Here is a 69,117-nt window from a genome sequence, read left to right as displayed (position 1 = left end):
GGTGGTATGAAAAAAAATTAATAATCCATAGATGTGTGTTACGCTGTGAAGCAATCCTTTCCGCACAGGCCAGTGTCGCACTGATAAATGGTGTAATTTCTTATCCCCCTTTTGGTCCACACTCTGCACCTTTGTAGTTTGAGGAATTTTGCTGGGAAGTGTTGTCCTGGTATAATACGGGCACCGTCGCTTCCAGCGGATATGTTTTGGGCCCTCCCTTTCCTGGTTCCCTAATTTTAGGTCCTTGATAAATCGCCTCTTCAAACAGAAGAAATGTTCCCCTCGGGCACAACTGCATATTTTTTTATTTCCTGAATTATTGGAGCCATAACTAATTTTATTTTTCATAGACGTAGCGGTATGAGGGCTGGTTTGTTGCGGGATGAGCTGTAGTTATTATTGGTACCATTTTGGGGTACATGTGACTTTTTGATCACCTTTTATCCTATTTTTTGGGATGCCAGGTAAACAAAAAAATGCAATTCTGGCACAGCTTTTTTCGTTTTTTTTATTCAACGTTCACCATGCGTTATAAACTACATGTTAACTTTATTCTGTGGGTCAGTACGATTCTGGCGATACCTAATTTATAGCATTTTTTTATGTTTTACAACTTTTTTCACAATAAAATTACTTTTGTAAAAAGAATGTATTTTTTTTCTGTCGCAAAGTTGTGAGAACCATAACGTTTTAATTTTTTTGTCGACGGAGGTGTATGAGGGCTTGTTTTTTGCGGGACGAGCTATAGTTTTTATAGGTACCATTTTTGGATACGTGCGACTTTTTGATCACTTTTTATTCTAATATTTGTAGGGCAAAGTGACTAAAAAGCAAACTCTGGTAACGTTTTTTACGTTTTTTTTTACGCTGTTCACCGCGTGCAATAGATAATACAATATTTTGATACCTCAGGTCGTTACGGTCGTGGCGATACCAAATACATATGGTTTATTATTATTTTTCAATAATAAAGGACTTGATAAGAGTAAAAGGGGGATTGTGTTTTATTTGATTACTTGAAACTTTTATTGTTTTCAAACTTTTATTTTTTGCACTTTTTTTTACACTTTTTTACACTTTTTTATACTTTTTTTACACTTTTCTTCAAGTCCCACTAGGGGACTTGAAGGTCCAACGGTCAGATTTTTTTTTTTCTAATACATTGCACTACCTATGTAGTGCAATGTATTAGATCTGTCAGTCATTCACTGACAGCAAGCCGATTAGGCTTCGCCTCCCGGCGGGGCCTAATAGGCTTCCGTAATGGCAGAGCAGGAGACCATTGTGTCTCCTGTTGCCATAACAGCAGTCGCCAGTCCCGATTGCCGGTCAGGGCTGGCGATCTGCTAGTAACCGCTACGATGCAGCAATCGCTTTCGATTGCTGCATCGAAGGGGTTAATGGCAGGGATCGGAGCTAGCTCCGGTTCCTGCCGTTACAGGTGGATGTCAGCTGTACAGTACAGCTGACATCCACCGCTGATGACGCCGGATCAGCTCCTGACCCGGCGCCATCTTGCCGGCAGCTACGGAAGCCGATCAGGCTCCGCCGCCGGGTGGATCTTGACCGGCTTCGGTGCTAGGCAGACCGGGAGGCCAGTATTAGGCCTCCGGTTGCCATTGCAGCCACCGGAACCCCGGCAATTTCATTGCTGGGGCTCCGATGAGCTGCAAACACCTTAAGTGCAGCGATCGCGTTTGAGCGCTGCACTTAAGGGGTTAATGGCGGGGATCGAAGCTAATTTCGGTCCCCGCCGTTAGTCGGATGTCAGCTGTAAGATACAGCTGAGATCCAGTGATGATGGCACCGACTCAGTTTCTGAGCCGGTGCCAAACATTTGACGTACATGTACGGCATTTTGCGGGAAGTCAATGCTTTCCATGACGTACATGTACGTCAAATGTCGGGAAGGGGTTAAAGGGTCATTCCCCTCACAGAAAGTGATGGCATATCACTAGGATATGCCATCACATTCTGATCAGTGGGGTTTCAACTGCTGGGATCCCCACAATCCACAGACTGAAGGGGATGCAGTGCTGGTTTGGCGGGGAGCGCTGCTGTGCAGGAAAAATCTGTAAATGGGCCACAGTACTGAACCAGCGCTGTCTCCCCTTCATTCTCGGAATTGGTGGGCGGTTGTGTCAGGGTTACTTCCTTTTCCCTGTTATTTCACACCGAATAGCCACCTCTGTATATTGGAAACTGAGGGCATGCGTAAAGAGATATACCAGACAACTGTTGGTAGACATCCTCCCTCAGTGAAATAGGAAGTACAACTAAACTTTATTGAACAAAGATTTTACAAAACATCTTCTCTATAGGAAGGTGGGACGTGCTTAAGCCCCATTGGCTCTATTCAGCTGTAAGTTCATCTGTACACTCCTCTTGCATTTCAGGGACGGTGTCTTCCATAGGCGTGTTCCTCATGCAGACTCCATCTTGTTACATACATTCAAGTTCTTTGTGTAATATACTGATATATATAAATATGTATGTAAGGATAATATTTTTTCAAACAATATACATGCTAATGATCCTTGACAGTTGGAGTTCCACCGATTAGAAAGTGATGGCATATCCTAGCTTTAAAATATTGAAACCATTGATTGCAAACAACTTATTTTGCCAATTTTTTTGCCAAATCAACCAAAAAGATGAAGATTGCAGATCTACATTATTGTTTAGTCCTTTATATAAAAGAAAGTTCTACCTCTAGGATAGAGCAATATCAAAACAATTTTTTAAGTAAAAGATTAAATTAGGTGTGTCCCTTCATGCTATAACACTGTCCAATCAATGCTGACAGTTATAGTGACACACCCTATTGGCAAAGTAGTGGTAACACCCAGTTGTTAATATATTCATATATTGCAAGGAGGAATAACAGAAGAATGGCATAATGCAGATCTAAAAAAAGATGCTCCAGAATTGTTATTTTAGAGGCAATGCAAGTATTTACTAAAACGGTAATGTCGGGGTAGGGAGACAGACAGGTGAGCCCTAATCTACCCGCCACTCAGTCCCTGCCTACTTGCACGGCCTGTCCTAGGCGACGGCGTACAACTTGACGACGGTCCCTACGCTCAATAAGTGCACGACAGACAAACAGACAAGGGTACACAGAAGCTAAGGGAAATGGGGCAGTTGCCCACAGCACAACGTGAGCAACAAGAGTAGTGAACGAGCCGAGTCAAACCAGGAGTGTACGAGGTACCAAATGCAGAGCAGGAGAGTAGTCCGTAAAGCCAGGGTCAATTTGAAGCAGAGGTCAATAGTACTAGCAGGAACAGCAGAGCCAGGAAACCAGACAGAATCACAAGCAAAGGAAGAGCAGGAAATGAAGGAATCAATAGACCGAGGGCGGGAGCTAGCTCCGTCTGGCCAGGCTGTGATAGGTTCTCCCACTCCTCAGCCTACCAGCCTGAGTGGTAGCAGATCGAGTCACTCTATCAGACCTAGGAGCAGATGCAGACTGATTAACCACGAGCGTCGACACAGAAGCTGTGTCTGGCAGATCCTTTGCAAAAACAGACATGTCAGGAGAGGCAACAGGTCCTCTCCAAAGATCACAACATGCTCCCTGGGGAGTTACTAGCCTGGTCTTTTCTGATTAACAACTCTGCTGACTTTCACCCCAAACACAAAGCCCACATTTCTTGTTTTCCCTCTATGTTGACTTTCTCAAGACATAGAACAACACTTGATCAGCCCTTGATCTTTTGGACATTCTTGAAATGTACCTGGTTGATGGGTATGGGTTATGATCAGAAGAATTTGCTTGCTTTTTCTTATTTCTAATTGCATGTCTGAAGATTTACTTGCTTTTTTAAAATTCCTACGTGTTTTACTTAAAGTGTAGCTAAATGTTTAACAAGCTTCTGACATGTCATAGTGACATGTACGGAGTTTTCATTGGTGGGGGTCCGAGCACCTAGACCCCCACCAATTGTTAAAACGAAGCAGCTGAAGCACTCGTGTGAGCGCTCAGCCACTTAATTTCTGTTAGGCTTTTTCCGGAAAGCCGATGTATCGGAGTATGGGCTCATAGCGTTTCTATTGAGTCCGTCCTCCGATAGATTGATTTCCAGAAAAAGCTGAACAGACACGAAGCGGCTCAGCGCTCACACGAACTCTTCAGCTGCTTCATTCTAGCGAGTGGTTGGGGTCTCCGTGCTCGGACCCCCACCAATCAAAACTTCTGACATGTCAGTATGACATGTCAGAAGTTTATTTAACGTTTAGCTACACTTTAATGCCTAATCTAGATTATATATGAACTGCAAAAAGATAAACTGCTTTAATGTACAGGGTGGGCCATTTATATGGATACACCTAAATAAAATGGGAATGGTTGGTGATATTATCATATACATATCATACACTTCCTAGACTGAAACAGTGGTAGTTACTTCATACACCAGGGAATTTAATATGTTTTACGGTTTATAAATCACAGAAGAGAATTGAGTTGTCTGTTATATTCTTAAATTCACCAAAAGCAAGTCCCAACCTTGCAAACAAATTCATCAATGCATCCTAATAATAGCAAATCGCAAAGAAATTTGCGAATCGGCATTAAAAAAAAGTGTAAACTAGTGCAGCATGTGTCAGATTCATGTTGTTGAAACTGCCTTAGACCATTTCCACACAACAGTATTTTGGTCAGGATTTTGCTTCAGTATTTGTAATCTAAAAACAATAGTGGGTCCAAAACACGGAAGAGGTGCAAATCTTTTCCTTTTTCTGTGTAGGTTCTACTCCTGGTTTTGGCTTACAAATACTGATGCAAAATACTGACCAAAATATTGCTGTGTGAAAAGGGGCCTAGGGGTCCTCTTACATGGCCCGTTGTGGGCCGTGTAAACGAGCACCGATCACAGAGACAGCTTGTTGATCGGCGCTCATTTGCTTCTTTCACAAGGCGCTAGTATGGGGAAAAGCAGACGTTACTACAATCCACTGGCGTAGCTATAGGGGTCGCAGCGGTCGCCATTGTGACCGGGCCCCGAAGCCAGGGGGGCCCACGGCCCCCCGCACCACATCAATAAAAAGTTACTATAGTAACTCGGGCCGCGGGCCCCTGTTACTATAGTAACATACTTTACTTACCTTCCTGGTTCCGGATCGCGGCGGAGGTCCTGACGTCAAGCGCTGTGCGCAGCGCATGACGTCACAGCGCTATGCGCCGCGCACAGCATAGAGAAGACAGAACTCCCGCCGCGGCCGAAGAGGAAGGTAAGGTTAGCCCTGACTGGCGGGGTCCGACTCCCGGGACCCACCAATCAGCTGTTTTGAAGGGGCCGCAGCACTCGTACGAGAGCTGCTCCCCTTCATTCCGGTCACACTGTGAATCCGTGTCGGCGATTAGTGAAACGACTGATTTGCGGGTCCCGGGCGACACATCAGCTATTGATGGCCTATCCTGTGGATAGGCCATCAATGTTTAGGGACTGCACAACCCCTAAGCCTACGATGTTGCAGGCTTAGGGGGCCCATGAGACAGGATCACAGATTGTGTGATCCTGTCTGCTGGGCCCTGTATCTAAGCCTACCACACTGTAGGTTTAGATACAGGGCCCCAGCAGACAGTAATCTTATACTGTATAAGATTACTGTCTGCTGGACCCTGTATCTAAGGGTATGTGCACACACACTAATTACGTCCGTAATTGATGGACGTATTTCGGCCGCAAGTACCGGACCGAACACAGTGCAGGGAGCCGGGCTCCTAGCATCATAGCTATGTACGATGCTAGGAGTCCCTGCCTCGCTGCGGGACAACTGTCCCGTACTGTAATCATGTTTTCAGTACGGGACAGTTGTCCGGCAGCGAGGCAGGGACTCCTAGCGTCGTACATAAGTATGATGCTAGGAGCCCGGCTCCCTTCACTGTGTTCGGTCCGGTACTTGCGGCCAAAATACGTCCGTCAATTACGGACGTAATTAGTGTGTGTACACATACCCTAAGCCTACGTTGTGGTAGGCTTAGATACAGGGTCCCAAAGACAGTATCACACATGGGCCCTGTATCTAAGCCTAACACATGTGTTACTAATCATTTTTTGTGTGTTTTCTTACAGGTTCGGTCGTTGGACTACGGCGGATTCCAGGACTACTTCGATGACAGCTTTTTTTTTTATTATCAATAAAATGGTTAATGAGGGCTGTGTGGGGTTTATTTTTTATTTCAATAAAATATTTTTTCTCTGTCTTTGTGTTTTTTTTTTAAACTATATTACTACCGCCTTAGTAATGGCCGCCGGCTGATTGACGACGTCCATTGCTAAGGCGGGGCTTAGTGTTAGCCGGTGCAGAGGCGAACACTAACCCCCTTTATTACCCCGGTACCCACCGCCACCAGGGGTGCTGGGAAGAGCCGGGTACGATCCAGTACCTGACCATCTGTAGTGATGGTCGGCCACTGGGGTGGCCGCAGGCTGGTATTATCAGGAGGGGAAAGGCCAAAAACAGTGGCCCTTCCCACCCTGGTGATGCTAGGCTGCTGCTGCTTTATTGTATCTGGCTGGTTATGAAAAATGGGGGGACCCCACGTCATTTAAAAAAAAAATAAAAAAAAAATAATTGGAAAGAACGATGTGGGGTCCGCCCCAATTTTCATAACCAGCCAGATACAACACAGCAGCAGCAGGCAGCATTACCAGGGTGGGAAGGGCCACTGTTTTTGGCCTTTCCCAGCCTAATACTACCAGCCTGCGGCCACCCCGGTGCCTGCCCGTCACTACAGATGGTCGGGTACTGGTTCGTACCCGGCTCTTCCCAGTACTCCTGGTGGCGGTGGGTACCGGGGTAATAATGGGGGTTAGTGTAGCCTCTGCACCGGCTAACATTAAGCCCCGCCTTAGTAATGGAGGTTGTCAATCAGCCAGCGGCCATTACTAAGGCGGTGATAATAAAGTTTAAAAAGATACAAGCACATAGAAAAAATATTTTATTGAAATAAAAGAACACAACCCTCATTAACCATTTTATTGAGAATAAAAAAAACACCGCTATTGAAGTCCTCGAATCCGAAGTCCAACAACCGAACCTGTAAAAAAAACATAAACACAAAAATAATCAGTAACACATAAAGAAGCAAAATTATTATTCTTACCTACCCTGGGTCCAGCGCTGGAGCCGCAATGTCATCGAGCTGGGCCCTGTATCTAATCCAATCATGTGTGATACTGTCTGCTGAGCTTTGTATCTAATCCTATCATTTGTGATACTGTCTGCTGAGCTGTGTATCTAATCCAATCATGTGTGATACTGTCTGCTGGGCCCTGTATCTAATCGTATCTTGTGTGATACGGTCTGCTGGGCCCTATATCTAATCCGATCATGTGTGATACTGCCTTCTGAGCCACTGTATCTAATCCGATCATGTGTGATACTGTCTGCTGAGCCACTGTATCTAATCCTATCATGTGTGATACTGCCTTCTGAGCCACTGTATCTAATCCTATCATGTGTGATACTGTCTGCTGAGCCACTGTATCTATTCCTATCCATAGTTTATAGGGTCGTAGTGCTATAGATATGCTATGCTGTCTACTATACACACATTTTTTTTTGGGGCGGACACATATGTATTGGGGCTATTTCCCCTGACATTTTAAGCCCCGAGGGTATGTTCACACGGCAGCGTCTGTTATGGCTGAAATTACGGTGCTGTTTTCAGGAGAAAACAGCACCGTAATTTCAGCTGTAAAGGCATGTGCAGGCGTCTTTCGCTGCGTCCATTACGGACGTTAAATGGAGCTGGTTTTCCATGGAGTCCATGGAAAACGGCTCCATTTACGTCTGAAGAAGTGACAGGCACTTCTTTGACGCGGGCGTGTTTTTTACGCGCCGCCTTTTGACAGCGGCGCGTAAAAAAAAATGACCGTCGGCACAGAACATCGTAAGACCCATTCAAATGAATGGGCAGATGTTTACCAACGCTTTTGAGCCACATTTTCGGACGTAATTCAATACTAAAACGCCCGAATTACGTCCGTAAATAGGGTGTCTGAACCCAGCCTTAGTGACGCCCCCGGCTGCTAGTGCTGCATTGTTGGGTCACTTAGGAGACCCAGCGATGCAGCTGAAAGCTGCGGACCGTCGGCCATGAGAAGTTTGTGGGGGGGGCCCATGAGCCTTTAGCTACGCCCCTGCTACAATCGCTCGTCCCCATACATTTCTAACATGTCAGCAGCACATCTACCAGGGAGATGAGCTGCCTACAGCGATAATATTTTTGGCTGCGTAAAAAATACATTCAGCCATTGAACGAGCTTTTGCTCATTCTTCGGCTGATCGTTGCCCGGTTTAGACAGGGCGATGATCGGGAACTGGCCTGTGTAAAAGGACCTTTAGTCTTAAAAAAGGTTGGACTTAGTAAAGTCTCAGAACATATTGATAAAGGAGTCACACTCAGCATGAATCTAAAGCCCTATGTATTTTTCCAACACTTTTATATGTATTGGAAATAGTGTCACAAACGCCACATTTTTAATGTATAATTTGCACAAAAACATCTAGTGTAAACATTATGATTAATCTGCTTCATTGAAACAACTCATGTCAGTTCCACATTTACACTTAGGCAAGTTTTTTTTAGAAAGCCAATTAATTTTCAATACTAGTATGTTTTTAGAATGTGGGAAAAGACTGAATTCTTGGAGGAAACTCACACAAACATGCAAAGAATATACAAAACCCAAGCAGATGTTGCCTATTTATATACATATTATAATATTTATTATTCAAATATGCTAATCTTTAAAAACTTTCATTTACTAACAACTCCCCCTCCCCCTCCAAAACATGTCCCTGCTGATTTATCCTCTTTTCATTGGTTCTGTCTTCTGTTTCTTGCAACAACAGCTATGGTGGCCAGTGCAGCAGCAAAGATTCCTACTCCAACACTTGTATATGTGACAGCATTAACAACCTGAAACATAGAACAATTGATTGGTAGATTACATTGTATTATATAAAGAATTAGGCTGGGTTCACACGACCACATTAACGTCCGTAATGGACGGACGTATTTCGGGCGGAAGTCCGGGCCCGAACTCAGTGCAGGGAGCCGGGCTCCAAGCATCATAGTTATGTACGACGCTAGGAGTCCCTGCCTCTCCATGGAACTACTGTCCCATACTGAAAACATGATTTCAGTACGGGACAGTTGTCCTGCAGAGAGGCAGGGACTCCTAGCATCGTACATAAGTATGATGCTAGGAGCCCGGCTCCCTGCACGGAGTTCGGTCCTGGACTTCCGGCCGAAATACGTCCGTCCATTACGGACGTTAATGTGGTCGTGTGAACCCAGCCTTATATTCACCCCATACAATACTTTTATGACCACTTGGTATGGCCAGCAAATAAAGCCACAGATGTAAGGAGAATGTATCAGCTTGCACTAAGCATGCCCGTGCCCGTTCCATAGTCTTTCTACCTATAGGATGGGGAAATCTTTCAAGGTTCACTCTTATGGGATTTGTTTCTACAAATCTAGGGGTGTAGTTATAGACGGTGTGGACAAAGCAGTCACTCCTGGTTACTGAGGGTGCCCAGAATCTCCTCTGCCACATAAGACAACAGTATTATAGATGGCACCAAAGTAAAGTTAGATTATTAGAATTGTACTGTATTTTCTATCCTTTTTTTTTCATTCCTCTTCCCTATCCGTGTCCCTTTCAGATAAAATTGGAAATAGTTTTTTAACGTCACTTTGGAAAACGTTCTAACATAATATATTAGGTAATATAAGGCATCAACCCAACAAAACATAGTGATAAATTCATGGCTAAGTTTATGGTCACAGATTCTTTTTGATATGCTTTGTGATGGATCCTAATGAAACTTTTGTTCTCAAAATTATAGTGGTACTACTATAGGGTCTAATCACATAAAGTGCCTAGGAGGGACAGATGTGGCTTCCCTTGGTAATAATACTGTAGCTGATTGACGGGTGATAGAGTAGCTAGACCCACAGTGACAAGCTGATCGCTAGGGCAGCTTCTATTTATCAGGGAAGTAAAATATTTTTCTCAGGGGCTGCAAATGAAATAAATAAAACCCAAAAATAAATAGTTACCTATCCTTGCCCCCGGCGATCAAGCACTGAGCCTCTGGCGGCACTCCCGGTGGTTGTTTACATGCACATAGCATGTAATCGCTGCAGCCAATCAGAGGGCTGAGCAGGGCTCTCTGGGCACGAATCCTATTTCTGGCATGAAGCCAGAAATACAACATATGGCCGCTGAGCCCTCTGATTGGCTGCAGCGGTCACATGATACGCTAGATCTCCGGGGGCAAGGATAGGTAAGTATTGCTTTTTGTTTTATTTATTTCATTTACTGCCCCTAACAAAAAATTGTCACTTCCCGGATGACCCCTTTAAAGAGGCTGTCTCACAGTTTCTTTTGTGTGTCTCAATGTTTTTTATAAGTCTGCATTGTTATTCTATACACCGTACAGCCATAACGTTAAAACCATCTGCATAATATTTTTTAGGTCCCCCTAGTGTTGCCAAAACAGCCCTGACGTGTTGGGGCCTGGACTCCACAAAACCTCTGAAGATGTCCTGTGGTATCTGGCAGCAAGATTTCAGCAGCAGATCCTTTAACCCTTTCAGGACCAGACTAATTTTCGTTTTTATGCTTTCGTTTTTTAAAAGGTCAAGTTTTTTATTTTTCGGTTGACACAGCCATATGAGGGCTTAATTTTTATGGGAGAAGTTGTTCTTTCTAATTGTACTATTTAATATTATGTGCAATGCACTGGGAAGCCGGAAAAAAATTCAGAATGGGGTGGAATTGGAAAAAAACAGCAGTTCCTCCATTTTCTTATGGCTTTTCGTTTTTACAACTTTCACTGTACGGTGAAAATGACACATTATCTTTATTCTGCAGGTCAGTACGATCACAGTGGTACCAAATTTATATAGTTTTAGTTATGTTTTAGTACCTTTAAAAAAATGTAAGTGTTTGAAGGAAACAAAAAATGTTTTGCATCACCGTATTGTGACCCCCCCCCATAACTTTTTTATATTTTTGTGTACAGAGCGCTGTAAGGCGTATTTTTGTACGTGCAAAGATGTAGTTTTTATTAATACCATTTGTGGAAATCTCTGGCATTTCAATCACTTTTTATTAAACTTTTTGTGGGAGTTGAAGTGGCAAAAAAACTGGGATTCGGACATTTTTACATTTTTCCCCACTACGGCGTTCATTGGTATTGGATAAAAATTTTCATAGTTCGGGCATTTCCGGAGGCAGGGATACCTAATGTGTTTATATTTATTTTTGTTTATTTATTTTTATATGTGATCTAGGGAAAGTGGGTGATTTGAATTTTATATTTTTTTTATATTTTTTTATTTAGCCCACCTAGGGGGCTTGAACCTGCGATTGTGATATTGCAGTCTATGGCAGGATTAGTGCATTGTGACTGAGACCTGCCACAGGCAGGTTACAATAGCATGGCAGGGAGCGTTCACAAGGCTCCAAGCTGCTAGAGGAGTACACCGGCTCCCACGATCTCGCCGTGCGGGAGCCGGTGACCGGCTCTGAAGTCAAAGGGACCATAAAAACCCTTCAGATGCCGGTGGTCACATCTCACACCAGCATCTGAGGGGTTAAATGCTTGCGATCAGAAAGTGCTAACGAGCTTCGTTTTGGTCTGTGTGGGAGACCACTGTGTCTCATCCCGTTTCCATTCTCTATGGGGATGTATGTGCCGCATTCCATCTCTGTATGTGTCGTTAATAGACACATACAGAGATGAAAAAAAAAATGGCAGTCCCCATAGAGAAGTAAAAATTTAAAAAAGTAAAAAGTAGAACACACGTACACAAATAATTTTTTTTTTAATCATACTAAAAGCAATATGATAAAAAAAAAAATTCATGACACCTTCCCTTTAAACTTATGCGTTATGTGTTGTAATAACTTTTTTCTTTTTTTATCATAGCGAGCATTCATTTAATTTTTTTTTTTTAGCAATTTTTAGCTCTCCTGTGAGATCGGACCACACAGTTAGCCTTTGTTCACCACACGCATCAATGAAAATAGGGTGCCCTTGACCCTGTCGCCAATCGTCCCTCCCTGGACCACTTTTGTTAAGTACCAAACCCTGCATACAGTAAGTACCCTACAAGACCTGCCATTTTGGAGATGGTCTGACCTAGTCGTATAGTCATCACAATTTGGCCCTTGTCAAAGTTGCTGAAAACCTTATGCTGAGGCCAGACTTAGACTTTTGTTTTGTAGTGAATGCATTAGGCTAGGGTTAACTATCTCTCTACAAAAAAAATCGCTTTGATGTTGCGGTGATAATTCACAGTCCATAGAAATACATTTAGTAGCTTGAAAAACTCTTTAAAAATCGCTCCCAATAAGTGTGTAGCACTGAAATCCCAGCATGTAGCAATTTAAAAAGATAAAAATCGATTCAAAATTTAAAGTGATTCGCTAACTATTTTTTTTTTTAATCTCTACATGCTGGGATTTCCAAACTACACATTTAACTGGAGCGATTTGTGAACAGCGATTTTTTTTTTGTACTGAGCAGTAAAAAGTACAGGTCTAGTCCCAGCCTTATACCAATGGAAATTTTTCTTGTCAAGTGGTTTTAGCTGTGACTACGAAAATTGTGGCAAAATTTTTTACAAAAACGGCTCATTTAAATACAAACTAAAATTCATTAGACAACATATTTCCTCATGCTCAGTTTTGGAAATAACCTTGACAAGTTTTAGGTCACAAGCTGCTTTCTCTATTTTTGACATCTCCGTCACACTGTGTCTCATCACCATTCAGTTTGGTACTGTATCCAGATAATAGACCATACCTGATCAGAGAAGCCTTTTCCGTATCGCAGTTCTGTCGCAAAGTGTTCACAGTTGGCACTGGTAACACTATATGACATTGTTTGATCCACCAGCTGCAGGGCTGCTCGCACCACCTTTCCTGGGGAGTATGGCGTTAGTTTCTCATCAAACTTGTTGTTAATCTTGTAATTGCATCCATTTGCAACATTCTCCAGATGTTCTTTTCTGACTACTGCAAAGCCCCCAAAAGCAGATGAGAGGCTAGTCTGACCTTCTTGATCTGAAAAGTGTAAGGACAGAGTTAATGCCATGATTCTCACTGACAATGTGATATTGTTATATAGAACTGCCGGGCCCATGCCACATGCATAGGGGGGGGGGGGGGCGCATTACCGGGGAAATAGAAATGGGAGGTGCCGAGGTCAGATGGCGCTCTGGTTGAGAGCCAGTCTGACTGGAAGGAGCGCACTGAGCAGTTATGCAGCTGCTCGCTCCTGCACCCGGCGTCTCACTGTCCCCTGGCATGGCGGAGATTAAACAGCTGCTGGAGCAGTTTCGTTCAATAGCAGGGTTCAGATTGGCTTAGGGCCCAGCTTGTCGGACTTGTAGGCGGCCCGACTGGGCCTAGTTTACCTGCGTCCCCAGCTGAGATCAGGCCCGGGGAAGAGGCAATGGAGGGGGAGACAGCTGGGGGACTGCAGGACCGCGATCCCCAGACAGTGTGTCCGCGGCAGTCCAGGAGGACGCAAGCGCCGTCTAGGTTGAGCCCTGACGTCACTCCCAGGGTCCGGCGCAGGGTGGGGAGCCCATCTAGGGCCCCTGTAGGCCGGGGTTCTGGACCCTCTCCTTCAGGCCACAGGCCCCCTGGTCTAGTAGAAATCCCACCTCCCCGCCCGCCTGTTTTCGCGATGGTGGTTCCAGGATCTCCCGCCAGCCACAGTCGGTGGTCGTGCCGGGCAACGGCAATGGGCAGCACCCCACTGGCTCGGTGGTGGAAGGATAATGGCCGTTTCGGGCTCTAGCATCGGCTGTGGTTCCAGTTCGGGCAGAGGGTGGCTGGAGCTGCCCTTCGGGTTCGACTTCTGGATTTGTGACGCAAGGTCTGTTCAAATTGGAGGAGAGCGATGGAATCTGTGATAGTCAACTGGATGATCCTGCTCAGCCTGGTGAGTGTTTTTCCTTTCCTTACTCTATTCACGCTATAGTTAGGACCCCCGGGCTTCGGAGGGGTCCCTGGGTGGGGCAGTTAGGGGGTCTGGAAAAGATCTGTAAGGACAAATAAATTGAGATATTTTCTCTTCTTTGATAAGCCAAGATAGGTGGAGAGTAAAAAGGAAGAGGAGGTGAAGAGGCAGTACAGATTGATACCTCAAATTTTCCCTAACTGGTTGCAAGAGTTTGCAATATTGGCGAGTATTATAGGGGAAAAAGCACCATATAATTGTTCTGGCCTTTTTTGCTATATGGACGCCATAGAGGGGTCTTACAGGGTATATGGGGTTATGGCTTGGCTCAGGTACGATTAGCAATTTAGACAGCGTAAGACGATTCGCCTGAGTATCTAGTGGGACCTATGGCTGTGGGTAATGGCCCCGATGTGTTTTTGCCGGGAGTCCTTTCCAGGGGGGGGACGGGGTACTGGCCAGTATGGACAGCATGGGGCGGGAGTACAGCAAGGTGGAAATGCGGGCGGGAAGTCAGGCCTGTGTTGGCAGTTCAATTAAGGACAGTGTAAGTTTGGGTCAGGGTGTAAATTCCACACTCCCATTCCATCTGTGGAGGTGCATCAAACAGCTCGTCCCCATATTTTAAAAAGGGTAAGGGAAAAGGGGGCAGCTTAGGTGGCCAAGGGGTTGACTCCGGTGAGGCTGGAAGAGATGCTCCCCTATCTAAATAGGTTTCCTGATAAGGCTAAGGCATTATTATTGGAGTCAGGTTTTCATGATGGTTTTTGTATTTCGGCTCCTCCACATGCTGTTCCTTTTTCAATGCGTAACTTAAAGTCCACCCGTGATTTCCCGTCGGTGGTGACTGACAAGCTGGGGAAGCATGTGGGTCTTGGTAGGATGGCGGGCCCGTGTGTTTCCGCCCCATCTTCCGATTTGGTAGTTTTTCGCCTTGGCGTAGTTCCCAAAAACTAGCCGATTAAATTTCGCCTCATCCATCACCTGTTGCATCCGAGGGGGGCGTCGGTGAATGATGGGATTTATCCAACACTTTTTTCTATGGTGTATACTTCTTTTGATGTGGCGGTGGATTGGGTGTGATGTTATGGGAAGGGTGGGCTTATGGCAAAATCTGATGTGGAATCAGCTTTTCGTTTACTTCCAGTAAACCCCGAGAGTATTCGGGTGTTGGGTTGTTGTTGGAATGGGGCATATTTTGTGGATAGATGCCTTCTGATGGGCTGCTCAATTCATGCGCCTACTTTGAAGCCTTCAGTTCGTTCCTGGAATAGATGATATGTGAGGTGGCTGGTGTTGCCTGCCTCATTCATTACTTGGATAACTTCCTTTGCTGTGGTCCGACGGCGTCCCCTGTTTGCGCTAACCTTTTATCAATGGTAGAATGGGTGGCTGGGCGATTTGGTGTTTCACTAGCCACTGAAAAAACTGAGGGTCCCTCGTCGGTTTTGGTATTCCTCGGTATCACGATTGATTCTGAGCAAATGGAATGTTGGCTTCCCCAGGAGAAGTTGGAAGATTTGAAGGCGTTGGTGGGCAAGATGTGCCATTTGCGGCAGGTTACATTAAATATGCAACCTATCCTTGGGAAACAAAACTTTGCTACATGGGAAGGGTTTTTTGAAGGCGCTTAGTGAGGTCAATGGCACAAGTCAACAGATGTCCTTGTGTTGCAGGTTGGGGGAAATGATCTAGGGGTCAGGCCTTTCCGCGAGCTGATCAGGGACATCTGTTATGATTTGCTTCGGCTGTGGTCACTTTTTCCTTGTGTGGTTGTGGTGTGGGTAGAGATTGTGCCCCGTAGGTCGTGGAGGACCGTCAGGTCTGTTGTGGGGATTAATAGGGCTCGTGTGAACGGTCTGGCATGTTGAATTTCAACATGCTTGCTGCTTTTGTTCATTAGTAGATAAGAGTTGAACAGCAGCTTTCTCCCTTTAACCCATTGAAAACACATGCACGCTCGGATGAGTTGAGCATGCATGTGTTTGACGAAGTCGAGAGGAATAGCATTCGGCCTACAGCTATATTAAGTGTATGGCCAGTTTTAGATTAGATGAGCCCAATTTATCACAGTGGCTCATGCATTTGGCGCATCTTAAGACACTTCTGTCTAACTTTATGTTAATTTTTGATTGGCTTTATTTTAGACCAACTTTTTGGCTCAAAAATGGTACAGTGTGGCACATTTTTAGCCATTCCCTTTTTGTGAGGACACACCCCTTTTCATTTAAGCCGCACCACCTTGTCAAACGAGGCAAGCAAACAGTTAAAAAATGTAGCGCACGGCATGTGCATCAGAATTCTAGCTCAATTCAATTCAGAATTGTGACGCATTTTAAATAGTAAAGCTGCCCCATTATTTTTCACATACAGTAACGCTATTTTGCAGTTAATATATAGATGTAATCTAAATGAAAGTATAAAAACTTGGCTGATACTTTGCATCACTTATCTCATTGTTGTCCTGCATTATATCACATGCTATAGAGGAGAACTGCATGAATAATTCTGCTGGTTGCTATTAGAAACGGTCAACAATACAATATTAGCACAGTCCGCTGGATATTATATGAGAATATAAAAGTGAATTGTTACACTATCATAAAAAATACTCAACTGAAATAGGTTGAAAGAAGCCTCTACAGCTCTACAAATTAATCTGTTCTGTGCCCAAACTCATGATATGTTCACCTATAAAGGCAGGTGCACCAAGACATCACAATATTGCAGTTGTAGTCTACGGTTATGTTTACATGCGGCACATCTGTTGCAAAAATTTCTGTGACTGGACGATCCATTCCATACATCTGAATTGGGGTTATTTTTTCAGCATGTGCATAGATTTCTACAAGCCCAATTCAGATTAATGGGATAGTCGCAAAAATTTCTGCAAAACTACTGCTGTGTGTGAGCTTAGCTTAATTTTTCACATTGGTATTTTTTTAATTAACCTTAGGCTTCATGCGCACACAGAGACATGTGCGCATATTCTGTATGGCAGTGCATGAAGACCGTACAGCCTCTGTGTGCTGCCATATGTACAGTGCTTTTCACTGCTAGAAGCAATTTTTGGAGCATGATGAAGCATGCCATGTTTTTTTCTGTTGGATTTGTGCAGAATCTGACAAAAGAGTCTCTGTATGCCTCCTTATGAACAGTACATAATGGCCCCATGCACTAGAATGAGGAACCCAGTTACGGCTCTGTACAAAACAGAACCGTAGTATGACTGTGCGCATGAAGCGCATGCGCAACAATGTAGCTAAGTTGGTTTTTATTGCCACCGTTCTGGGGTACATATAATTAATTCATTTTCGGGGGGGAAAGCAATTTTGCCATAGTTTTTGTGCTTTTTTTTTTTATTTTACCAAAATATATACTTAGTATTCCAAAGCGTTATTGCATCTCAGTATATGGCCCTATTCATCTCACATCGTATTGTGCGAAGCATACGGCCGGGTTCCCAAGGGACAGATACGCTGCACAGCATATCCGACCTGGAACCCGCAGCACCTTCCGTCCAAAAAACCACACTATTGGGGTGAACGAAGTTTCCACTGCGGAATGCAGCGCTGCAAATAAATAACGTTCATACTTACTCCCCTCCCTCTTCTCTGCGCGTAGTCCGGCCTCCTGGGATGACGTTGCACGCCGCAGGTCAATTTATTAACGTTTACGCTGCGTTTATTTTCCGCAGCATGGGTAGGAGATTTTCTAAATCTCATCCACTTTGCTGCTACTGTAAATGCTGTCAAATCTCCACACACAATTCCACTGTGGAAATTCCGCAGCATTTACACTACGTGGGATCCCGGCCTACCTCTGACAGAAGGCTGTGACGTAAGCCACTCTATAGACATACAGTGGAATATGTTGCCCAAAGGTTCTTATTTCTTTTTTTACGGGATGCCACTGCATAGAAATGGTTAGGCGACTACGCTTTTCTACACCGCAAGAAAAAGGTGCCAGCTCAATGGTGGACACTTCTTTGGCCTCTGTCAGGTAAATGGAGCCCTATGAATACGTTAGCATATACGCTGGAAGCTTTTCCCGGTACATATACGCCAAACATATGCAGATGCAGATTTTCATCGGATTTTACACATATTTCAGAGTGGGCCTTGGGGTGAGTTCATAAAAACTCTACTGCAGATTTTGCTGGGGACGTCTGTGCGATAAGATCACAAGTAGCAAGAAAACAAAGGTACAATGAGTGTTACAGGAGGAAGACCGTAATCCGTGGGTTAGTCTATTCACACTCCCGACACTTTGGTAAAGTTTCTGTGGGACTTAGACAGCACAGCGTGATCTCGATCTCACGAGATCACGCTGTGCTGTCATTCACAGTGTGATCTCGCGAGATCACGCTGTGCTGTGTAAGTCCCACAGAAACTTTACTGAAGTGTCGGGAGTGTGAATAGACATCGCATCCTGGCTGGAGGCAATGTCTATTCACTCTCAAGACACTTCAGTAAAGTTACTGTGGGTGTATGTGACAGCACAGCGTGATCTCGCGAGATCATGCTGTGCTGTGAGTACAAATGGGCATGAATGGAGAGAAGTGTATGACGCTGATTGGTCAGCGTCATACACTTCTCTTTACAACGCCCACTTGGTCAAAAGTTAAAAAATGCCCAGTTGGGCATTAAGAAACGAATTAGAATAAATCTAAAATTGTTCGTTACGTCCTCAAAAATGATCGTTTTTCAAAATAAAAACCACTGTTGTTATCTACATTACAGTGCCGATCAGATTATGTAGGAGATAGGGCACTTATAAACTGGTGACAGAGCCTCTTTAACCCCTCAACGGACGGAAAGGCAAACTAAGACCTTAGCTTCCGTTTCCCTCACCATTGAACTCAATTGTGATGGAAATCTAGCTAATGGTTTACGTTTGCCACCGTTGTGACAAGGTTCCGTCGTTTTGACGGAATCAATAGCGCAGTCGACTGAATGTGCTACTTTTAGCGATGCTTTTACAGAAGAAATGTAGGTGGATTTATCGTTTGAAATCACCATATCCATATTGAATCAATGACTATATGTCATATGTAAGCTTTATCTAAATCTCAGTATAATACATGACATATATATATACTATCAGATAAGGGACTATGTTCTACTAATAATATAATCCGATATCTGCATCATAACACAACATGATAAGGGATGTGCTACTAATAATATGATCCGATATCTGCATCATAGCACAGATCAGATAGGGGACTATGTGCTACTAATAACATGATCAGATATCTGCATCATAACACAACTAGATAAGGGATGTGCTGATTTGTCACTGTATATCACTCCCTTAAATATATACTACACACACCCCCAGTGCATTGGAATATGCCATTTATTATACAGTGAAGGAAATAAGTATTTGATCCCTTGCTGATTTTGTAAGTTTGCCGACTGTCAAAGACATGAACAGTCTAGAATTTTTAGGCTAGGTTAATTTTACCAGTGAGAGATAGATTATATATATATATATATAAAAAAGAAAAGAAAATCACATTGTCAAAATTATATATATTTATTTGCATTGTGCACAGAGAAATAAGTATTTGATCCCTTTGGCAAACAAGACTTAATACTTCGTGGCAAAACCCTTGTTGGCAAGCACAGCAGTCAGACGTTTTTTGTAGTTGAATGATGAGGTTTGCACACATGTTAGATGAAATTTTGGCCCACTCCTCTTTGCAGATCATCTGTAAATCATTAAGATTTCGAGGCTGTCGCTTGGCAACTCGGATCTTCAGCTCCCTCCATAAGTTTTCGATGGGATTAAGGTCTGGAGACTGGCTAGGCCACTCCATGACCTTAATGTGCTTCTTTTTGAGCCACTCCTTTGTTGCCTTGGCTGTATGTTTCGGGTCATTGTCGTGCTGGAAGACCCAGCCACGAGCCATTTTTTTTTTATCAAATCTATTTTTATTCATTAATAACAGGTACAAGGTACAGCAACTCCAAAATACAAAAGTACACAAATAGATAGAAACACATGTCATTTCCGTACTGCAGTACTAGGTAGGGTAGCATTCAACATGACAGCCATTTTTGCATTCAATTATTGTACTAATTTGTAATACGATTTTACTGAATTTGAATAACTCTGCGGTCTCAGACATTTGGTTTGATAACATAATACCAATTCATTCTTGGTAAATATCTGTTACCCCAACTCTTACAGTTCACTATTCCACCCTCTTTAATGAACAGTGCCCCTTTGGAGAACCTGTACCCACCAAAACAGGGTTAAAATGATAATAATACAAAAAACTTGGCTCTAGGAGCCGGGTAAATCGAGAAACAGGGGATGGTAAGATGACAGAAGAGCAGGAAGAAAAGAAAGGAGTAAGGGGGGTGGGGGGGGGGGTACCTCTTAAGTTAAGTCAATGAATTGGCATTAACAGCTCTACATGATACTTCAAGTTACTGTGAAGCTCTAAGTAAGTTATCCCAGTGTTGTGTCCAGGGAGCCCATATCTTTATAAACGAGTCGTATGTGCCCTCACCTCTATTGGTCAATTCTTCTAACCGATAAATTTGATTCACCTTATCAATCCACTGGTTCATTGTGGGAGGTTCAATTTGCAGCCAGTGTAAAGGTATTAATGTTTTTGCCGCAGCCAGCAAATGAGTATATAAGTTTTTCCTAGATAGAACTATATCTGATGAAGGGAGTGCCAGAACAATAAGCGCTGCATTCAACTTAACCTGTGTGTTGCATACTGTGTTGGCAGCTACCTCAATTTGTTTCCAGAACTTTGTTATCAGTGAGCAATGCCACCAAATGTGCGAGTAAGATCCTTGCTGAGATTTGCATCTCCAACAGATATCCGAATCTGCCAAACCCATTTTATAGAGAGCTACTGGTGTTTTATACCATCTAGTAAGCAACTTATAATGATTTTTTTGTAGTTTTACGCACCTTGAAAATCCATGAGAATGAGCTAGGATGAAGCCTCTCTCCCGTTCTGACAGCTGCAGCCCAAGCTCCATCTCCCACGAAGAGACAAAGGATGGCAGATGCGCCACATCGGGTGTCAACAAATGGGCATAGATACTCGAAAGTTTATGTTTCTTCAACTTATGTGTAGCTAGGCATTTTTCAAACCAGGTAAGTTCTCTATTTGCCTTGTGTGTTACTAAAAATTTTGAGCAAGTTACTTGTATATTATGCAATTGGAGAAAGTTAAGCTTTCGGGCCGAGGATGACATCAGAGACTGGAGCTCCCCTGCCGTTGGAATCTGATTCTCCGGCATCAGCTCCGCAATCTGAACTCCGGAGAAGTGTGTCCATATATCTGACCTATAATGCACTGGGGTGGAAAGTAGTTTTGGCAATGCTACTGCTGGTGTCAAAGGTGACGGTTGAGAGATCCCTTTATCCGTTAAACCATATCTTGACCAGACTTTTAACGTCCCCTTTAATAAAGGGTTCGACAATGACCTAAGGTCTTGATGTGTAGGCACCCATAATGTGGAGTGAAAACTCTCTACGGAGTATAAGGAAGATTGATCAGCTCCTCCTGGACCACCTATCGCTGAGGCCATATCCAGCCATCTCTGTAGATGAATAGCTTTATAATAAGTTTCTATGCTAGGGAGGCCAAGGCCTCCATACCGCTTCCCCCTGGCTAGGAGTCTATGTGAGATGCGTGGCCTTCTTTGTTTCCACAAAAATGTGGAAAAAAGGGACTGAACTTTCTGAAAGAACGTTTTCGGTAGGTGAATGGGTACCATAATCATAGTGTATAGGAGCACTGGAAGTATATATGTTTGAAGCAGATTTTTTCGTCCTATCCATGAGAGATATGGGATATCATAAGATACCAGACGACCCTTAATTTTTTGTAGCAGAGGTATATAATTAAGAGCATACAAGGAGTCAAGATCTTTAGGAAGTCTAATCCCAAGATATTTTACCGAATGAGTGGGCCATGTAAAATCGGAGGTAGTTTCCAACCCTCTCGCCTGGGCTGATGTTAATGATATATTGAGGATTTCAGATTTAGTATAGTTTATTTTAAAATTTGAAATAAGGCTATATTTACTGAAAGTTTGTAGGATAAATGGAAACGCAGACACTGGGTTCGTGATGGTTAGTAGCAAGTCATCCGCGAAGGCGTGCACCAGATGTTGTCGAGAGTCTACCTCTATACCCGCAATCCGCGCATCCTGTCGCAGTGTCTTCAAAGGGGGTTCTAAAGTTAATATGAACAAAGTGGGTGACAGGGGGCATCCCTGCCGAGTTCCATTACCAATAGGGAAAGAGGGGGACAGAGTCCCATTTACCCTGATCCTGGCTGAGGGTTTACTATACAACGTAAAAATTGCTTTTATGAGACCTTCTGGGAATTTAAACTTGGCCAGTGTAGCCGCCATGAAGTCCCATGCAACTCGGTCAAAAGCTTTTTCAGCATCTGTACTCATTAGGACCATAGGTATCTTAGAGTCTCTAGCCTTTTGAATATAATTCATCAAGCGGATGGAATTCTGTCTCCCCTCTCTCCCCGGGACGAATCCCTGTTGGTCCGGGTTTACTAGGTTTGCTAGATATTTATTAATTTGCGTCGAGAGTAATTTAGCCCAAATGTTTAAATCTAGATTTAAAAGCGATATAGGTCTGTAGCTTGAACACAAGGTAGGATCTTTACCCTCTTTAGGCAGTATGGTAATGTAGGCCTCTAGAGATTGTGCTGTGAAGTCCCTGCCCTGGAGTAATTCATTAAATGTGTCAACTAAGTGAGGTAACAGTATGTCTTTAAATTTCCTATAATATTTAATCGTTAAGCCGTCCGGGCCTGGGCTCTTCCCTGAAGGAAAGGATCTTAGAATGTTAACCACTTCGTCAAGTGTAATCTGTTTCGTAAGATCCCCTGCTTCTTCATCTGAAAGTGACGGCAACATTAATGGGTCTAAAAAATCCTGTATTTGTTGCTGTCGGGAATCGTCTGCAATGTTTGGAGGTGTTGAAATGTTGTACAATTCCGAATAATATGCACTAAACGCTTCTGCAATATCTGCGGTATTTTTGCACTTATTGCCCACTGAGTTTTTAATTACTTTAATGAAAGATTTTTTCTTTTTGATAAGTGCCGACATAAGTTTTCCTCCCTTGTCGCCATGTGCGTAAAGCTTCTGACGATAATACATTAAGTTAGTCGCATCTTTCTTATTTAATAAATCTTTTAATTTAGTTCTAAGGATTGTTAACTCTGTTTGAGTGGCTTTAGTGGAAGAACATTTATGTACTTTTTCGGATGCTGCAATTTGCGAAAGCAAAGATCTGAGTTCCTGTTCTCTTTCTTTTTTCACTCTTGTGCCCAATGATATCAGCATACCCCTCATGTATGTTTTATGTGCTTCCCACACTATAGTAGCTGATACATCCTCTGTAACATTCTCTGTAACATTCGTTTCAAAATACTTCTGCAACGAATCAGTTAAATACTCCGGGTGGTCCAGAAGGGTCTCATTCAACCTCCATGTCCATTCTCTAGCGGGCAAAGCGGATATAACCAGAGTGGTGAACACTGGTGCATGGTCTGATACTGTCATCGGGCCAATACTAGCCGATTGCAGAGTCTGTACTAAGTGAGTATGTACAAGAAGGTAATCCAGTCTCTGATGCGATCCATGAGGATGAGAATAAAATGTATAATCAGATATCTGGGGATGTAGTAGTCTCCAGGTATCGATCAAGTTAAGTTCCTGTAACTTGTTCAAAAATTTTCTACGGCCTGCTTTTGGTAAAGAAGATTTATGTGTTGAGGAATCAATCTCTGGATGAAGCGTGAGATTTAGGTCTCCCAAAATTGTGGGGCCTTCCGCAAAAGCTCGCAACTCCTCCATAATATGTAGGAGCCATGAGATCTGCGATTTGTTAGGTACATATAAATTCGCTAGTGTGCATGTCAATAACCCCAGTTTACCTTTTATGAATAGCGCTCTGCCATCCCTTAAATCATGACTAGCTGTCCCGATGAATGGTAAGTCCTTGTGGATTGCAATTGATACTCCTCGTGAAGCAGAGCTCGAGCTGCAGCTATGATACCAGGAGGAAAAGAAATTAGTGGGTAATTTTGGCACTCTATCTACTTTAAAATGAGTTTCCTGTAAAAAGGCTATAGACACTTGTTCCTTTTTTAACAATGTAAATACCTGGCTCCGCTTCTGAGGAGAACCTTAGTCATTAGTGTTATAAGTTACTATCTTCACAGTCGCCATTTTTTGTCAGTTTGCGGTTTCGTCTGATTTCTGATAAAGACATAGGGGTAGGGATAAAGAAGAGGAACTAAAGGGGAAAAGGGGGGACAGAAACATGTGGAATAAAGAATCAACATATAGCTGCAGCTAATCTGTGTTCCGGTTGGCATCCAGAACTCTCTTATACGAAATCTAAAGCCAACACATTGCTGCATTTGGGGGAGGGGAAATAACTTCCTGAGCCGAGGCCCAGCTCAGATCCTTCATGAGTTAAGAATAAACTTAAAAAATCAAGTAAATTAAAATTGTCTAACAGAGGCAAAATATATCCTAGAGTACACTTGGTTGCAAGATGACCCGACACTTTTGGTCGAGTATAGTACGCCAATCTGAGGATGAGAGTTAAGTCATATCAGTGAAAGCAGATTGCACCGCTCCCTGTTACCTCCACAGAAGAACGCGTAATATGGCTCCATCTCTATCCTCATGCATTGGCAACCACGTGACTCTACGTCATAGACCCGGATACTTCTCCTTGGTCTATTGCAATGATAATAATAATATTAACCATGGTACATTTGGCGGCAAGCGGTTTGTGAAGTAAGAAACAAAATGAATAAAATGAACAATATGAAAATCTCAATACCGCTAGTAAAATCACCAAGTATTCCTCTAGTAGCACAATATGGAGAAAATACGTAATAAAGAAACACATAGCGTTATATATATATATAAAGGATTCAAGTGGTGGCATCTTCTGATGCTGTAGCAAGCGATTTCTTCCCCTTCGAAGATCGTTGCTTGGAGTACACCGACCACGCTTCCATTCTTGGTAGTGCAGGTAGAGATATGTCCGTTTGGGCCGGCAGCCATGATGGCAATTGTAATGGCGGAATTCCCAGACGCTCCCATGCCTCCTCCAGGTCAGCAGGTGTATGGATCAAGATCCTCCTTCCATCCCTCAGTATGGCCAACCCAAAAGGAAATAGCCAAGTATAGGGTAGTTTGAGATCTCGCAATTTTGCAAGTAGTGGACGCATTATACGTCGTTTCGCCAACGTGGAAGCTGCGATATCCTGGTATAATTGTAAGGGCGCTTCTTCGAACACTAGATGTTGTTGCTCTCTGTTTGCAGCCAGAATAGCCACCATGTCTACAAAGCTTAAGAGGCCACATATGACATCTCTAGGCGGGTCAGCAGGTTTCGGTTTGGGACGTAGTTACATAGTTACATAGTTACATAGTTACATAGTTAGTACGGCTGAAAAAAGACACATGTCCATCAAGTTCAACCAAGGGAAGGGAAAAGGGAAGGAAAAATTTCTACACATAGGAGCTAATATTTTTTTGTTCTAGGAAATTATCTAACCCTTTTTTAAAGCCATCTACTGTCCCTGCTGTGACCAGCTCCTGCGGTAGGCTATTCCATAGATTCACAGTTCTCACGGTAAAGAAGCCTTGTCGCCTCTGCAGCTTGAACCTTTTTTTCTCCAGACGGAGGGAGTGCCCCCTTGTTTTTTGAGGGGGTTTTACAAGGAACAGGATTTCACCATATTTTTTGTATGTGCCATTAATATATTTATATAAGTTAATCATGTCCCCCCTTAGTCGTCTTTTTTCAAGGCTAAATAGGTTTAATTCTTTCAATCTTTCCTCATAACTTAAATTCTCCATGCCCCTTATTAGCTTCGTTGCTCTTCTTTGTATTTTTTCCAACTCCAGGGCATCCTTTCTATGAACTGGAGCCCAGAACTGAACTGCATATTCTAGATGAGGCCTCACTAATGCTTTGTAAAGTGGCATTATTACATCCCTGTCCCGCGAGTCCATGCCTCTTTTAATACACAACAATATCCTGCTGGCCTTTGAAGCAGCTGATTGACACTGCATGCTGTTATTGAGTTTATGATTTACAAGTACACCCAGATCCTTCTCAACAAGTGAATCCGCCAGTGTAGCGCCCCCTAGGACATATGATGCATGCAGGTTGTTGGTACCAAGATGCATAACTTTACATTTATCTACATTAAACTTCATTTGCCAAGTGGACGCCCAAACACTTAGTTTGTTTAAATCTGCCTGTAATTCATGAACATCTTCCATAGTCTGAACTATATTACATAGCTTGGTGTCATCTGCAAAAATAGAAATAGTGCTATTAATCCCTTCCTCTATATCATTAATAAATAAGTTGAATAATAGTGGTCCCAGCACTGAACCCTGGGGTACACCACTTATAACCGGGGACCATTCAGAGAAGGAATCATTGACCACAACCCTCTGGATACGGTCCTTGAGCCAATTCTCAATCCAATTACAAACTATATTTTCTAAACCTATAGTCCTTAATTTACCCATTAGGCGTCTATGGGGGACAGTGTCAAATGCCTTTGCAAAGTCCAAAAACACTAAATCCACAGCGGCCCCTCTGTCTAGACTTCTGCTCACCTCTTCATAAAAACAGATTAGGTTAGTTTGACAACTTCTGTCCTTAGTAAAACCGTGCTGGCTGTCACTTATAATGCTATTTATTGTCACATAATCCTGTATATAGTCCCTCAATAGCCCCTCAAACATTTTCCCCACGATGGATGTTAAGCTTACTGGTCTATAATTACCCGGGGAAGACCTAGAGCCCTTTTTGAAAATAGGCACCACATTTGCCCTGCGCCAGTCCCTTGGCACTATGCCAGTCACTAGAGATTCTCTGAATATTATGAAAAGGGGGACAGAAATAACTGAACTAAGCTCTTTAAGAATTCTAGGGTGTAACCCATCTGGTCCCGGAGCCTTGTGCACATTTATTTTATTTAATTTAGCTTGGACCATCTCTACATTCATCCAATTCAGTATATCAACTGATATATTAACAGCACTGGCACCGGCTACATCAGCTGCTCTTTCTTCTATTGTATATACAGAGCTAAAGAACCCATTTAGTAACTCTGCCTTCTCTTGATCCCCTGTGATCAACTCCCCATTACCATTATCTAGGGGTCCTACATGTTCAGACCTTGGCTTTTTTGCATTTATATGCTTGAAGAATTTTTTAGGATTTGTTTTACTATCCTTGGCCACCTGCCTTTCATTTTGTATTTTTGCTAATTTTATTACATTTTTACAGATTTTATTAAGCTCTTTATATTTTACAAAGGCTACAGCTGTACCCTCAGATTTGTATTTTTTAAATGCCCTTTTTTTGTCATGTATTGCCCCTTTCACAGAAGGTGTAAGCCATGTGGGGTTTAATTTGAGTCGTTTATACTTATTACCTGTAGGAATAAATTTTGCACTATAATAACTCAAAGTAGATTTGAAAATCTCCCATTTATCATTTGTTCCATTATTTGACATTAGTTCTTCCCAGTCTATATCCTGAATTGCAGCCCTCATCCTGGGGAAATTGGCTTTCTTAAAATTAAATGTTTTTGCCCTCCCAGCCTGCGTTTGTTTTTTACAGTATAGGTAAAATGTAACTATATTGTGATCACTGTTACCGAGGTTTTCACGAACATTGACATTCCCAACAAGATCTGCATTATTAGAAATGACCAGATCCAACAGAGCTTCACCTCTAGTCGGGTCTTCCACAAACTGGCCCATAAAATTTTCCTGCAACAGGTTGAGGAAATGTCTCCCCTTTGCAGTTGAAGCCGAACCATGACACCAATTAATATCCCGGAAATTAAAATCTCCCATTATCACTACAGTACCCGCCTGTGCAGCCCGCTCCATCTGTTTATATATCTGACCTTCCATCTCCTCAGTTATATTGGGGGGTCTATAGATTACACCAAAAGTAATTTTTTCAGTGTTTACCTCCCTTTCTAGTTCCACCCACAAGGTTTCAACCTCCTCACAGTATTCACCCACTATTGTCTCTTTCACACTCGCCTTCATATCACTTCTCACATACAGACATACACCACCACCTTTCCTATTTGTCCTGTCTTTACGAAAAAGTGTAAAACCCTGTAGATTTACAGCCCAGTCATGTGAAGAGTCCAGCCATGTTTCAGCAACACCAACTATATCTATATTTTCTTCCAGTATCAAGGCCTCCAGCTCCCCCATTTTGCTTGCTAGACTTCTGGCATTTGTGAACATACACTTTAACTTGCCTGTCAGTTTTTCACTTTTATTATCAGAAATGTGATTTGACATTAATCGGTCCTTTTTATTTACACTGATGTTTTGTAACGAAAGGATCTCCTTATCCTGTTGTCTAGTCCTCTCCCCACATTCTGTTTCTCCCCCCACCAATATAGTCTGACCCCTCTCTAACCTGGCTACCCCTTTTTTTTCTACATTGACCTCCCTCCTCAGCCCTAGTTTAAATACTCCGCCACCCCAGCTAGAATTCTCTCCCCCAGCACAGCGGACCCCCTTCCATTTAGGTGCAAATCATCTGCAGAATACAGTTTGTACCCCAATGAAAAGTCAGCCCAGTGCTCTAGGAACCCAAATCCTTCTCCTCTACACCAAGACTTCAGCCATGCATTTAACTCCCTAAGCTCCCGCTGTCTTTCCTGTGATGCGCATGGCACAGGCAGTATTCCTGAGAATACAACCTTGGAGGTCCTTCCCTTCAGCTTGTAGCCTAGTTCTTTAAAATTATTCTTAAGGCTCCTCCACCTACCATTTATTCTGTCGTTGGTACCGACATGGACCACGACAGCTGGATCATCACCAGCCCCTCCCAGCAATTTGTCCACCCGTTCCACCACATGCCGAACCCTGGCACCAGGGAGACAGCAAACCATTCGGTTGAGGCGGTCTTGGCGACAAATTATTCTATCCGTCTTCCTGATTATAGAATCCCCTACAACTATCAATTGTCTTGGCTTGCCTGCATTACCATCCCGCCGACTACTAGCTGGGCTGTTCTCCCGGCTGTTAGGGAGATCAGTATCCACTAGGGCTGCCTTTTCTGAGACTGACACCCTCGCATCATCACCCAACCTGGCAATTTTGCTTGGAATGCCAGAAACCGGATCGGCCTTCCTTGTCTTTGACCCCTTTCTACTGCCCCTAACTACATTAACCCAGCTACTTACCTGATCCTGCTCACCCATGTCTTCACCCTCCAGTTCTAACCCACTAACTGCATGCTCTGTGAGCAGCAAGCTCCGCTCAAAATTGTCTATCCTCCTCAGTGTTGCATTCTGCTCCTCCAGATCTCTAATACGAGCTTCCAGGTGAACAACATGCTCACATCTGCCACAGAGATATTCACCCTGGAACCCCGGCTCCAGTCGTGTATACATATGACAAACTGTGCACTGAAGAAAACCTCCAATCTTGCTATCCATTATCCAAGTTACACCAAAACAGCGAACAATTGCCAAAGAAAAAGAAGAGTACTTACTGGGGCTTCAACTCCTCTTTTCAACTCCGGTTTTAGAACTCCACTTAGTTCACAAGCCACTTAAACCACCAAGCTCAGAAAGAGCAAGCTCAAAATGAGGTCTGATGACTAATTTATACCACCTGTGTCCAGTTAACCCCTTCCCCCTCGTCAACTGCTCAGCTGGAACGAATCTGTGTCCAGTTAACCCCTTCCCCCTCGTCAACTGCTCAGCTGGAACGAATCTGTGTCCAGTTAACCCCTTCCCCCTCGTCAACTGCTCAGCTGGAACGAATAATCCGGTTTTAGAACTCCACTTAGTTCACAAGCCACTTAAACCACCAAGCTCAGAAAGAGCAAAGTAGTGCTCTGTGGATTCGTTCTATCACCACTCTACTGGCCCTGTCTTCTCCCAAGAGTGAGGTAAAAATTTGCTTCGCTACTGCAGGTAAGACTTCATTAGCGTAGGATTCTGAGAGCCCCTTCAGCCTAACATTCTTTCTACGGCTTCTATTCTCCATATCTTCCAACAGGGTAAAAGCTCTATTGAGCTGTGTTTCTTGCACTTGTAACTTATGCTCCACTGAGTCTGAGTGAATTACAACCTCCGACACCACATTCTCTAAATGCTCAAGTCTATTCCCCATGAGTTTGAAATCTGACCTGAAGTCGGTGAGTTCCTTCAGCACCGGTGTGAAAGCCTGCTGCAGGTTTTTTTTTAAGAAAGCCTTCGTTATCATGCCAGAGTCTGTGGCTGAGTTGTACGCCGTCGCTCCACACATGCTGTCTGCATCAGAGTCCTCTGAAGCAGGATACGGCGCCATCTTGGTTGCTCCAGCACCGGATGGCATCTCCTTCTTTTTAAGGAATTTTCCCAGGTCTGCTTGATGCTTTTGCATTCCTGGAGTGCCTGAGGAGTCTCTTATCTTGTCCTTTCCAATCTTGACCATGGTTAAGCTGTTATGCCTCGATAATATGAAGGATCCAAGCTGGTTTGTGAGGAGCTCAAGTTTTATGCGTCCATCACGTTCAGCGGTCCGGCTCCGCCCCCTCAGCCACGAGCCATTTTTAATGTCCTGGTGGAGGAAAGGAGGTTGTCACTCAGGATTTGACGGTACATGGCTCCATCCATTCTCCCATTGATGCAGTGAAGTAGTCCTGTGGCCTTAGCAGAGAAATACCCCCAAAACATAATGTTTCCACCTCCATGCTTGACAGTGGGGACGGTGTTCTTTGGGTCATAGGCAGAATTTCTCTTCCTCCAAACACGGCGAGTTGAGTTAATGCCAAAGAGCTCAATTTTAGTCTCCTCTGACCACAGCACCTTCTCCCAATCACTCTCAGAATCATCCAGATGTTCATTTGCAAGCTTCAGACGGGCCTGTACATGTGCCTTCTTGAGCAGGGGGACCTTGCGGGCACTGCAGGATTTTAATCCATTACGGCGTAATGTGTTTTCAATGGTTTTCTTGGTGACTGTGGTCCCAGCTGCCTTGAGGTCATTAACAAGTTCCCCCCGTGTAGTTTTCGGCTGAGCTCTCACCTTCCTCAGGATCAAGGATACCCCACGAGGTGAGATTTTGCATGGAGCCCCAGATCAATGTCGATTGACAGTCATTTTGTATGTCTTCCATTTTTTTACTATTGCACCAACAGTTGTCTCCTTCTCACCCAGCGTCTTACTTATGGTTTTGTAGCCCATTCCAGCCTTGTGCAGGTCTATGATCTTGTCCCTGACATCCTTAGAAAGCTCTTTGGTCTTGCCCATGTTGTAGAGGTTAGAGTCAGACTGATTAATTGAGTCTGTGGACAGGAGTCTTTTATACAGGTGACCATTTAAGACAGCTGTCTTTAATGCAGGCACCAAGTTGATTTGGAGCGTGTAACTGGTCTGGAGGAGGTTGAACTCTTGATGGTTGGTAGGGGATCAAATACTTATTTCTCTGTGAACAATTGTGGCGGAACGGGTGACGGTTACAGGCATTGTACCCAAATAAAGGTTAAGCTTGCCGCAAACCGTCGCACTCCCGCCATCCGGGTGCCATAGCTTAGATGGCGCCCAGTGTTAGATGGGGATATGTCCCCTCAAACGGCATTACGTTATGTTTGATAACCAGTTGATTTATGATTTATATTATATTGTATTCAGTGCTGCTTCACTGTCCTCCCCTCTAGGGTTAATCTTATACTGTAGGAGAGTGAGTCACAGGCTGCAAGCGGGAACCTGTCTGAATGTAAATAAGAAAAAGGAGGGGGCAAGAGCAGAAAGCACATGGCCTGATGCCTGAGGGAGGGGTGAGTGAGGGAGATAGTGGTGCTGTGTGAGCTCTCAGTTAGTTGCTGTCCAGGAGAGGATGAGATAGCAGTGTGAGCTGCAGGCAGGGGCTATCTAACTCAGAGATGGTACCTGACCTAGGGACAGTAATAGAGGGCAAGTGCTGGAGTACCATCTAACTAAGGAGGATCTGGAGACACCCCAAAGGATGAAAGGTACAGTGGAGAGACCCCATAGTGAGGTATCCTGTCACATCCAGCCCAGAGGGGAGAAGCAGCGGTGCATTGTTTCTGTGTGTGTCTGTCCCTGTTAATAAACACGCCTCTGTGGCTTGTTCCCTGTTAATCTGTGTCGCCTGAATCTATCGCCCACATTCTCTTGGCGTAAACCGACCCCCACTGACCCGGTTTCGCCACATTTGGTGGCAGCGGTGGGATAGATTCAGCCCGTTCTAGGGGAAGCGGCAGGGGATAGGTACCCTGGTACCATCCGGCGCTTCGCGGCCAGACCTCAAGGGCGGACTGCCACACGTGCTGCAGTACAGGGGGACCACAGGCACCTAACTCCCCAGTCATGGAGTCTGACTCTATGGATCCTCCCGGCGGAGCAGAGGCTGTCCCCTATGGCAGCTACCTCCGAATTACACTCCAAGAGCTGTGCCGGTTCCGGCGCATTGCCTTCTCGTCCCGCGACATCAAGGATAGGCTGATTGAGAAGCTCCAGGCCTGGGACCTGGCGAACCCGGCCGAGATGGGAGAGATGGCCGAGGGTGACGTTGACTACTGCCCCGAAGAACCGGCCAGTCGCCAGGGAACCGGTCGTAGCGCCATCTCGGACGCCCAGGCCCTGCGGATGGGGGATCTGCTGACCGCTCTGGGGCCTCAAAGCTTCGAGGCTGAGCGCCTGATCATCGTTGGGGCCGTGGCCCGTGCAGTGGCACCCCAGAACCAACAACCCCAATCCCTGCCGGGCCCCGAAGACCCCAACTACGATACAACGACCTCCCCAAGTTGGATCCTTCGTCCACGGACATCGATGCGCACCTAACCATGCTGGAGACACAGCTACAGGTGCATGACATCCCCACCACCGAATGGGCCCGCTACGTGGGGCCCAGCCTGCAAGGGAGGGCCCTTGAAGTCTACCGGAGCCTAGGTCCAGAGGACGGACGGGACTACGGTTGCCTCCGGGACGCCCTGCTGAAGAGGTATGCGATCACCCCAGAGACTTACAGAGAGCGGTTCCGTAAATTGACGCTCGCCGGCCAGGGTACCCATGTGGAGCTGGCAGCCCAGCTCCGCTTAAGCTGCTCCAGGTGGACCGAGGGGAAGAAGGCCTTCAGTCGGGAGGCCCTGGAGGACCTCGTCATTTTGGAGCAACTCCTCTCCAGGATGGAGGTCCCTCTTCGTGCCTGGGTCGTGGACCGCCACCCCAGCACCCCTAAAGATGCCGCCACCCTGGCCGACGAGTTCTTGGCCCACCGACCCCAGTGGAGAAGCCTTCCGCGCCAGGACCAACGCAGAGAGCTCCGAGCCCCTACCAAAATAGCGGAACCACCCCGGCCAACTTCGATGAGACCCCAGCCGCAGCCTACGGCCGCCCCGATCCCTCCAAGGGTCCGCGGCCCTACAGACTCCCGCCAGTGTTATGGGTGCCACCAGCCGGGGCACATCCGACGGGACTGCACCCTGGCCCAATCAACGGTGCCCTTTCCCAGACCAACCCCAACCCGGGTCGCCTTTTGCCCGGAGGCGGGCGACCCGATGAGTGTGACAACCTCCTAGATGCACCAGAGGTGGAGGAGGTGGTCTACCACGTAGAGCTTGCGAGCCTCGTGACGAACCAGGTCCCTGCCAACATGCAGGGCCACCGACAGCCCGTGGTGCTGGGACGCCGCACCATCCAGGGACTCCGTGACTCGGGGGCATCCCTCACCCTGGTAAGAGCGGACCTGGTTCCCCAGTCTAAGGTTCTTCCCCAGCGATTAGCCCGGATTGCCCTGGCGGACGGACAGCATCGGTCTATTCGTCGCGCCAGAATCTACCTGGACTGGGGCCCTAGAAAAGGGGAGGTCGAAGTCGGGCTCATGCCGGATCTCCCCGCCGATGTCTTATTGGGGAACGACCTTGGGAGCTGTCTCACCAGTCAGTTTGCTGGGGCCGTGACCCGCTGCCAAGCCCGGGAGAACCTTTACCGGCCTCCACCACCGACCAGTGTAACCACCGAGGCTCCTCTCCCGGAAGCTCCGCTTCCCGAACCGCCGGTGGTAAGTACCCAAGCCCCTGACGCTTCCCAACTGACCGACCCGACTAACCCCCCGACAGACCTGGGGGAGGTGGATAGGGTCGCTTTTAGGGAGGCCCAGCATACGGATCCTTCCCTGTCCTCTGCCCGTAGCCCGGCCGATCGACCACCCAGTGGAGGGGCCCAGGCAGGGTTCCAGTGGGACAACGGGCTGTTGTACCGGGTCATAGCCCCGACCAAGCCCGAGTCGCCCTGGACCGCCTCCAAACAGCTGCTTGTTCCCCAAGCCTACCGTGCACGACTGTTAGCCCTGGCCCACGATATACCCGCGGCGGGTCACACTGGGACCAGGTCCACCAGGGCCCGGCTCTCGAAGGCTTTCTTTTGGCCAGAGCTGACTGAGGACGTGCGGCGGTACCGAGCTTCGTGCCCTGTCTGCCAACGGGTGGCGGGGGCCCCGCGCAAGGTGCCGCTCAAGCAGCTGCCCCTCATCCGAGAGCCCTTCCAGCCAGTGGCCATAGATCTGGTTAGCCCCAATAATCCCCCCAGTCGAGGGGGAAAGCGCTACATCCTAACCCTGGAAGACTTCGCTACCAGATACCCGGACGCAGTGGCTCTGTCCTCCATAGATGCCGAGCACGTCGCCCAGGGACTCATGGACATCTTCAGCCGGGTGGGGTTCCTGCGTGAGGTACTCACAGACCAGGGATCTCAATTCCAGGGAGAACTCATGCAGGACTTCTGGAATCGGCACGGGGTGAGTTCTCTAAGAACCACCGCCTACCACCCCCAAACGAACGGGCTGTGTGAAAGGTTCAACGGTACCCTCAAGCAGTTGCTACTCCGATACGTCCACTCGGAGGGGAGAGACTGGGACCGCTCCTTGCAGCAGCTTCTCTTTGCCTATCGAGAGGTGCCGCAGGAGTCTACTGAGCACTCCCCATTCGAGTTGCTGTTCGCGAGGCGGGTCCGGGGACCCTTGGACTTAGTCCGGGAAGGTTGGGAAGGGAAGTTTGCAAGCCCGGAGATCCCGGTAGTAGACTATGTGAGCCAAATGCGGGAGCACCTAGCACGGCTGATGGATTTGGCCCATCAGCGATTAGAAGTAGCTCGAAGCCGTCAACGGGACGAGTACAACCGTAGTGCCCGACCCCGAGAGCTGGGGGTGGGGGAGAAGGTACTGGTCCTTGCGCCTGTACGAGGCAACAAGTTGCAGGCCAATTGGGCTGGACCGTACACTGTGGTGGGGCGACAGGGGACGACGAACTACCTAGTAGCCCACGACAAGGCAGAAAAGCGTGTACGGAACTACCACATAAACCGGCTCAAGGCCTATGTGGTAAGGGAGGTAGGAGCGGTCGCGATATGCTGCCCGCCCATGGACAACCCTGACGTGGACCGCATCCCTGACCTACTGACAGAGGCCCGACGCCAGACAGGGCTGGCAGATGTGCAGCTTGAAGACCAGCTATCGCGCTTGCAGAGTAGGGAGTTGGGGGAGGTGTTAGCAGCCCAGGAGGCCCTGTTCACCGCGTCCCCCGGATGTACCTCCCTAGTCGCTCACGAGGTCGACACTGGGGGAGCCCGACCCCTGAGGCAGCCCGCGTTCCGAGTGGCTCCCTCAGTGCTGACCGCGATGAGAAAAGAAGTAGAAGAAATGCTGGAGATGGGGGTCATTGTACCATCTCACAGTCCTTGGGCCACCGGCGTTGTGTTGGTCCCCAAAAAGGACAAAACCACGAGGTTCTGTGTAGACTACCGGCGGCTGAACGAGGTAACCGTTACGGATGCCTATCCGATGCCCCGGATTGATGAGCTGCTCGATAGGCTGAGAGGGGCACACTTCGTGTCTACTTTGGATCTCAGCAAGGGCTACTGGCAGATTCCTCTGACTAAGGAAGCCCAAGAGCGCTCAGCGTTCATCACCCCATTCGGCCTGTTTGAATTTACGTGCATGCCGTTCGGGATGAAGAACGCCCCCGCAACCTTCCACAGGGTGGTCGACCAGATCCTCGTGGGGTGTCAGGAGTTTGCCCAGGCCTACCTGGATGATATCGCTATCTTTAGCGAGACATGGGAGGAACACTTGGGGCACGTGGCGCAGATCCTGGAGCGCATCCGGTACGCTGGCCTCACCATCCGCCCCGACAAGTGCCAGATGGGGATGGCAGATGTCACCTACCTGGGGCACCGAGTGGGCAGCTGACAGATCCGCCCCGAGCCGGCCAAGGTGGAGGCCATTTTCCAATGGCCCCGGCCGGCCAACCAGAAGCAGGTTAGGGCCTTTCTGGGAGTCACAGGGTACTACCGAAAATTCATCCCGCAGTATAGTACCCTGGCCAAGCCCTTGACCGACTTGACGTCCAAAAGGTTCAGTCGACTGATGCCCTGGTCCCCTGACTTTGAGGCGGCCTTCGGGAGCCTTAAGACTGCCCTCTCCACCTCCCCTGTCCTGGCTGCCCCTGACTTCCACCGGCGGTTCATAGTCCAAACCGATGCCTCAGACGTCGGGCTGGGAGCGGTACTGAGCCAAGTGGACCAGGTCGTGTACCTCTCCCGGAAGCTGCTGGACCGAGAGAGGGCATACGCAACCATTGAGAAGGAGTGCCTGGCTGTCGTGTGGGCTCTAAAGAAGCTCCAGCCCTACGTTTATGGGAGGGAGTTCACAATAGTCACAGACCACAGTCCTCTCAGTTGGTTGAACCGAACCGCCGGGGACAATGGGCGTTTACTACGGTGGAGCCTGGCCTTACAATCCTATAACTTTACCATCTCTCATAAAAAGGGCCGGGACCACGGGAATGCTGATGGACTCCCTCGGCAGCAGGACACTGATGGGCGGAGACTGACAGCACCGGGCCCAGATCTCATCACTGACCCGACAGAGGGTCAGCAGGACTGATTCTGGATCTAAGCTGGGGGAGGTCTGTGGCGGAACGGGTGACGGTTACAGGCATTTTACCCAGATAAAGGTTAAGCCTGCCGCAAACCGTCGCACTCCCGCCATCCGGGTGCCATAGCTTAGATGGCGCCCGGTGCTAAATGGGGATATGTCCCCTCAAACTGCATTACGTTATGTTTGATAACCAGTTGATTTATGATTTATATTATATTGTATTCAGTGCTGCTTTACTGTCCTCCCCTCTAGGGTTAATCTTATACTGTAGGAGAGTGAGTCACAGGCTGCAAGCGGGAACCTGTCTGAATGTAAATAAGAAAAAGGAGGGGGCAAGAGCAGAAAGCACATGGCCTGATGCCTGACGGAGGGGTGAGTGAGGGAGATAGTGGTGCTGTGTGAGCTCTCAGTTAGTTGCTGTCCAGGAGAGGATGAGATAGCAGTGTGAGCTGCAGGCAGGGGCTATCTACCTCAGAGATGGTACCTGACCTAGGGTCAGTAATAGAGGGCAAGTGCTGGAGTCCCATCTAACTAAGGAGGATCTGGAGACACCCCAAAGGATGAAAGGTACAGTGGAGAGACCCCATAGTGAGGTATCCTGTCACATCCAGCCCAGAGGGGAGAAGCAGCGGTGCATTGTTTCTGTGTGTGTCTGTCCCTGTTAATAAACTCTCCTCTGTGGCTTGTCCCCTGTTAATCTGTGTCGCCTGAATCTATCACCCACATTCTCTTGGCGTAAACCGACCGCCACTGACCCGGTTTCGCCACAACAATGCAAATAAATATATATAATTTTGACTATGTGATTTTCTTTTTTTTATTTTTATTTAATCTATCTCTCACTGGTAAAATTAACCTAGCCTAAAAATTCTAGACTGTTGATGTCTTTGACAGTGGGCAAACTTACAAAATCAGCAAGGGATCAAATGCTTATTTCCTTCACTGTACGTGTTGATAGCCTGACACATTTTATATTGCCCCATACTGTTATAACACATGCATTGGACAGACAGATTCAGACAGGTCTGGCATCATTCACCATGTATACAGTGAATCCTGGTTCTGTCCCTCTGCTCTTACGTGGAGGAACAGTCAGTGCAGCACATTTCTGCAGCTTAGTGTGGAGGGACATGGCATGCCCACTTCCAACAGGGCTGACTCTGGTACTCGGACCACACCGCCTCATGTCATGAAGGGAGGCTGTAATTAGTGCAGACCATTGATTGGCCAGCACAGCCAAATTTCCAAAAATCGGGGCGGGATTCCAGCAAAGACGTGATACCAGCTCATTGGCTGAAGATAACAGTGAGCTCATGAGGAGGAGGGTACTCTGTCTTTAAAAGACAGAGCATTTTGCCGCTGACAGCGGCTAGCAATCAGGCCAGTTGATTACAGATAGGCAGGGTATGTACTTTGCTAAACACGAGGTTTCATAGAGGAATCCACAGCAGCAAATGCTCACGTTACATCAGCTCCTGGCACACACTTGCTATATTGATTCCTAGAACACATTGTGCTTGGTAACAGCAGCTGATCTGCTAACAAGAGAGCTGCACAAGAGGAATCTATAGCAGCAGCTGCTGAAACACGAGAGCTGCACAGAGGAACCCACATTAGCAGCTGCTGATATTGCATCAGTTCCTAGCACACACTTGCTAGATTTGTTCCTGGCACACACTGTGCTTGGTAACAGCTGCTGATTAGACAATTGAAACCAGATGTTAGGCGTGTAACAAGGGGGGTACCGGTCCCAACTTGGAACTAAAATACTAGAGTGTGATGGTATTAACCATTAAAATCTCATCACGCATCCTTGTCCTATCCGAATTTATTACATGTGTCAATGTAAAGTGCGCAAGCACTAATGAATGAACTTTATGGATACAATTGTATCACTATTTTAAATTGCTAAAAAGTGAAATAAATCTCAAATTTAAAGGGGCTCTGGCACCAGATTTTGCAACCCCTATCTGCTATTGCAGCAGATAGGCGCTGCAATGTAGATTACAGTAACGTTTTTATTTTTTAAAAACGAGCATTTTTGGCCAAGTTATGACCATTTTTGTATTTATGCAAATGAGGCTTGAAAAAGTCCAAGCGGGTGTGTTTAAAAGTAAAAGTCCAAGTGGGCGTGTATTATGTGTGTACATCGGGGCGTTTTTAATACTTTTGCTAGCTGGGCGCTCTGATGAGAAGTATCATCCACTTCTCTTCAGAACGCCCAGCTTCTGGCAGTGCAGATCTGGGACGTCACTCACAGGTCCTGCATCGTGTCAGACGAGCGAGGACACCGGCACCAGAGGCTACAGTTGATTCTGCAGCAGCATCAGCGCTTGCAGGTAAGTAGCTACATCGACTTACCTGCTAACGCCGATGCTGCTGCAGAATCAACTGAAGCCTCTGGTGCCGGTGTCCTCGCTCGTCTGACATGATGCAGGACCTGTGAGTGATGTCACAGCGTGATCTCTCGAGAACACGCTGTGTCTGCACTGCCAGAAGCTGGGCGTTCTGAAGAGAAGTGGATGATACTTCTCATCAGAGCGCCCAGCTAGTAAAAGTATTAAAAACGCCCCGATGTACGCACATAATACACGCCCACTTGGACTTTTACTTTTAAACACACCCACTTGGACTTTTGCACGCCTCATTTGCATAACTACAAAAATGGTCATAACTTGGCCAAAAATGCTCGTTTTTTAAAACTAAAAACGTTACTGTAATCTACATTGCAGCGCCTATCTGCTGCAATAGCAGATAGGGGTTGCAAAATCTGGTGACAGAGCCTCTTTAAGGTTAGGTTCTAACCAATAAAATTCCCATTGGTATTTATCCAGTGAAACATAAACTAAACACTGTTATCTCTATATGTACATATAGAGACAACAGTGCTTTGAAGAAAGAACAAAGTTACAGTCCTGATAAGGGCTCTACAGCTCCCTAAGGAATATAGATAGATTAGATGGCGCCAGGGCTACTGTGCATGCCCGGGAGCTGTCCTATTCACTTTTAGGCTGGGTTCACACGAGCACATTAACGTCCGTAATGGACGGACCGAACTCAGTGCAGGGAGCCGGGCTCCTAGCATCGTAGTTATGTACGACGCTAGGAGTCCCTGCCTCTCTGTGGAACTACTGTCCCGTACTGAAAACATGATTACAGTACGGGACAGTTGTCCTGCAGAGAGGCAGGGACTCCTAGCATCGTACATAACTATGATGCTAGGAGCCCGGCTCCCTGCACTGAGTTCGGTCCGGGACTTCTGGCCGAAATACGTCCGTCCATTACGGACGTTAATGTGCTCGTGTGAACCCAGCCTTAATAGAGCAGGAGTGAGGTGGCTGGACTGAGAGCTACTGAGCATGCTCAATGCACACACCAGAGAATCCGGCCAGCATAATAGGGAAATACCCTGTAGAAACTGTGCAAGCGCGGCCACCGCTGCAGGACCCTAGCGGTGGCCGTAACCATTGGACATAATTTACAAACAAAGCAAAAGACATGGGGTGGACCGGACGGATTATCTTCTGAATGCCACAAAATTTTAAAAAGGTAGGTATTTACAAATATGCCTACATTTCCATATGCAACAACTTTAACTAAGATCATTGATATGGGAATACCCCTTTAAGGTGATAGTGGGACCGCTTACCCACTGGGCCACTGTGCAGCTGCACAGGCTGCACCAATGGTATGTCCACCCCAGTTGTATGCTCTGGTAGAAGGACCTGAATGGTGGTCAGAATTTCTCTCTGAGACAGAGCTTCTGCTCTGGTCACATGGGCATGACATCATCAAAGGCACTTTAGCCGACTATGAAATAGCATCTACCCTGAACATTTTATGTGAATCAACTCACGCAAATGTGGGGCGGGGGGTCCGGGGACCCCTGGCTTCGGGGGCCTGGTTGCAATTGTGAGTGCTGCTGTGTAGTGCTCATCCGTGATGTGAGCAGGGTCTTAGGCTGAATGCACATGATGCATATTACGTGCCGCAGTGCAATACAGTATCAGCAAAGTAAATGAGATTTCAGGAAATCTCATGTGCACGCTGCAGGGTTTTTTTCGGCACGTAGATTGACCTGCTGTGTGTATTTTAAAAGCATGTCAATTTATCATGTGTTTCCGCTTGCGAATTGTATCTACCTAATTCTAAGGAAAGACGCACCAAAACCCGCATCATGAAAACGCTTTTACCTGCGAATTTCCTTCTTTTTTTCTAAATACGCAATGGGTGCATGTAAGGCTCATTTACACGAGTGTGTTATACGTCCGTGCAACGCGCATGATTTTCACGCGCGTCGCACAGACCTATATTAGTCTATGGGGCCGTGCAGACAGGTGCGTGATTTTTACGCGTGACTCCGCTGCGAAAAACCCACGACATGTTCTATATTTGTGCGCTGTTCGCGCATCACGCACCCATTGAAGTCAATGGGTGCGTGAAAACGACGCATGTCACACAGTAGCACTTCCGTGGGACGCACGTGATTCGCGCAACAGCACTGAAAAGGATGAATGAAAATAGAAAAGCACCATGTGCTTTTCTGTTTACAAACATCCAAACGGAGTATCATAATGATGGTGGCTGACACATACGGGGCTGACACACGGAGCTGTTAAGTGCCTTTTTCGTATGCAAAATGCAGCGTTTTTTGCGTGTGCAAAACGCACACACTCGTGTAAACCCGGCCTTACACTGAAAGCCACTATTCTAATAGGAAGATACAGACGGTTGACCTTTGTTACGCCCCTGGCTACCATGGTAATCCATTATCAACAAGAGATAGAGTTGCTGAGTGCCGTTGGGCTGACAGAGGGTGTTTCCTCCCTCTGTTAAACACCATACATGCTGCAGTCCCTATTGACTGCTGCATCTATAGGGCTAAACTGTATTAGAGACGTGTTCCCGCAGCAGTCTTTTAGGGACAGTACCCAGGGCCGCACCTGCCATTAGGCGAGGTGAGGCAGCGGCCTCAGGCGGCGCCACCGAGCTAAAAACGGGGGGCGGCATATTGTGGCAGCAGGGCAAGGGGGGATGCGTGGGAAAGGCAGGGGAGAGTACTTTACCTAGCAGACGTGCAGCACGATAGGCGCACGTCTGCTAGTACACTCCCCCTCTGTGACGCTGCACGCGCCGAGAGAGAGGATCATAGGGAACCTGGAGGACTGCGGGAGGAGCGGCCGAACACTCTCTCCTGAAGAAAAGAAAAGCAGCTGGTAAGTAATGAGTTGAGGACAGGAGGCTGAGTCGTTGATAAAGACTAAAGCGGCAGAGTGCCAATTACTGCGCTCAGCCTCCTGCCCTCACTAATTTAAAAGTGATGGGCTGCTACCATACTGACAAGAGGGGGGCATCTGACTGACTGCATTGGGCAGCCTTAGAGGTGTGCGACATGGTGCTGCATCCTCCCACCATGTAGGGGGCGCAACTGTGCAGGCCGTGCTTTGGACTCTATATTCTCTGCTCCTCGTTACAAACACTGAGGAAGCAGAGGAAGCAAGTGCAGAGCCGAGGAGGAAGCTCCGCCCACAGTCCGACCTGCAAGAAACCTGTGCAGCTGGAGAGATGGTAAGTTCCTGTGTGTGTGTGTGTGTGTGTGTGTGTGTGTGTGTTTGTGTGTGTGTATATATGTATACATGCCTTGTGTCTGACTGTCTGTCTATGTATGTGTATATATGTGTCTCTATATGTATACATGCTTTGTGTGTGTGTGTGTGTGTGTGTATATATGTGTCTTTATATGCATACATGCCTTGTGTCTGATTGTCTGTGTATGTATGTGTGTGTGTGTGTGTGTGTGTGTGTGTGTGTGTGTGTATATATGTGTCTCTATATGTATACATGCTTTGTGTGTGTGTATATATATATATATGTGTCTGTATATGCATACATGCCTTGTGTCTGTATGTGTGTGTATATATGTGTCTGTATATGTATACATGCCTTGGGTCCGTCTATGTGTGTATATATGTGTTGGTATGTGTATACATGCCTTGTGTGTGTGTGTGTGTGTGTGTATGTGTATATATATATATATATATGTGTATATTTGCCTGTATTTGTAGAGGGCAGCAATAGAGTCCCCCGCACAGTGCGCCATCCAACCTAAGGCCGGCCGGTAGTATAATTTAAAAAAAAACAAAGACATAAGAAAACATTTTTTATTGAAATAAAAACTCCCCCGCACAACCCTCTTTCACCATTTTATTAAAAAAAAAAAATGTACATTATCGAAGTAGTCCAACTAATCTATGACTAAGGCTGGGTTCACACAACCTATTTTCAGGCGTAAACGAGGCGTATAATGCCTCGTTTTACGTCTGAAAATAGGGCTCCAATACGTCGGCAAACATCTGCCCATTCATTTGAATGTGTTTGCTGACGTACTGTGCAGACGACCTGTAATTTACGCGTCGTCGTTTGACAGCTGTCAAACTACGACGCATAAAATGACTGCCTCGTCAAAGAAGTGCAGGACACTTCTTTGGACGTTTTTGGAGCCGTTTTCCCATAGACTCCAATGAAAACAGCTCCAAAAACGGACGTAAAAACCGCAGCGAAAACGCAGCGAAAAACGCGAGTTGCTCAAAAAACGTCTGAAAATCAGGGGCTGTTTTCCCTTGAAAACAGCTCCGTATTTTCAGACGTTTTTGATCACTACGTGTGCACATACCCTTAGTCTAAATGGTCCAGCCGAACATAGCAAAAAAATAAAAGTTAGCAGTATTAGGCCTCATGCACACGACCGTAAAAACTCCCGTTATTACGGGTCGTAATTACGACCCGTAATAACGGGCTCATAGACTTCTATTGGCCACGGGTACCTTCCCGTTTTCTTACGGGAAGGTGCCCGTGCCGTTAAAAAAGATAGAACATGTCCTATTTCAGGCCGTAATAACGGCACGGACAGTCCATAGAAGTCTATGGAGCTCCCGTAATGACGGGTGGCTACATGTGTGCACCCGTCATTACGGCAGCGTTGCTAAGTGACGTCAGTAAATAGTCACTGTCCAGGGAGCTGAAAGAGTTAACTGATCGGCAGTAACTCTTTCAGTACCCTGGACAGTGACTACCGATCAGAATAAAGAGCAACCTGTAAAAAATTAAAATAAAAGACGTTCATACTTACCGAGAACTTCCTGCTTCCTCCAGTCCGGTCTCCCGGCCGTTGCCTTGGTGACGCGTCCCTCTCAACATCCGGCCCGACGTCCTGGCCGTCCCTGGATGACGTTTCAGCCCATGTGACCGCTGCAGCCAATCACAGGTCAATCACAGGCTGCAGCGGTCACATGGACTGCCGCGTCATCCAGGGATGTCGGGCTGGATGTGAAGAGAGGGACGCGTCACCAAGACAACGGCCGGGTAAGTATGAATTTCTTTAACTTTTATTACAGAAAGGGCTGTCCCTTCTCTCTATCCTGCACTGATAGAGAGAAGGGGCTGCCAATTAGTGCAGTGCTATTTTGCCGCCAAAAACGTGCCCGTAAATACGGGTGGAATACGGGTGGCACCGGACCCATATTTACGGGCACTGGTCCGTAAATACTGGTGCAAAATGGGTCGAATACGTGTGACACCGGACCCGTATTTACACCAGTATTTACGGGTGGGAAAAAATACGGTCGTGTGCATGAGGCCTTACAAATATAAAACCTATACTTTTTTCTCCCCTGCGCCACAATAGAAACTAGAGGTCAAGGAAAAATAATTTCCCTTCATGTAACTCTGCTTCCTGTCAACTGAAAAGTTAGCCGCCAGAGGGAAAAAATGTTTCCCCTTTGTGGAGTACAAGAAAGTCTAATTCCCAGGTGGGGCTTTCTTGTACTCATCGGGGAAACATTTTTACTTCTGACAGATTATTTTTCCGTTAACAGGTGACAGAGTTCAATAGGGGTGGTGTTAGGGGGAGGAGGGGGGAAAATATGGTCTGTTCACAGTTTGTGTTTTTTCCATCCCTGCCCTAGATTTCAATCCTATATCCGCCCCTGTGTGCAGAATATCACAAGTTCACAACAGAGCTTGCAGCGGAGAAGCGCACGCCCCTGCGGACCACGATACAGAGAGCGCGTCTAACGAGTGAGTATGGCAACTCTGCACCTCTCCTCAGCCTCCACATGTTATTGGATGAGAGGAGGAGGAGAAGGGCGGACTGTGGCTGATAACATTCACTGCTGGTATATATTTATATCTGCGGTATATTCACTGCTGCTATATATGGATCTGTGCGGTATATACACTGCTGGTACATATTTATTTATAGGTTGTGCGCAGTTTATTTTTTGCTTTGCTACTGTTCCATATGCCTTTTTTTCTAAATATACATTTTTACCCCTTGCAGTTAAAGGGGTTGTTCCAAGATTAAATGTTATCCCTTGTCTACAGGACAGGACATAACATGCTGATCGTTGGGGGTCCAACTACTGGGACCCCCACTGATAACTGGAACGGTGGTCCCTTGTACCCCTGAGTAACTGGAGCGGCAGGGTGTATGCTTGACCTGCAGCGTCATTAACTCAGGGGTACGAGGGACCCCCACTGATCAGCATGTTATCTCCTATCCTGTAGAGAGGGGATAACATTTAATCTTGGGACAACCCCTTTAAGACCTGAAAATGCAGTGAATAGTTTTCAGATAATCCAACAGACGTGGACAGAAAGCAAGTGCAGCATGCGTTACTATACTGACTGTAAAGTGCAGCGTGCGTTACTATACTGACTGTAAAGTGCAGCGTGTGTTACTATACTGACTGTAAAGTGCAGCGTGCATTACTATACTGACTGTAAAGTGCAGCGTGCGTTACTATACTGACTGTAAAGTGCAGCATGCGTTACTATACTGACTGTAAAGTGCAGCATGCGTTACTATACTGACTGTAAAGTGCAGCGTGCGTTACTATACTGACTGTAAAGTGCAGCGTGCGTTACTATACTGACTGTAAAGTGCAGCGTGCGTTACTATACTGACTATACTGACTGTAAAGAGCAGCATCTGTTACTATACTGACTGTAAAGTGCCGTATGTGTTACTATACTGACTGTAAAGTGCCGCATGTGTTACTATACTGACTGTAAAGTGCCGCATGTGTTACTATACTGACTGTAAAGTGCCGCATGTGTTACTATACTGACTGTAAAGAGCAGCGTGCGTTACTATACTGACTGTAAAGTGCAGCGTGCGTTACTATACTGACTGTAAAGTGCAGCGTGCGTCACTATACTGACTGTAAAGTGCAGCGTGCGTTACTATACTGACTGTAAAGAGCAGCATGTGTTACTATACTGACTGTAAAGAGCAGCATGTGTTAATATACTGACTGTAAAGTGCAGCGTGCGTTACTATACTGACTGTAAAGTGCCGCATGTGTTACTATACTGACTGTAAAGTGCCGCATGTGTTACTATACTGACTGTAAAGTGCAGCGTGTGTTACTATACTGACTGTAAAGTGCCGCGTGTGTTACTATACTGACTGTAAAGTGCAGCGTGTGTTACTATACTGACTGTAAAGTGCAGCGTGTGTTACTATACTGACTGTAAAGTGCAGCATGTGTTACTATACTGACTGTAAAGTGCAGCGTGCGTTACTATACTGACTGTAAAGTGCAGCGTGCGTTACTATACTGACTGTAAAGTGCAGCATGTGTTACTATACTGACTGTAAAGTGCAGCATGTGTTACTATACTGACTGTAAAGTGCAGCGTGCGTTACTATACTGACTGTAAAGTGCCGCATGTGTTACTATACTGACTGTAAAGTGCAGCAGGCGTTACTATACTGACTGTAAAGAGCAGCGTGCGTTACTATACTGACTGTAGAGTGCAGCGTGCGTTATTATACTGACTGTAAAGAGCAGCGTGCTTTACTATACTGACTGTAAAGTGCAGCGTGCGTTATTATACTGACTGTAAAGAGCAGCGTGCGTTACTATACTGACTGTAAAGTGCAGCGTGCGTTACTATACTGACTGTAAAGTACAGCGTGCGTTACTATACTGACTGTAAAGAGCAGCGTGCATTACTATACTGACTGTAAAGTGCAGCGTGTGTTACTATACTAACTGTAAAGTGCCGCGTGTGTTACTATACTGACTGTAAAGTGCCGCATGTGTTACTATACTGACTGTAAAGTGCAGCGTGCGTTACTATACTGACTGTAAAATGCCGCATGTGTTCCTATACTGACTGTAAAGTGCAGCGTGCGTTACTATACTGACTGTAAAGTGCAGCGTGTGTTACTATACTGACTGTAAAGTGCAGCGTGCATTACTATACTGACTGTAAAGTGCAGCGTGCGTTACTATACTGACTGTAAAGTGCAGCATGCGTTACTATACTGACTGTAAAGTGCAGCATGCGTTACTATACTGACTGTAAAGTGCAGCGTGCGTTACTATACTGACTGTAAAGTGCAGCGTGCGTTACTATACTGACTGTAAAGTGCAGCGTGCGTCACTATACTGACTGTAAAGTGCAGCGTGCGTTACTATACTGACTGTAAAGTGCAGCGTGCGTCACTATACTGACTGTAAAGTGCAGCGTGCGTCACTATACTGACTGTAAAGAGCAGCATCTGTTACTATACTGACTGTAAAGTGCCGCATGTGTTACTATACTGACTGTAAAGTGCCGCATGTGTTACTATACTGACTGTAAAGTGCCGCATGTGTTACTATACTGACTGTAAAGTGCCGCATGTGTTACTATACTGACTGTAAAGAGCAGCGTGCGTTACTATACTGACTGTAAAGTGCAGCGTGCGTTACTATACTGACTGTAAAGTGCAGCGTGCGTCACTATACTGACTGTAAAGTGCAGCGTGCGTTACTATACTGACTGTAAAGAGCAGCATGTGTTACTATACTGACTGTAAAGAGCAGCATGTGTTAATATACTGACTGTAAAGTGCAGCGTGCGTTACTATACTGACTGTAAAGTGCCGCATGTGTTACTATACTGACTGTAAAGTGCCGCATGTGTTACTATACTGACTGTAAAGTGCCGCATGTGTTACTATACTGACTGTAAAGAGCAGCGTGCGTTACTATACTGACTGTAAAGAGCAGCGTGCGTTACTATACTGACTGTAAAGTGCAGCGTGCGTTACTATACTGACTGTAAAGTGCAGCGTGCGTCACTATACTGACTGTAAAGTGCAGCGTGCGTTACTATACTGACTGTAAAGAGCAGCATGTGTTACTATACTGACTGTAAAGAGCAGCGTGTGTTAATATACTGACTGTAAAGTGCAGCGTGTGTTACTATACTGACTGTAAAGAGCAGCGTGCGTTACTATACTGACTGTAAAGTGCAGCGTGTGTTACTATACTGACTGTAAAGTGCCGCGTGTGTTACTATACTGACTGTAAAGTGCCGCGTGTGTTACTATACTGACTGTAAAGTGCAGCGTGCGTTACTATACTGACTGTAAAGTGCAGCGTGCGTTACTATACTGACTGTAAAGTGCAGCGTGTGTTACTATACTGACTGTAAAGTGCCGCATGTGTTACTATACTGACTGTAAAGAGCAGCATCCGTTACTATACTGACTGTAAAGTGTAGCATGTGTTACTATACTGACTGTAAAGAGCAGCATGTGTTACTATACTGACTGTAAAGTGCAGCGTGCGTGACTTTACTGACTGTAAAGAGCAGCATGTGTTACTATACTGACTGTAAAGAGCAGCATGTGTTACTATACTGACTGTAAAGTGCAGCGTGCGTTACTATACTGACTGTAAAGTGCAGCGTGCGTTACTATACTGACTGTAAAGAGCAGCATGCGTTACTATACTGACTGTAAAGAGCAGCATGTGTTACTATACTGACTGTAAAGTGCCGCATGTGTTACTATACTGACTGTAAAGAGCAGCGTGCGTTACTATACTGACTGTAAAGTGCAGCGTGCGTTACTATACTGACTGTAAAGTGCAGCGTGCGTCACTATACTGACTGTAAAGTGCAGCGTGCGTTACTATACTGACTGTAAAGTGCAGCGTGCGTTACTATACTGACTGTAAAGTGCAGCGCGCGTTACTATACTGACTGTAAAGAGCAGCATGCGTTACTATACTGACTGTAAAGAGCAGCATGTGTTACTATACTGACTGTAAAGTGCAGCGTGCGTTACTATACTGACTGTAAAGTGCAGCGTGCGTTACTATACTGACTGTAAAGTGCAGCGTGTGTTACTATACTGACTGTAAAGTGCCGCGTGTGTTACTATACTGACTGTAAAGTGCAGCGTGTGTTACTATACTGACTGTAAAGTGCAGCGTGTGTTACTATACTGACTGTAAAGTGCAGCATGTGTTACTATACTGACTGTAAAGTGCAGCGTGCGTTACTATACTGACTGTAAAGTGCCGCATGTGTTACTATACTGACTGTAAAGTGCAGCAGGCGTTACTATACTGACTGTAAAGAGCAGCGTGCGTTACTATACTGACTGTAGAGTGCAGCGTGCGTTATTATACTGACTGTAAAGAGCAGCGTGCTTTACTATACTGACTGTAAAGTGCAGCGTGCGTTATTATACTGACTGTAAAGAGCAGCGTGCGTTACTATACTGACTGTAAAGTGCAGCGTGCGTTACTATACTGACTGTAAAGTACAGCGTGCGTTACTATACTGACTGTAAAGAGCAGCGTGCATTACTATACTGACTGTAAAGTGCAGCGTGTGTTACTATACTGACTGTAAAGTGCCGCGTGTGTTACTATACTGACTGTAAAGTGCCGCATGTGTTACTATACTGACTGTAAAGTGCAGCGTGCGTTACTATACTGACTGTAAAGTGCAGCGTGCGTTACTATACTGACTGTAAAGTGCAGCGTGTGTTACTATACTGACTGTAAAGTGCCGCATGTGTTACTATACTGACTGTAAAGAGCAGCATCCGTTACTATACTGACTGTAAAGTGTAGCATGTGTTACTATACTGACTGTAAAGAGCAGCATGTGTTACTTTACTGACTGTAAAGTGCAGCGTGCGTGACTATACTGACTGTAAAGAGCAGCATGTGTTACTATACTGACTGTAAAGAGCAGCATGTGTTACTATACTGACTGTAAAGTGCAGCGTGCGTTACTATACTGACTGTAAAGTGCAGCGTGAGTTACTATACTGACTGTAAAGAGCAGCATGCGTTACTATACTGACTGTAAAGAGCAGCATGTGTTACTATACTGACTGTAAAGAGCAGCATGTGTTACTATACTGACTGGAAAGTGCAGCGTGCGTTACTATACTGACTGTAAAGAGCAGCGTGCGTTACTATCCTGACTGTAAAGTGCAGCGTGCGTTACTATACTGACTGTAAAGAGCAGCGTGCGTTACTATACTGACTGTAAAGTGCAGCGTGCGTTACTATACTGACTGTAAAGAGCAGCATGTGTTACTATACTGACTGTAAAGAGCAGCATGTGTTACTATACTGACTGTAAAGAGCAGCATGTGTTACTATACTGACTGTAAAGTGCAGCGTGCGTTACTATACTGACTGTAAAGAGCCATTAAAGGAGCCCTGACACAAGTTTGAACACTGACATTGTTCTTTCATTTTTGTGTTTGAATTTTGGATACACGTTGCCCTGGTCATTTTACTAGTATTTATAGCTGGGGCAATATAGAGATATTTACTACACAATTGCCTGTAGCATTATGAGACTTTGCAGTTTATAACAATGATGTTCAATAAGGGCCTGTTCACATCACCGTTCGATTCCGTTCCGTAGTCGACTCCGCTATTGATTCCGTCGGAAAACCGGAAACCAGCCGGAATGGTGACGAACGGAAGCCATTAGCGATATTTCCATCAACATTGAGATCAATGGTGACTGAAACGGAAGCTGTGCTGTCACTTTCACTTTCTGTTGCGGGGTTCACCCGACAGAACCTCGGAACGGAAGCGAACGGTGATGTGAACAGGCCCTAATGTATTTTTTAGTTTCGTTTTACAAGTTGTTTCTTACTTACAATTTATTTTTATTTATTTTTTTTGTGTGGAGGGGGGGGGGGGGCGCCATTTCCATTTTCGCCTCAGGCAGCAGAAAAGCTAGAATCGGCCCTGACAGTACCCACATATTCCTAGCGACGGATCGTTTAGTGGTTAAAGGAGGTTGTCTTAATGTGACAACCCCTTTCCATAGGACCTATTAGTGCTTATACACGTCATAGAGGTGGTTCCTCTGCTCAGAACCCCCTCTATTAGCCATAGTGGCGAGCTGCGCTGCTAGCGGCTTTTCGCTTTGGCAGCCTTGGCCTTTCCTTGTATTACATGGCTACAGCAGGGGAAATATATGACCAGCTATGACTTTCAAACAGCTTATAGTCCCAGGGTTTTTTTTATGCCAGGTTCAATTGAAATAGATTACCTGTGAGATGTACAATATAGCCATCACCAACGTATATGCCCCAGTGTTGATAAAAGGGGCGGATGAATTCAATCAGATCGCCAGGTTGTGGAGGTGGACCCTAAAACATGGATGAAATTAATAAGACATTATACCAAAATATACAGTACATACTCCAAATATGAAATATGTGTACAGCTAGTGCACTTCTGTATGATCCAACAAAAGCTGTTGTGACTATTACAAGAATCAGGCTCCATGGTCACTTAAAAGTTGTTTTATGTGGGTTACTGCCAAATGTTATTGAATGCAATGGAAATTGTTGGCCTAGTGACAGTATTCACTGTTGCTCAACAGAAACAGTCAACAGATAATCACAAAGCATACAGTACATTCAGGAAACATGGATTATCAGGCACGAGGCTAAGCTGTAGATGATGTATATTAGTTGCAGTAGAACCACAAATGTTATGTCTAATCGGCATATTTTTACATTTGCATTGTTTCCATAAATATATTACTTTAGCTTCTGAGTAGACATATATGTTTTTTTACGGTGTGATGTTTCCCCATACATTGATATTGTTTCCTACTGCCCAGACATCCAATAGTGCTCTGAGCCAATCAGATGTCCCCACTGCTTCACCTCTCCTTTTACAGCATAGACTTTCAAAGAATCAAAGGGAGGAAGAAAAGCTGCAGTTGTAGCCTCTTCTCCATGTCTACTATTTATTCCATTACTTTAGATAGATCTTTGGGAGTACTGGTGAAAAGGACTAGAGTTTGATTAAAATATAACTTTTACTAATATCTTATAAAAAAGTGTGCAGACGTAAGCACACTAGAAAAGACGTTTCACAACAAATATATTGCTCCTTATTGCAGGAACAATCAATACAATTATTCCGTTTTACCCATGGTTGTTGGGGATTTCTGCCTCTTGAGAGACCCTGTCCCCTAGGTTGTCTAGAATAGTTTCTTCCTCTATATGTCTTGCTCCTACTATTGTAATTTTGTACTGGCTCTGTGAAGTCTGTATCTGAGGAGGATTGATACGTTTCCCATTTGCTTCTCCCTTTCCTCTCCTCAAAACAGTATAGTTTGTTTTCACGGAAATTCTGTAGATCCCGGACAAACGAATGATGTTTTCTTTCAATTAAATTATATTGAAACTTTTCAAAAGTATTCTGTAAACGTGATTCTTTCACAGTATATTCTGGGTCGGTTTTAATCTTCAAGGTCACTTCAACTTGTTCTTTGAGTTTTTTGCTGCCACTTCTAGGGTGTTTCACTTCATCCTATAGGATTTACATGAATCTTAAAGAGATACTGGTTGCTTCAGCCTCCCATTTGCGCATTAGTTCGGGATTTTGTAGTCTAGTGGCTGGTATAAAGGTAATTCTAAGTCCTCTTGGGACTATACTGTGTTTAACCCCTTAAGGACTGAGCCTGTTTTGGCCTTAAAGGAACAGTGTCACCAAATTATTTTTTTTATATCAGTTTTATGTTAGGGTTTTATTAAAAACGTTTATATTTATTTGTGTGTTACTTTTTTCTAGTTTTACACTTTTTCTTCCCTATGGGGGCTGCCATTTTTTTTTCCATTTCTGTATGTGTCGATTAACGACACATACAGACATGGAATACGGCAGCTCCAGTCCCATAGGGACTGCGAACGGGGCCCGTTCCATCCACTATGGTGTACGCCGTGTGTGTGGGAACGGCGCATGCGCCGCTCCCACACAGTCCAATTTGAAATGCGTGCCGTCCGGCGCCATTTTCCTGTGGACTGGAAGTCGCGGCCGGACAGTAAGATTACTACTTCCGGTCGCGGCTTCCGGACTTGTGCACATGGAGCAGCGGCAGCAGACGGAGCGGACGGACCGGAGGGAGCGGCGGCGACTGGAGCAGGTAAGTGATTTCTATGTATGTTCGTGTTTCAGTGTGTGTTTACTAGTGTATGTAAACCTTCTACACTGTGTGTTAGCTCAAAAAATGGTGACACACAGTGTAGGAGGTTAGACCGTTCAAACCCCTCGTTTCTCCCGGCACTAGCCAGGATAAAGGTGGGGGGGATTCTGAGAGCTCACTAGAGCGAGGGATTTTTTCCCAAATTTGCAGCATAAAGCAATGTGGTTGCTTTACCACATGCAATGCTGCAATTTTGGGAATTGCTCCATCTAGTGACCAGTGCTGGTTACATATTATAAATTGAATCCAATTTATAATATTTCCTGACTCGTGAAAAAAATAAAAAAAAATTAGAACAATGTTTAATCACCTACACACTAATTGTTTAACTAAAAAAAAAACAAAAAACATGTTTTGCTGGCAACACATTCCCTTTAAGGACACAGCCTATTTTTTCAAATCTGACATGTGTCACTTTATGTGGTAATAACTCCGGAATGCTTTTACCTATCCAAGCGATTCTGAGATGTTTTTCTCGTGACACATTGGACTTTATGTTACTGGCAAAATTTATTCGATACATTAAGTATTTAATTGTGAAAAACACCAAAATTTTGCGAAAAATTGCAAAAATGAGAATTTTTTTAAATTTATATGTATCTGCTTGTAAGACAGATAGTAATACCACACAAAATTGTTGCTAATTAACATCACCCATATGTCTACTTTAGATTGGCATTGTTTTTTTAACATTCTTTTATTTTACTATGACATCACAAGGCTTAGAACTTTACCAGCAATTTCTCAGATTTTCAAGAAAATGTCAAAAGGCTATTTTTACAGGGGCCAGTTCAGTTGTGAAGTGGATTTTAGGGCCTTAAATATTAGAAACCCTCGATAAATCACCCCATTTTAAAAACTTCACCCCTTAAAGTATTCAAAAAAGCATTTAGAAAGTTTATTAACCCTTTAGATGTTTCACAGGAATTAAGGCAAAGTAGATGTGAAATGTTCAAATTTCTTTTTTTTTTTTGCAGAAATTAATTTTTCATCTATTTTTTTTGTAACACAGAAAGTTTTACCAGAGAAATGCAACTCAATATCTATTGCCCAGATTCTGAAAGAGCGCCATTTGTCTTTTGGAGCTCAAATTTAGCAGGAATGGTTTGCGGAGACCACGTCGCATTTGCAAAGCCCCTGAGGTACCAAAACAGTGAAAACGCCAAAAAAGTGACTCCATTTAGGAAACTACACCCCTTGAAGAATCCATCTAGTGGTGTAGTGAGCATTTTGAACCCACAGGGGTTTCATAGATTTTATTAGAATTGGGCAGTGAAGATAAAAAAAAAACATTTTTTTCCAAAAAGACGTAGCTTTAGCTAAAAAAAAATCATTTTCTCAACAAATAAAGGAATAAAAGAACCCCAACATTTGTAAAGCAACTTCTCTGGAGTACAGCAATACCAAATTTGTGGTCATAAACTGCTGTTTGGGCACACAGCAAGGATCAGAAGAGAAGGAGCGCCATTTGGCTTTTGGAGCACAGATTTTGCTGGATTGGTTTCTTGACACCATGTCACTTTTGCAAAGCTCCTAAGGTACCAGTACAGTGGAAACTCCCCAAAAGTGACTCGATTCACGAAACTACACCCCTTGAGGAATTCATCTAGTGGTGTAGTGAGCATTTTGACCCCACAGGTGTTTCATAGATTTTATTAGAATTGGGCAGTGGAAATAAAAAAAATCCTTTTTCTTCAATAAGACGTAGTTTTAGCTGAAAATGTTTCATATTCTCAACAAATAAATGAAAAAAAGCACCCTAACACTTCTAAAGAAACTTCTCCTGTGTACGGCAATACCACATATGTGGTCATAAACTGCTGTTTGGGCACAGAGTAGGGCTCAGAAGGGAAGGAGCGCCATTTGGCTTTTGGAGTACAGATTTTGCTGGATTGGTTTCTGGACGCTATGTCGCATTTGCAAAGTCCCTGTGGGACCAAAACAGTAGAGACCCCCCAGAAGTGACCCCATTTTGGAAACTACACCCCTCAAGGTATTCACCTAGGGGTGTAGTGAGCATATTAACCCCACAGGTGATTGGCAGAAATTGGTGTGCACTCGATGTTGCAGAATGAAAATGTTTTTTCAATAGATATGCCAATATGTGGCTCCCAGCTTGTGCCACTGGAGACACACACTCCAAAAATTGTTAAAAGGGTTCTCCCGGGTATGGCGATGCCATATATGTGGAATTAAACTGCTGTTTGGGCACACTGTAGGGTTCAGAAGGGAGGTAGCGCCATTTGGCTTTTGGAGCGTGGATTTTGCTTGTAGTAGTTTTGTTTTGAGTCTTACTGGTGTTTCCGTTTATAATGTCGGGGTACATGTAAGGCGGGCGGAGTATATAAGGGGCATAGTCAGGTGGTATAGTGGGGTAAAAAAAAACAATAAAATAATCCATAGATGTGTGTTATGCTGTGACACAATCCTTTCTGCACAGGCCGGTGTCGCACTAATAAATGGTCTTTTCATATTCCCCTTTTGGCCCGCACTCCGCACATTTGAATTTTGGGGAATTTTGCTGGGAAAGTGTTGTCCTGGTATAATACGGGTGCCCTCACTTCCAGCAGATATGTTTGGGCCCTCCCCTTCCTGGTTCCCTAATTTTAGGGGCCTTGATAATTCGCCACTTGAAACAGAAGAAAGGTTCCCCTCGAGCCGGCACAACTACATATTTTTCTTTCCTGATTTATTGGTGCCTTGACTAATTTTATTTTTTCATAGACGTAGTAGTATGACGGCTGGTTTGTTGCGGGACGGGCTGTAGTTTTTATTGGTACCATTTTGGGGTACATGCGACTTTTTGATCACCTGTTATCCTTTTTTTTTTGGGAGGCCAGGTGACCAAAAAACAGCAATTCTGGCATATTTTTTTAGGTTTTTTTATTCAGCGTTCACCACGCATTATAAATTACATGTTATCTTTATTCTGCGGGTCAGTCCGATTCCGGTAATACCTAATTTATAGCACTTTTTATGTTTTACACAATAAAATGTTTTGCACAATAAAATTACTTTTGTAAAGAGAATGGATTTTTTCTGTCGCCAAGTTGTGAGAGCCATAACGGTTTTAATTTTTCATCGACGGAGCTGTATGAGGGCTTGTTTTTAGCAAGACGAGTTATAGTTTTTATAGGCACCATTTTTAGGTACATGCGACTTTTTGATCACTTTTTATTAAAATTTTTGGAAGACAAAGTGACCAAAAAATAGCAATTATGTCAGTATTTTTTAGTTGTTTTTTTTTTTACGGCGTTCACTGTGTGGAATAAATAAGATAATATTTTTATAGTTCAGGTCGTTACGGTCGCAGCGATACCAAATATGTATGGCTTTATTATTTTTTTCAATAATAAATGACTTGATAAGGGAAAAAGGGCGATTGTGGTTTGTCATATTATTTGAAACTTTTATTGTATCTTTTACAACTTTTGTTTTTACTTTTTTTACACTTTTTTTTACACTTTTCTTTAGTCCCACTAGGGGACTTGAATGTCCAACTGTTTGTTTGATGTTCTAATACATTGTACTACCTATGTAGTGTAATGTATTAGAACTGTCAGTTGTTCACTGACAGCAAGCCAATCAGGCTCCGCCTCTGGGCGGGGCCTAATCGGCTAACGTAATGGCAGATAGGAAGCCATTGTTAGGCATCCTGTTGCCATAGTAGCAGTCGCCAGCCTTGCCATCGCATGGCAAGGCTGCCGATTGTATACAAACCACTTTGATGCAGCGATTGCATTGAATCGCTGCATTGAAGGGGTTAATGGCAGGGATCGGAGCTAGCTCCGGTTCCTGCCGATAGATCGGGGTGTCCGCTGTAACATACAGCGGACACCCACTGCTGATGACGCTGGCTCAGCTTCTGAGCCGGAAGCTGAGCCGGCGCCATCTTGCCGATGGTACCAGAAGCCTCCTGGGCCCCACCGACGACGAGACATAGGAGGATTCCGTTACAGGCTGATCGGCAGGTAAGCATTAGCCCTCCGATCGCCTTTGCAGCCACCGGCAACCCAGCGATCACGTTGCTGGGGCGCCGGTGGCTATAAACTCCTCACATGCTGCGATCTCTATTGAACGCAGCATGTGAGGGGTTAATCGGTCGGATCGGAGGCTAGCTCTGGTCCTGGCCGATACCTCAGGGTGCCAGCTGTAACATACAGCTGTCACCCGGCGGTGATGTCGCTGGCTCAGCTCCTGAGCCAGCTTCATCTCCATCACGTACAGTTACGTGGAGATGCGCGAAAAGGCCATCTCCCATCACGTAACTGTACGTGAAATGGCGCGAAGGGGTTAATGTAGTTTTCAAAAGATTGCACCTCCCACCGTGATATTGCTTGTTCTTTATAACACTTCGCCATATCTTCCCTGATGAATTTCGGCAATAGGAAACGCGTCGGGAGAAAGTAAAAATATTGTTTGTTTATACAAAAATAAAGGACAATGAGGTTTCCCAGTCCCCATTTTGGAAAATAGCACGGACTTTGCTGTACTACAGAACGGGTAGAGGGGGGTTCATAACCCCAGAAATACCAATACATAAGTTTGAGTGACCTGGGAAAATACTTCTCTTTCTGTAATAAATCTATACTTTATCTTGGAGCATTGTATATACCCTGTGAACAAATCTGAGGGTTATCTGCAAAACTGTATCCACTGACTGCACAGTTTATCAATACAAAAAAACTGAATAATTGTATTGATTGTTCCTGCAATAGGGAGCAATATATTTTTTGTGAAACATCTTTCCTAGTGTGCTTATGTCTGCACACTCTTTTATAAGATATTAGTAAAAGTTATATTTTCATCAAACTCTAGTCCTACACATTTTTACTTGGCAAAATTAAGTTTTAATAATCAACTGATGTAGACATAACTGAAATATGGGCTACAGTAAAATACCGTATATTCTGCACTCTAAAGAAACTAGAAATGATGCAAAATAATTTTTTATTATTCAAAACTATATAAACATACATTACAAAAATGTGTAATCTTTATACTTTGAGAGAAGAAGGAAAAAGGGAAGAAAAAAAGAAGGGGGGACAAAGAGTAGAAGGGCAATTTGTTGCTAGAACCAATAAGATAATTCTCTCTAAGGCCCCATGCACACGACCGTGCCCGCAATCACGGCCCGCAATTGCGGGCACTGCCGGCCCGCCGACTGCCACCCGCATTTTTGGGCCATGCTCCCATACAAAGTATAGGAGAACGGCCCGTAAAATACGAAAAATAGGACATGCTCCATAATTCCCGGCACGGTTCTACGGCACGGACACCCATCCGTAGCGCTACGGAAAGGTGTCCACGTTCAATGAAAGCGAATGGGTCCATTTTTGCAGCCCGCAATTGCGGTCCGCAAAAACTGAGTTTTTTTACGGTCGTGTGCATGGGGCCTTAGGCTGTGGTCACATCAGCGTTGCCCTTCTGTTGAGGGGTTCCATCTGCGTTTTCCGTCGGGTTAACCCCTCTTCGGAAAGGCAAACTGAAACCTTAGCTTCCGTTTCCCTCACCATTTATCTAGATCGGGACGGAAACATTGCTAATATTTTCCGTTTGTCACCGTTGTGATTCCGTTGTTTTGACGGAATCAATAGCGCAGTGAACTTATGGGTTAATTAGGATGTCAAAATATCCATAAAAATACTATAAATTATTAGTGACGACCAATACGTCTTTTCACGGCGGTCACTAAGGGGCCTTAGGCTAGGCCGTCGCCTTTTCACAGCAGCCCAGTTTAAGCCCTGCCCGGGCTACTGCTCCATTGGCCGCGATCGAAGTTTACTTTGATCGCGGCGGTTTAACACGTTAAATGCTGCAGTCAATAGCGACCGCGGCATTTAACGTGGGGTGCCATGGCAGCTGGGGGCCTGATAAAAGCCCCCAGGTCTGCCCTGGGCATATGCCTATTAGGACGTGCAGGAGGGACTAAGAAAGGTCCCCTAGAGAGACTAAAAAGATAAGTAAGTAATGTGAAATACTAATTATTAATAAAAATTACAGTAAAAAAATAAATAAATTACCTCTTAAATTTTTCCCCATAAAAAGTGGTTTTATTTAGTAAAAGTGTAAAAAAATAAGGTCATTTAAACTGCAAGGTGAACACCATAAAAAAAAACCCTACAAAAAAACAATGGCGAAATTGCTATTTTTTTCCATTACCCACCAAAAAATCCATAATAAAAGTCAATCAATAAGTCACACGTACCCCAAAGCAGTACCAATCAAAACTACATCTCGTCTCGCAAAAAACAAGCCGACATATCACTACATTGACGGAAAAATAAAAAAAATGACGGCTCTTGGAAAGCAACGATGCAAAAACAAATAATTTTAGTTCAAAAGTATTTTTTATTGTGCAAAAGTAGTAAAACATAAAAAACCTATACATATGTTATATCATTGTAATCGTACCGACCCATAGAATAAAGGTAACGTGTTATTTACATCGCACAGTGAACAGCGTGAATTTAAAACGTATAGAACAATGTCGGAATTTCAGGTTTTTTTTGTATTCCCCCCAAAAAAAAGTTAATCAAAAAATTATATGTATCCCAAAATGGTTCCATTAAAAAGTACAACTAATCCCGCAGAAAACAAGTCCTCATACGGCTACCTCGACGGAAAAATAAAAAAGTTATAGCACTTTGAATGCGACTATAGAAAAACTAAAAAAATAACTTGGTCATTAGGGCCTAAAATAGACTGGTCACTAAGGGGTTAACAAGCCATCATGGAATTGGAGCTTTTCCTTTTTTAATTCATGTATTGGCTGTATTACTCCAAAAATCTGGCAGGCAGAATATTATACCTGCTTCACTATTTTACCAGCTATAAAAAATATAATAACTCCGACATTTAGTTACTTTCCTTTATGCTTTCAGTTTCAATATGATTGATGTAGAATGTTATTGTGGACAGAGCAAAGTTTATATAATTGATATTATGAGCAAATTCTTTTTTTCCATTCAAACTCAACAGAACCAGTCACTCTAATTTAATGTTCAGCATAATAATAGTATTAATTTAGACTTTAGAATGATTTTTGTTTAATTTGTTACAATAGAGGATTATTTCACTCACCGACACCAGGGGCATTTCTCTTCGTGACTCTGAACTTTTAATAAACTGTCTGCTCTTTAGTTTCCCGTCATCACTGTGCAGGACGCAGGAAGTATGACTGTGCTTATAAACAAATATAAGGTCACCAAAACAGATGCGTCTCAGACCACACCTATTTACAGATTTATAAATGGACACATACAGTAAACTGAGTGCACTGGACAGAATAGAAACACTGTCAAACACAGTTATTGAGGGGGATGAGAGAAGGCTGAGGTCTGTTGCAGTTTTCACATTTCTAACATTCCAGTAACCAAGACATATATTATACATATATTCTTTACATTCTGTAAAAACGAAATAGTATATAGAAGATGGAAAATCGCACTGTAACGAAGGAAAATAAATACCTTCTAGAGAGAGGGCAGAGTAATGTCTGTGTAATTTATAGAATCCGACAGTAGGATAAACAGAGCCTGGCACCAAGCACGTGACAGCTCTGTGTGACCGCAACACACAGCTAATATAATCTCCGATTATTTGGCCAGAAAAATGTGAGTAGAAGCAAAACGCACAATAAACACACCTCATTTTACTATCTTCATATGTGCCGCAAAAAAGTCAAACAAGGGACAGTTAACCCCTTAATGACCGGGCCTGTTTGGGCCTTAATGACCAAGCCAGATTTGTTAAATCTGGTATGTGTGACTTTATCAGAGAATAACTCAGCGAAAGTTTTGAATATCCAAGTAATTCTGACATTGTTTTTTCGTCACATGTTGTTCTTTATTTTAGTGGTAAAAGTAGACTGATACGATTTACGGAAATTAATAAAAAAATAGAAAAAATGAAGAAATTTTGTAAAAATTATAATTTTTCCCTATTTTTAACGGCAATATGTCACATATGTACATACATACAGTACAATTTTTTTTATTAAATATATATTTCCATCTCTTTACTCTATTTTGGCAGCACTTTTGAAAAAACAATTTTTTTTTGGAGCAATTTAGAAGACTTACAAGTTTAGTAATCATTTTATACATTTTGAAGTACATTTGGTTTTCCTGCACCAAGCCAGGTTTTCAGAGGCTCATAGGTGTCAGAATGGTGGAAACCCCAACAAGTGACCCCATTTTGCAAACTACACCCCTTAAGGTATTTATTAAGGGGTGTTGTAAGTATTTTGACCCCACAGTTTTTTTGTAAGAATTCATGCAAAGCAGGCGTAAAAAAATATAATCTCACTTTTTTCATAAAAGTATAACTTTGAAGACCGATTTCTTTGTAAAGCGACCATGAGAATGAAGAAACACACCCCAAAATCTATCACCCTGTTTCTACTGTTTTCAAAAATGCCCCCATTGTGACTCTAATGCATTGCCTGGACACACGGCAGGGCCGAAAGGAAGGGAACACCCGGAGACTTTCAGGTCTCATATTTTGCTTGAAAATGTTTTAGGCCCCACGGTATATTTGGAGAGGTTTTGAGCTACCAGAATGATAGAAACTCCCCATAAACGACCCCATTTAGAAAACTAGACCCCTTAAGGTATTTATCTAGGGGTGTACTGAGTATTTTGACCCCACAGTCTTTTGCTAAATTTAATGCATAGCAGGTGAAAAAAAAAAAAAAATCACTTTTTCCATAAAAATATCACTTTGAAGACCGATTTCTGTGTAAAGCGACCATAAGACTGAAGAAACACACCCCAAAATCTATCACCCTGTTTCTCCTGTTTTCAAAAATGCCCCCATTGTGACTCTAATGCATTGCCTGGACACACAACAGGGCTTGAAAGGAAGGGAGCACACAGAGGCTTTCAGGACTCATATTTTGCTTGAAAATATTTTAGGCCCCACTGTATATTTGGAGAGGTTTTGAACTACCAGAACGATAGAAACTCCCCATAAACTACCCCATTTAGAAAACTAGACCCCTTAAGGTATTTATCTAGGGGTGTAGTGAGTATTTTGACCCCACAGTTTTTTTGCTACATTTAATGCATAGCAGGTGAAAAAAAATAAAAAAATCACTTTTTCCATAAAAATATCACTTTGAAGACCGATTTCTGTGTAAAGCGACCATAAGACCGAAGAAACACACCCCAAAATCTATCTCCCTGTTTCTCCTGTTTTCAAAAATGCCCCCATTGTGACTCTAATGCATTGCCTGGACACACAGCAGGGCTTGAAAGGAAGGGAGCACCCGGAGGCTTTCAGGACTCATATTTTGCTTGAAAATGTTTTAGGCCCCACTGTATATTTGGAGAGGTTTTGAACTACCAGAACGATAGAAACTCCCCATAAACGACCCCATTTAGAAAACTAGACCCCTTAAGGTATTTATCTAGGGATGTAGTGAGCATTTTGACCCCACAGTTTTTTGCTAAATTTAATGCATAGCAGGTGAAAAAAAATTAAAAATCACTTTTTCCATAAAAATATCACTCTGAAGACCGATTTCTGTGTAAAGCGACCATAAGAATGAAGAATCACACCCCAAAATCTATCACCCTGTTTCTCCTGTTTTCAAAAATGCCCCCATTGTGACTCTAATGCATTGCCTGGACACACAGCAGGGCTTGAAAGGAAGGGAGCACCCGGAGGCTTTCAGAACTCATATTTTGCTTGAAAATGTTTTAGACCCCACTGTATATTTGGAGAGGTTTTGAACTACCAGAACGATAGAAACTCCCCATAATCGACCCCATTTAGAAAACTAGACCCCTTAAGGTATTTATCTAGGGGTATAGTGAGTATTTTGACCCCACAGTTTTTTGCTAAATGTAATGCATAGCAGGTGAAAAAAAATTAAACTTCACTTTTTTCATAAAAGTATCACTTTGAAGACCGATTTCTTTGTAAAGCGAACATGAAAATGAAGAAACACACCCCAAAATCTATCACCCGGTTTCTCCTGTTTTCAAAAATACTCTCATTGTTGCCCCAATCTGCTTATTAGACGTGTGGCTGGGCCAAAAAGAGAGGGAGCACCCTTTGGCTTTCAGGGCACAATTGAATAAATTCTGGGCCCCATATCATGCATTTAGAGGCATTGAGCTGCCTGAACAAAAAAAAAAAACACGCAGAAATGACCCCATTTTAAAAACTAAACCCCTAAAGGTATTCATCTAGTGGTGTAGTGGGCATGCGGACCAAAATTTTTTTAAAGGAGGAAATAATGGGTATCATTTCAGACACTATGGGTATATAATGTTTTCTTCAAACTCTTATTACGTTTCCACATGAAATAGAGGAGACGTGGTAGAAGGTTATTTTGTTAGAAATATGCCACATTAATAAATTTGTGCGGCATACAGAAGAGAAGTGAAGCCGTATATTCATAACGGATACATGTTGCTATAGATGTTTTTGCCTGTACTTATGACTATGTCTTGCTGAAGAAGCAGTTGGTGCCATTATGATGTCATTGTGGACAGAATTCTGTCCTAATATAAAATCAGTCAGAGAGGAAAAAATAAACTGTACTGGAGTGACGGGCAATATCTTCAAACAAATGGAGGAAAATGTATCCAACTATGTTGCAAACTCGAGTCTGTTCACTAGATAGAAGAACACCTGCAGGGCTGTCATGACAAGGATTTTTTTTTCAGTGACTGGTTGTACAACGTCTCTTTAGCTCCATCAATCCTTATGAGGGACGAATGTGCCAAGTGACGCGGTACACCATAACAGGCCCCTGCCCGCAAGGTAGGAACCGCTATGTGCACAAAACAACCAATCACCTACAGAATATATAAAGGGACAGTGTCCAAAACCATCTATAGGAACAGTAAAGGATCACTAATCCCCAAAATTATGTCAGTATTTCCAGAAGAACTGTAACAAAGCCCATGGTGTATTCATAAGGAACAGCTCGATTATTAGAGATCCTCCCAAAAAAAAATATCATGCCCGTATCACGGTACAGAATTAGGAATGTAACCGCTGTATGTGGCAGGACATAGTCATAAGAAAAAGGAAATACATCCCCAATTTATTCTTGTAACCATTGCTAAAATGCACGACTTCCACTAATTCAGGGGCGGCACGGGCCGCAGGTGTTGGATTTATCTACTAATAAATGCAATGCCCACATTTATTTTTTATTTCAAGAACACTTGTGGGGTCCATGTTCTGAATAGACAGATGTGGGCTCCTGCACAATAAAACTGTATTCATTTGTAAGTGATCAAGTCCTGGATTTAATTGTCCAAGAATTGTATAAAAAAAAATCATAAAGGGGAAATTTAGTTTTACAGTCGGAAATAAATAAACCTCCCCATGAGAATCCCTCCCTCCCTTGGAAAGCCCAGAAACTAAACAAAAAAATATGCATAAATGAAATTGACTCCCTAAAAAGAATCCCCCTCCCACCCCACCCTTTTTGGTTTTCCCTAAATTATAGATAAAATTAATAATTAGAAACAGTGTGGTAGGTCTCAAAACAGGGGTAGTTGCACAGGCCTGGATTTGAAGGGCACATGGGGCAGTAAAACCGGGAATCGCTCCTCCTTCCGTGTTTACTGCACAACCGGCATCTCTTTTGGGGGTATCTTTGATTCACAGAGGCAGGGACGGGGTGAAGGAAGTGGCGCTTAGTGAGCTTTTTGACATCCTCTGACTCGAAGGAGTCTCTAGGTGCGGGGGAGTCAAACAGGAGGTGCTCTATAATTTTCTCCTGATACTGGAGGAAACTGAGCGTTCCCTGGGTCTTGTACAGCACATAGCTGTTGTAAGTGGCCATCTGGATAAGGTAGATCGCTACCTTTTTATACCAGGCCCTAGTTTTGCACTTGACCAGGTACGTTTGTAGGACCTGGTCAGATAGATCGACTCCCCCCATGAACTTGTTATAGTCCACCACGCAGACCGGTTTCCTCTTATCAGAGGTAGCGCCCCTCTCTCTTACTGCCACTGTGGTGTCCTCGTGCACGGTGGAGAGCATGTACACGTCCTTTTTGTCACTCCATTTGACAGCGAGCAACTGGTCACTTGCAAATGAGAGTGACGCACCCCTTACTAGTCGCCTGGACACCAGTCGTTGAGGGAAGCCGACTCTATTTTTTCGTACCGTCCCACAAGCCCCTGTATTTGCAGCATGGAGGGACTTATACAGGGGGACACTGGTGTAGTAATTGTCGGTGTACACATGGTACCCTTTTTGTAGGAATGGCACCATGAGTTCCCAGACAATTTTCCCACTAATGCCAATATCCTCTGGGCATCCTGGGGGATTAAGGTGGCGGTCCCTGCCCTCATAAATGAAAAAGCCACAGGTGTAGCCCGTTGTGCTCTTGCACACCTTATAGAGTTTCACTCCGTATCGGGCTCTTTTGGAGGGGATGTATTGTCGAAACGATAGACGGCCCTTGAAGGACATAAGGGACTCCTCTACCGCTAGTTTTTGGCCTGGGGTGTATAAATTGAAAAATGAGTCACTTAGGAGGGAGATTAGGGGTCTCAGTTTGTTGAGGCGATCATAGGCTGGGTCACTTCTTGGGGGGATTTGTGTATTGTCAGAAAAATGCATGAAACGCATTAGAGTCTCATAGCGCGTTCGGGCCATAACGGCTGCAAATACAGGCGTGCTATGGATAGCGCTGGTAGCCGAATAGGAGCGGATAGAGTTTTTTTTTACTATCCCCATGTTTAGGGTAATTCCCCCAAAAAATTTTATTTCAGAAACTGTTGTGGGGATCCATCCTCTGGCATAGCAAGACCTGGGATTTTGGGTGCCAAATTGCCTGGCGTATAAATTAGTCTGCTGGACGATTAGTTCCAGGACCTGATCGCCTATAAACAAATGAAAAAAATTATAGGGACTAAAATTTGAGACATCTGCGTTGATGCCTGGAGTCGCTGTAAATGGCAAAACTTGGGGGGAGAAAGCAATTGCAGGATCCCAAATTGCGGAAGGGACTGCAGTACTAGGCCCGTCTCCTGACGCTTCACCGCTGACCGCTGCGTCCACCACCATAGGGCTGGGGGGTCCAGTGGCAGAAGCAGAACTTGTGTCGCTTTCCGAGCCAAGTTCTGCTTCTAACGCAGTGTCCGTATCACTGCCGGAACCGCTAGAGCATAGCATGGCGTATGCCTGGTCTGCAGAGAACATTCTGCAGCTCCTGCGGTTCATGTTCACCACACTAATAATATTTTTTATTTTTAGAAGACAAACAAAAAAACGGGGGTGATTACGTGTAATCTGGGGTGATTACTGGAATCTGGGTTAATTACGGGTAATCTGGGGTAATTACAGGTAATCTGGGGTAATTACGGGTAATCTGGGGTGATTACGGTAATCTGTGGTGATTACGGGTAATCTGGGGTAAATTACGGACAATATTCGGATAATATCGAAACACTGGCGAGTAAGTATGTGGTGTATTTTACAGTATAATACAGCACAAGATTTGTATAGTATTTCTCTCTCTCCTCTCACAGATCAACTACAGTGAGAGGAGGGAGGGAAAGAGCACAAATCTTGTGCTGTATTTTGAAAATATGGGACTATGGTCACTGTGATAGGTATATCACAGTGACCATCTGATCAGGGACCAATTATAACGGTCCCTGATCAGTTTCCATATACATGCAGAATAGCTGCCTTTCAACTGACAGCGCATGCGTGCGACATTTTTTTTTTTCCTGCCGGTTGGGGGGAGGGGGAGAGGGGGCACGATCGGAGGCCTAACAAGTAGTTTTTTATCTCCTCTCACCAAACATTCATGGTGAGAGGAGATAAAAAGTTAGATTTACAATGCTGCATTAATTGTAACGGCGATCGCCGGTATTCGTTGAATACCGGTGATCGCCGGTTTGGGGACCGCAAACAACTGTCCCCAGACTGTGCTCCAAGCCCTTAGCTACCTCTGGTAGCTGAGGGCAGGGAGCTATCACTCTGCACGGCGCCGCAATCTTAATTAGATTGTGTGCGCATGCGCGGGCGCCTTTTTTTCTCTCTTCCCGGCAGCTGCGGGAGGAGAAGGGGGGCACGATCGCGGTCATCGGAGGCCCTTCAGGTTTTTTTTTATCTCCTCTCACCAAACATTCATGGTGAGAGGAGATAAAAATGTCGCTTTTCCACCGCTGCACTAATTGTAACGGCGGTCGCCGGTATTCGTTGAATACCGGTGATCGCCGGTTTGGGGACCGCAAACAACGGTCCCCAGAGTGTGCTCCAAGCCCTCAGCTACCTCCGGTAGCTGAGAGCAGGGAGCTATCTCCTTTCACGGCGCCGCAATTTTATTCTGATGCAGTGCAGTGAAAAGGCGTATGTATCAGAATAAAGCCCGTTAGTGGCCGCCGTTAAAAGGCGTATTGGCGGTCACGAACGGGTTAAAGGATTATACAATTTACATAATCTTTGGGTCTACCAGAATAAAAGTAAGCCATTGCTGACATACAAACAAACAAAATAGTAAGTATGGCGAATTATAGCTGGGAGGGGGTTAGAAAGACGGAATATTACTGTGTTTTATGTGTTTTAAGTTCCTGCGTTTATTACATATGTAAACCAAGTTTGTGTGGTATAATATAAAATCAAAGGAATTGGCATAACATAAGTAAAAAGACCATAATATGTGGAACGACTCATCTAGTACCAATCTAGGTATGTAATTTTTGGCATAAAGAAATGTATGGAGACAATTGAATGTACACATCTATCTGGAGGGTTGCCCAAATTTACCGCTTCTGACAATCACCACATTTTGCAGCTTTGTTCACATAAGACTTCTTTCAACATGTACTGGTTAGTTAAAATAAGTCAGTTACCATGTAAGGTGGGATGAGGGTAGGGTGTCGGAGAAACCATAAACGAAGCAGGAGAGTTTTAGTGCCAAACTTGAAACTACTTGCTCTTTTAAGAAATAATTTAAAAAAAAATTATATATATATTCACGCTTCACCTCTCTACAGAATATATACAGTTCCTAGACTTATCCATTTACATTGATAGAAATAAATCGTTACAGACTAGCACCTTTTTATTTATTTTTTATTTTTTTTAAAAGTGGACAACAACAGCCATCTAAATGACCATAGCAGATAGCATTTCCAATTATAAGCAATATCAAAGAACATTTTAGCTATTTATCATATTTCAAGTTAAATCGATAAAAATGGCAGGTCCTAAATATCAATTTAGATTTACAAGTACAACATTCATTGGCCATATCTACATCATATCAATGGTCCTCAGACTGTATGACTTTTGTGGAAGTTAACATTACGCCTGATCTACTCTCTCTATATAACAAAACTTATAGGGATCTCCCTCAGAAAATAAAACAACTATTGGATTTGTGTGATATATATTTTTTACCTCGTGGTTTGGCTGCAGAGCTTTAGTGAAATCCATAGTGCTCCCTAAAATATTATATTACTTCCAGACTCTCCCAATTCCACTGCCGAGCTCTTTTTTCATACAAGTGAGGAAATCTTGTGGAAAAGTCACAAACCAAGGCTACTACATGGGGTATTGGCATAACACTCCAATCCAAGCAACGTTGGATTGCCTGATTTTATACTCTATTATAAGGCTAACCAACGAGATAAATGTCTGGAGTGGTTAAGGGCACCCCTGGATCGCTTAGATCTTGATATCAAAAAGTTTGTCATGCACACTTTTAAGATCCCTATTATTTATGGACACAACTATTCTAAAACAATCCAAATCTTCTTGGAATATACTAACTAAGGCTACCCTCCAGGCTTGGTACAGATGTAGCCAAGTTTACAT

At 44.4% G+C, this 69,117-nt stretch overlaps 1 protein-coding gene across 1 annotated transcript; it reads right to left on the bottom strand.

Moving 5' to 3' along the window:
• Nucleotides 1-8,719: 8,719 nt before the first annotated feature.
• LOC142660234 (phospholipase A and acyltransferase 2-like) lies at nt 8,720-60,513 on the bottom strand. Its single transcript, XM_075836817.1, has 4 exons — nt 60,393-60,513; nt 51,360-51,459; nt 12,841-13,100; nt 8,720-8,935 (listed from the first exon to the last, which is right to left on the bottom strand). The coding sequence occupies exons 1-4, from the start codon at nt 60,405-60,407 to the stop codon at nt 8,834-8,836; spliced, it is 477 nt and encodes a 158-aa protein (XP_075692932.1). The 5' UTR covers nt 60,408-60,513; the 3' UTR covers nt 8,720-8,833.
• Nucleotides 60,514-69,117: the final 8,604 nt, after the last annotated feature.

The sequence above is a fragment of the Rhinoderma darwinii genome, chromosome 9 (assembly GCF_050947455.1).
Source record: "Rhinoderma darwinii isolate aRhiDar2 chromosome 9, aRhiDar2.hap1, whole genome shotgun sequence".
NCBI classification, from domain to species: Eukaryota; Metazoa; Chordata; class Amphibia; order Anura; family Rhinodermatidae; genus Rhinoderma; species Rhinoderma darwinii.
Note: the sequence above shows the minus strand (reverse complement) of the source record. Positions and strands in the feature narration are given on the sequence as shown.

Excerpts from the sequence above, each read along its gene's own strand:
- LOC142660234 (XM_075836817.1), bottom strand. Across the intron at positions 13,101-51,359 it reads CTATATTGTACATCTCACAG|ATCAAGAAGGTCAGACTAGC; the intron begins GTAATCTATTTC and ends TACACTTTTCAG. Across the intron at positions 8,936-12,840 it reads GAAAAGGCTTCTCTGATCAG|GTTGTTAATGCTGTCACATA; the intron begins GTATGGTCTATT and ends TCTATGTTTCAG.